This window comes from Nelusetta ayraudi, unplaced genomic scaffold (genome assembly GCF_046127955.1).
Source record: "Nelusetta ayraudi isolate G7.1 ecotype Tasmania unplaced genomic scaffold, CSIRO-AGI_Nayr_v1 ptg000011l, whole genome shotgun sequence".
NCBI lineage: Eukaryota > Metazoa > Chordata > Actinopteri > Tetraodontiformes > Monacanthidae > Nelusetta > Nelusetta ayraudi.
Window position 1 is genome coordinate 10,595,414 of NW_027466061.1, and position 67,586 is coordinate 10,662,999.

At 45.0% G+C, this 67,586-nt stretch overlaps 8 protein-coding genes and 1 long non-coding RNA gene across 16 annotated transcripts in view; 5 read left to right on the plus strand and 4 right to left on the minus strand.

The window, feature by feature from the left end:
- The window catches only part of LOC142884844 (low-density lipoprotein receptor-related protein 8-like), a 76,135-nt gene extending 69,792 nt beyond the window's left edge, over positions 1-6,343 (minus strand). For both annotated transcript variants that reach the window (XM_076020786.1, XM_076020785.1), the window contains exons 1-2: positions 6,169-6,343; positions 5,331-5,447 (exon numbers count right to left, since the gene is read on the minus strand). In XM_076020786.1, the coding sequence (XP_075876901.1) occupies positions 5,331-5,447; positions 6,169-6,235 (184 nt within the window). In that variant the 5' untranslated portion in view covers positions 6,236-6,343. The remainder of the gene's footprint in view (positions 1-5,330; positions 5,448-6,168) is intronic.
- Positions 6,344-11,417: 5,074 nt separating this feature from the next.
- septin2 (septin 2) lies at positions 11,418-21,590 on the plus strand. Of its 5 annotated transcripts, none has more exons than XM_076020794.1 (13): positions 11,418-11,595; positions 12,529-12,571; positions 13,410-13,521; positions 15,213-15,299; positions 17,316-17,439; positions 17,576-17,710; positions 17,825-17,942; positions 18,246-18,347; positions 18,471-18,616; positions 18,788-18,910; positions 19,863-19,923; positions 20,022-20,118; positions 20,595-21,590. In XM_076020794.1, exons 2-12 carry the CDS (start codon positions 12,548-12,550, stop codon positions 20,106-20,108), a joined length of 1,119 nt encoding a protein of 372 aa, XP_075876909.1. In that variant the 5' UTR covers positions 11,418-11,595; positions 12,529-12,547; the 3' UTR covers positions 20,109-20,118; positions 20,595-21,590. The 5 variants fall into 5 exon arrangements, with proteins under 5 accessions (XP_075876909.1, XP_075876908.1, XP_075876907.1 ...); XM_076020793.1 differs by having other exon boundaries at positions 11,419-11,600; positions 20,539-21,590; XM_076020792.1 differs by having other exon boundaries at positions 11,419-11,600.
- Positions 21,591-22,677: 1,087 nt separating this feature from the next.
- Positions 22,678-27,654, minus strand: stk25b (serine/threonine kinase 25b). The gene is made up of 11 exons (XM_076020787.1): positions 27,189-27,654; positions 26,269-26,499; positions 26,108-26,164; positions 25,913-26,021; positions 25,057-25,214; positions 24,661-24,846; positions 24,122-24,267; positions 23,670-23,775; positions 23,474-23,545; positions 23,122-23,258; positions 22,678-23,033 (listed from the first exon to the last, which is right to left on the minus strand). The coding sequence occupies exons 1-11, from the start codon at positions 27,216-27,218 to the stop codon at positions 22,994-22,996; spliced, it is 1,272 nt and encodes a 423-aa protein (XP_075876902.1). The 5' UTR covers positions 27,219-27,654; the 3' UTR covers positions 22,678-22,993.
- A 689-nt stretch (positions 27,655-28,343) lies between these two features.
- Positions 28,344-33,211, plus strand: LOC142884850 (mitochondrial fission factor homolog A-like). Its single transcript, XM_076020798.1, has 7 exons — positions 28,344-28,582; positions 29,245-29,463; positions 29,586-29,764; positions 30,183-30,274; positions 30,425-30,595; positions 30,746-30,821; positions 31,783-33,211. The coding sequence occupies exons 2-7, from the start codon at positions 29,250-29,252 to the stop codon at positions 31,912-31,914; spliced, it is 864 nt and encodes a 287-aa protein (XP_075876913.1). The 5' UTR covers positions 28,344-28,582; positions 29,245-29,249; the 3' UTR covers positions 31,915-33,211.
- On the minus strand, positions 30,428-31,703 carry LOC142884852 (uncharacterized). The gene is made up of 2 exons (XR_012926213.1): positions 31,596-31,703; positions 30,428-30,975 (listed from the first exon to the last, which is right to left on the minus strand). It is a non-coding gene; the product is annotated as an uncharacterized LOC142884852 (long non-coding RNA).
- A 66-nt stretch (positions 33,212-33,277) lies between the features above and the next one.
- On the plus strand, positions 33,278-37,041 carry LOC142884849 (putative flap endonuclease 1 homolog). The gene is made up of 11 exons (XM_076020797.1): positions 33,278-33,526; positions 33,862-33,928; positions 34,152-34,254; positions 34,421-34,475; positions 34,583-34,644; positions 34,746-34,882; positions 35,098-35,158; positions 35,275-35,406; positions 35,507-35,652; positions 35,749-35,896; positions 36,280-37,041. The coding sequence occupies exons 1-11, from the start codon at positions 33,445-33,447 to the stop codon at positions 36,337-36,339; spliced, it is 1,053 nt and encodes a 350-aa protein (XP_075876912.1). The 5' UTR covers positions 33,278-33,444; the 3' UTR covers positions 36,340-37,041.
- Positions 37,042-37,142: 101 nt separating this feature from the next.
- agfg1b (ArfGAP with FG repeats 1b) lies at positions 37,143-46,043 on the plus strand. Of its 3 annotated transcripts, XM_076020788.1 has the most exons (12): positions 37,145-37,470; positions 39,877-39,970; positions 40,222-40,337; positions 41,356-41,494; positions 41,615-41,771; positions 41,944-42,051; positions 42,335-42,482; positions 42,660-42,739; positions 42,833-42,925; positions 43,220-43,378; positions 43,830-43,924; positions 44,453-46,043. In XM_076020788.1, the coding sequence occupies exons 1-12, from the start codon at positions 37,304-37,306 to the stop codon at positions 44,510-44,512; spliced, it is 1,416 nt and encodes a 471-aa protein (XP_075876903.1). In that variant the 5' UTR covers positions 37,145-37,303; the 3' UTR covers positions 44,513-46,043. The 3 variants fall into 3 exon arrangements, with proteins under 3 accessions (XP_075876905.1, XP_075876906.1, XP_075876903.1); XM_076020790.1 differs by lacking the exon at positions 41,944-42,051 and having other exon boundaries at positions 37,143-37,470; XM_076020791.1 differs by lacking the exon at positions 39,877-39,970 and having other exon boundaries at positions 37,144-37,470.
- A 2,675-nt stretch (positions 46,044-48,718) lies between these two features.
- On the plus strand, positions 48,719-54,793 carry grk7a (G protein-coupled receptor kinase 7a). Its single transcript, XM_076020799.1, has 4 exons — positions 48,719-49,398; positions 50,464-50,919; positions 52,709-52,989; positions 53,674-54,793. Exons 1-4 carry the CDS (start codon positions 48,802-48,804, stop codon positions 54,014-54,016), a joined length of 1,677 nt encoding a protein of 558 aa, XP_075876914.1. The 5' UTR covers positions 48,719-48,801; the 3' UTR covers positions 54,017-54,793.
- Positions 54,794-59,171: 4,378 nt separating this feature from the next.
- Positions 59,172-64,535, minus strand: LOC142884854 (sodium/potassium-transporting ATPase subunit beta-3-like). Its single transcript, XM_076020800.1, has 7 exons — positions 63,828-64,535; positions 61,817-61,945; positions 61,392-61,490; positions 61,092-61,285; positions 60,859-60,909; positions 59,867-59,953; positions 59,172-59,747 (listed from the first exon to the last, which is right to left on the minus strand). Exons 1-7 carry the CDS (start codon positions 63,937-63,939, stop codon positions 59,580-59,582), a joined length of 840 nt encoding a protein of 279 aa, XP_075876915.1. The 5' UTR covers positions 63,940-64,535; the 3' UTR covers positions 59,172-59,579.
- Between the last annotated feature and the right edge of the window lie 3,051 nt (positions 64,536-67,586).

Sequence of the window (67,586 nt, forward strand, 5' to 3'; positions counted from 1 at the left end):
ACGCAGTAATCTGAGATAATAGCTCAATTGCAGACTTCTTAATGATCACTTTGGGCGAGCTGGCTTTGAGGCACAGACGCAGGCCAGCGGGCCAGTGGAGTCGACCTCGGCGAGGCAGAGGGGCACAAACACAGTTTAGCACGCACACACAAACATGTGGATGAGGGTGGTTGGGGGGGTGCGTGGAGGGGGTACTGGCTGTGTCACGGCTAATGGCCTCTGAGACTTTCAGATGCCTGATGCCAGCTGATGAACCATGTGCACAACAACTGAGTGCATTCAGGGGGAAAAGCCTCTTGGCATTGCCGTCTTTAAACCTTATTTGTCTTCAAACAAAAAAGCTATTCCACACGGCTGGGAATCTTTAGATCTTTTGTTTTGAAGCTCGTTCTGTCTGGCAAAATTTGCAAAAAGCAGAATCATAAATGTGTCCAAATTTTGGCAAGTGCACTGATGGTCATCTTATCCTATCAGAGACATGTTGTCAACAACTCAGTAGGTCTCAAGGCTGCTTGGAAGATTACGAGCTCTATCTTCAGTAGAAATGTGTTTTTCTAATAAAAGTCCTCAGTTCCACAGACATTCAGAGATAAGCAACGAGGGATAAAGTGCACAAATAAGATAGTGACAAACAAACAAACTCTGATAATTCACAAGTTTTTCCACCAAAAGATTCACATCATCCAGTCGATTTCCAATTGGTACAGTAATTAGGACTCTTATCAAGATTGGGTGATGTGCGAGCGACTGAGTCAACCAGTGTAAATTGACCACGGAGCCAGTGGAAAACACGCCCGACTGCACGGAGAGATAAAGGCGTAATCCTTTCCACGCTGTGTTCGCTTGTCAACAGCCGTGGAGATTACGCAGTGAGTTTGATAGAAACACAAACAACCTCACCAAACTGGCGCCGCAGGTCAGGGACATTTCTTCCTCCACTTTCTGTCACTTCAGCTGCACACGTTTTTTTCCCTCTTCTTTTCATCCCACATCATCAACAACCCTTCACTCCCCCGCTGTCAAGCACACATCCCTTCACATTACACCGGCAAGCGCAGGGCTGTCGGGGAGAAAGATGGAAGGCTTCGAATGTAATGAGTCAAAAAAAAAACATCTATTTTAAAAATAAAACATCTCTGACACACAAAAAAACCCATCCAAACTCTTATTGTCCTATAGTGTATCGCATTCACCACAGACGTCTGCACAGATTGTAACTCAGGCACAGCATCACTTCTACAATTTATACTTGTCCACTAAGCCCCTTTAATAAAAGAAAAATCTGAAAAAATTAAAAGAAAGAACAAACAATGAGAAAACAAATAATGTGAACATGGCAGTAAAGGAAAAAGTGAAGAAAAGGAACGAGAGAAGAAAAGGAACAGAGGAATGGTGACTAAAGGAGTTGTGAAGAGGAGAAAGTAGTAAACAACTCAAAGAAAAGGTCATTAAAAGGTATTTAGGTCGGTTGCAGGATTTGCATCTGGTTTTGTCGGCACAATTTTGATAGCGGCTCTGCAACAGGGGGAGGATGCCTCTAGTGGGCAGAAAAAATGAATTAACCGCCACTACACGAGGCACGGATGATGTTTCAAAAGTTGAGCCGGCCTCTGAAGAAGCTGCGTGGATTTATGAGGCAAAAGAACACAAAGCGAGGAGGGTGAGAGTTTGTTGCTGACTCGGCACGGCGGAGGCAAAACAAAAGAAGTCTTTGAGGACCTGCAGCGGCAACAGTAAGCGCCTCCGTGCAGGTTCACATGTTAAATTCATAGGCGTGGATGAAACAGATCGTATCGGACGCGGCGGCGGGGAGACGGCGAGGCGGACACGCTGAACTCCAAAGGCGGATGGATGGAAGCGGGAGCGATCCAGCGCTTTAATCAGGATAAGGATTAAACGGCAGCAGTTTCATGTCAAGAGTTGGAACAAATCTGACTCTCTAGATTCAAAGCAGAACTCCTTTGTTGCTCACATCGCCGTCGACTCCCGATGAGGCAGGAGGCCTCAGATCTCAGCTAAAAGTGAGATGCACGCAGGTAACAGACAGAAAGCGCTCCAGTCTGCTCGATGCAGAGTCCACTTTTGCATTAATTCTTCATGCAGCAATAAGCAGAATTTTACGTGCGCATTTAATGCGTGGCCGTGTTCGGACCACACTTGTGTCCACGCATACTCATGGGCGCATTTATGCATGTATGACTATATGGGAGTGGGGGGGTTGCAGCGGGTGCGCGGTCCACAGGGAGCGCAGTCAGGGAGGTGGGGGATGGTTGGAGAGAGCGCAGTCTGGGTGAGGGCGGATGGGGGAGGGGCTCGTGGGGAGTGTGGAAGGGGATGGAGGATGCACAGAGGGCAATAACAGCGCTGTTACAAAGGCGCTTACACCTGTTTTTCGAGGTGCGGTGACCAGCACCAGAGGGGTTTAGAAGCAACGCAGTGTGACGCCAGCATCACAAACAAGCAGCTGAGCTGCTGGTTACACAGCGTGTGGCTCGCCACGTTTCATAACCACGCTCTGCTGGACGCTTTGAGTTCAGCTTCTGCATTGTGTTGCTGAGAGAGGTGCGAAGGGCCAACCTGCACCTGCGCTTCCTCACAATAACAACTCACTTCCGATTTGGCTTGCAAGTTAAACCATGCAGTCCTTTCCCTCTGTGACATCACAAAGGGCACTGATGCCACTATCGGCCGTGGGGAAGCTGCTGGTCGCCTTGTTTTGTACCTTTTACAAACAGATGGAAGATCCATCAAAGCAGGACGTTACAAGCAGTTGCCTTATCTACTGTATTGCAAAGTTCCCCAGAGTGGGATTAATAAAGGCACTCTATTCTATTCAATTCTATTCTATTCTATTCTATTATTTTCTATTCTATCATATTATATCTAGTGGAAAAGGCTGCTCACTGGAGTCCATGATGAAACATAAACATCTAAATATAGGGCTGCTTTACATTTAATTTGAAAAGCCAGCTGCCTCATCGTTGAGAGAAAACTAGTAAACGTTTTTGTTTTTGTTTTTTTTTGCCATCAAGCTAAATTCTAACAGCCTTGTGCAGCGAAACACTGCACACACGGCGTCACACTCCCGTGCACAACACTCGCCTCCCCTCCGTGTCTTTTAGGTGCCCTGTCAGATGGAGACATTGACGTAGGGTGTACCAGGCCGACCCCTGGGAACGATTTTAATAGTAACACATTAATTAAATATTGTCAGCGTTGCCCAATGAGCCAGAGAAACTTTCCTCCGCACCCGAGCAGCAACAGCGACACAACCGGCGACGGCAGAGCCGAGGCAGCGACTGCCCACGCAGATGCAGCCAGACACACAAAGACAGAGCGAGCGGAGTGAAGGCCACGAGCAAATTGCAACGACGGCTACGGCTCGGCTGTTATTACAAATAAATGGTCAGCAGAATGGCGGTTAGTTTGCTTTCAGGATGAGTGTTTTTCCAGTCAGAGGCTAAATGGAGGTTGTGCCTGATGGAACATATGAAAATGGGGTGATAAAATCTCTCGAGCAATTTCTCCCTTTCATTCGTAAAGAGAGGTGGTGCAGGAATGAAGGATGATGCTCCTTATGATGTTCCCAAAACATTGTGGGATTTTGTGCGAGGCAGCGAAACTGGCTTTTTGGATGTCTGATGACGTCAATTCAAATTCATTTCATTCATCATTCAACGATTGTCCACAAGCATAAGCTTTTTTAAATGCGTATGAAAATGCCATAACTTCATCCTGTTTTTTACACATCTAACAATTTTTTCAGGGAAGCAATGGCCCTTTAATAGAAATGGCTCAAGGACAACAATGACACAACACAAAAAGCTGGAATGTGAGTCACTTCTGCTGGAATTTAAGTTGAGACGTTGTAAGAGAATGCCATCACAAGCATCTTGCCATAACTGAAGAGGCCGATGCACCTTTATCAAGACATGTGTAAAAAGTCCTGGCAGAGAGGTTAAAACAAACATTGTGTTGGTTTGGTCGGCCATTCATCTGCTCCAATATGAGATAAAGCTACACAATCGAACGCTGGCACAGAAGATGCCCAAAAACAAGCAAAAACCACCAACTACTTTTCTTTGAGCACAGTTTTAGTCACCTGTAAATCAGACTGGATGTGAAGAAATAGTTGAACATTTCTAAAAAAAAAAAAAAAAAAGGGGGGGGGGGGGGAGGACCCTGGTGTACAAGGCCAAAGATGCAGAGTCAGAATCACCAGCGGACTGCATAGAGCTGTGGTTGATAGTTGCGTACAACAGGTCTGCGTGTGTGGGAGTTTGGCGGTGAAAGTGGCAGACTCAGAGGCAAACAAAGAGAGAGGGAAAAAAAGCCCGTCGGGGGGGTGGGGGGGGGGTGAAATATATAGACCATGCATGTATGCATGTGTGGGGAGGTGCAGGAATTCCTCTCGAGCTACAATTAACCCAGACACAAAAGAAACACAGCAGCATGGCAAACACACAGAGCTGGGATTCATGCGCTGGCACAACTTCACTGGGCTTTTTTTTCTGCGTGCGCATTCCTCCAAAATATAGGCCACTGGCTCGCAGTCAGGAAGGAATCTGGGATTCTATTATTTCCGCACAGAGCAACACATCCAGCGGTACCTGCTGCCAGCCCTTGGTGCACCAGACTGGCGCACCGTGCCACTTGTCTCTCCGCTGGACAGTTTTTCATTTTGGAGATGATGGGAGGAATACATTTCCACCCAATCAAATCTCATTTTCAAGATAAAACAACCTGGTTTGCTGAGCATCCAGTGCCAAGCAAAGCACCTGCTCACATGCACACACACACACACACACACACACACACACACACACAAACCCAATCCCACCCTGGAACATGGGTTTATTTATAATCTCTAGAGGGTTTTAGTGTCTCCCTAGAAACATGGCACTTCAAAAAAAAAATCAATTAAATGGCAACACAAGAGCAAATCCAGCATGCAAAGAAATGATAAGACATTATAAGAGGACAGAGACCTGCGGGGAGATGCGGGTGATTTTCTGGTTCATAACTGTTACAGCTCATTAGCAGCTCTAATTCACATTCCAGTCAGGAACAGGCCGTTAAGTCAAGTTGTAATGGGTAGCTGCAGGCTGCAGGTATTGTATCTCACTAATAATCCCAATATTAATAAATACATTCTTTTTTTCCTTCTTTTTTTTTTTAATATCGTGACCTAAACAAGGCAGCCACTCGCACTGCTACACTGCACACTAGCCTGAATATTTTCTCCTCACTCTTCAGTGCAAAAACATGACCATGGTGGCACCAAGTGCTCTCACACCAACGCCACCTCGGGGGGTTTAAAGGGCACTTACGACAGTTTTCCTCGTCACTGTTGTCCGAGCAGTCGTCATCATCGTCGCACCTCCAGATGGTCGGTATGCACCTTTTGTTGTTGCACTGGAACTGTCCATCCTCGCACTCATCCGTGGCTGGTGGGAGCGAGGGATGAGGTGGTGGAGGGGGGGGGGGGGGGGTAAAAACATAAGGGGGGAGAGAGAGGTTGAGAGAGGGGTGATGAGCAAACAAACAGCCGAGCAGTTAGCGCATGTAGTTCAACTGTCATTTGCAAATGAATGCCTCATTGATATGCGGCATTCATTCGGGTCAACTGGCTTCGGGGCGCGTTCGCAGGCAGGAGCCTTCGTTGTTCCTCCTGCTTCTGCTCCACGCACGGTCTACTTCTAACCGAGAGGATTAAGGACGCAAAGTGTGCAGCGGGGTTGAGAAATTGGAGAGGGTTTGAGATCAGGCGGGCATCATCATCATCACCATCATCACCATCATCACCATCTCTAAGCTCCTACAACGTGGAGACAAAGCTTGAGTCCAGACTACTACACTAGCTCCGATGCAGTATGGATGCTCGCACGCTGGAGGCACATGACAGGAGCGCGGAGGGTTTCTGAAACACTTGGCCGCAAAAGCTTAATAAAACACCCAGATTGGTTGTTGTGATATTAGGATGAAACGCGTGATGCGTATTTATTAAATGTTCCTCCCCAGTCAGTCTCGCTGGTAGGCAGACTCACCTATACAACCCATTACGCACTCACTCGCATCGTACACACGTAAGCAAAGCGGTTCTTATTTTATCCCACTTAAAACACTGAGACAAAAAAAAAAAAAAAACATTTCCAGAACCGAACTGACCTTCCAAGAAATGAAACCTCTGGACTATCGATAGGAGGAGTAGCAGCGTCCGTATATCCGTCCACATTTCCGAGGGAGGTGATGGAGCTCATTCACATCCACAAAACAAAGCCCGGGAGCCGGCGCTGTCGTAGCGATGCTGCTGCTGCTGCCGCTGCCGCTTGATGCTGCTGCGCTGCCTCCGCCTCCTGCCGCTCCGCAGCGACCACGCCCACACACCCCGCCGCCGCCAGCCCGCCATTGGTTGGCCGCCGTGTGACGCCATCACATGGGCGGGTACGTGAGTAGAGCAAAATATTATAGAGTGGGCGAGAAAAATTGTAACGGAGTAGAATAATTATAGTGGGTTTTCATGTGGGATTGAGACTGTCAACGGGATTAATTCTGTATCTCTATCAAAGAATTAAGGCAAACTCGGTCTTTTTTTTTTTTTTTTTTTTACAGGCGAACTCAATGATTTTGAATTAGCTTTATGGCTAAATGAATACATCCAAGTGAATATATTAGGGGGAAAGAATGATAGCATAGCATATAGAAGGCTGCCAGATGAGTTGCCAGGGTATAAGATATTGGTTACGTTCAGTTTGTCTTTAAGGGCCAAACCTCCTCTTCATCCTCCTCCTCTCCTCCTTCTCCTCCTCCTCCTCATCATCATCATCTTCATCATCATGTCCCTAAGATGTCAATGGGGTGAAGGACTGATAATTAATAAGCCTAGGGGAAGCATTCAATAAATACTTATTATATTTACTATTGAATGAGAGGTAACTAGGATTGCCGTAAAAACCCTGAGCAATCATGTTCAGTCAAACGACTTCCACTCTGCCTACTAGTTTATACTCAAATTTCCCCAGTGTAGGATTAACAAAGGCTTCTTCTTCTTCTTCTTCTTCTTCTTCTTCTTCTTCTTCTTCTTCTTCTTCTTCTTCTTCATACTGGGCGAAGCCAGGTCTGATCCATCTGTGCTCCTCTGGTGACAGTGTGGTTTCAGCTATGACATAACGCCACAGACACTGGTGTACACCTGGAGAGAATTACAAACACAGCACATGCACACACTGACACAGTCGCAGAAGAAAACACTATGACATCATTGTCTGCCATATGTAATTATCTGTTTCTTTGAATCTTGCATCAAATATGATCCAATTGCATTGCATTCCTAAAGAAATAGATACCTCCACTCTTGCCATATATTCCAGTTGAGAACTCACAGACTCTGACAGACTTGCATGGTTCAGCGGCTCCTGTCTCTGATTCATTCTTTATGTTTCTTTAGTCTAACAGATTACGTACAATAAAGGTTTTATTTCATTACATTTTGTGGTGAAATACCCACATCATATGCAGTCTGACAATGCCTCCAGGCACCAGATGTGTTAATGCCCTGCCAAAACCATTTCTTCTCCACTGTCATCTCTGTTGGTAGTTTACGAATAGGGACAGTTTATGAACGCAGAGATGAAAAGATAAAATAAAATAAAAAAGACCTAGCAATGCTCATATGATTCCCACTGAGCCAGTGAAAACTATTTTCGAGTATGACAGCCCTGTAGGAGCTCTACGGTGGTGAGGACAAGTTGGAACAGAAATTTAAGGTGAGGAGGTCAAGCAATTTCTGTGCCCCCGTTGCATTTTATTGCATCGGGTCTGGAGAGCTCTGCTTTTTTCAAGTCTTTCGTGAAAGCCCACAGATTCTCACAAACAAGACATTGCTGAAGACGTCCACGGGTGGAAGTAAATACTGTGTGGGTGATGGAGGGAGGAGGCATTCTAACGAGACTTCACTGAAGCAGAAACCTGGGGCTACATTTACGCAAGTTTCTTGTCGTGTACCTGTGCACAACAGCCCCTTTTATTAACATACCTTTAATACAATGAGGTGCTATGCTTCTCATCTATATGGAAATTATAATTGAGAACAGCGGGCAACATTGTCTCTGGGTTGCAACAGCAACAGCAAAGAGACCCTGAACTTGTTTGATTAAGCAAACTGCAGCTTTCCAAATACAATGAAGTCTGCAGATAAAAGTGCATCAGTAGTATTTACAGGGTCTAGTGGCTTTCAGCCAGACCGCGTGAGGCTGTCTTTCAAATCTAGGCCACAACCATTGCTGGCAGCATAATCAGTCATTTTGATGGAGATAAGCTGAAGGATAACCTAATCCCCCTCCCCCTCCCCGCCACACCATATAGTCAGTGCACAAACACACACGCCGGCAGACGTATGCACACCCCCCATTGTGCTGATGGCGGAAAAATACAAAAAAAAACAAAAATGAGGGACTGAGCGTAAAAGGATGATCGTTGAGATCCGTTGTCATGGTTTCACGGCAACCAGTCAGCATGAATGACACAGCAGGAGGAGCATAACACAAAGCCGGTGCTAAACAGGTGCTTGGATTGGTTACAATCCCGAAAAATTAATCAGTAACATCATCCAAGTCATACTGAGCTTTTTTTAATTAAAAATGGCATTGGCCAGTCTGTATGTACTAAAGCAGCAAATAGTCTGGAAAACAGCTTCAGATTCACACCTTTCACTTCCTGGATTCTTGTAGAATTCACAAGCTTATCATAAAGCTTGTACACCGCCAGCTGTTGTGGCTCTATGTTGTGCACTCTGAGACTAATTAATGCAAGACTATGTGCATTATCATTTGTGCCCATCTGGCTGGCCTGCATTTGCAATTAAAGCAATGTATATTGATGTTGCAAAAAGAAGAAAAAAAACACTCTGGCTGTAAATGCAAATCTGATTTCTCCACCATAAGAGATGGCGGGAATACGTTTTAATTTTCTGTCAATCTGCTGCAAGGGGCAAGTCATGACTGACTGAATATGCCTTTTCGTATGGCAGATTAAGTGGGAGGAAGCAGCAGGTGTCAATCTAGTGAAATATGCTAAATACTTACAACATGCTCTGCGTAGCCAACGCATGATTTTGAAATGTTGAGTCACCTTTGGTTGTGATTTAGCGCTTTACAAATAAAATTGATTGAAATCTGTTTGAATTAAAAAAAAGAAGTAAAAAGGAACGATGGACTGCCCATATTTTAGTAATGCAGTGCCAGTGATCTCAACACCAGCCACATGCCTCAGTGAGCACTGCAACCTGTTCATGCGTTCAAGAATTAAAAGAGTCAATGATCGCCTTATTACAGCCCTTGATTTAACATGTATAACGACTGTTTATAACCCTTATTTAACATGGTGGAGCTAATAGCGGTGTGATTCATTTTGCAGCTCATAAATCAAATGAGAGTGTGCATTCTGGGCCTGGTGCGCTGGAAAACTATTCATGAACATTACGCCTATTTCTCTGGCGGGCATGATCACAAATCACAGTTTAATTAGCAACATTTGATTCTTGCTTATGTGGAAGTTGCTGCAAAGGTTCTTCAGCTGCTGAGCAGGAGTTCTCGACATGCACCGCGCCATCTGTCTACTTCCCCACAGTGATACACTCCAGGCGGACAGTGCACTGTGAGATTTCTTGCATTTGAACCACGCCACATCACACCACTCGTCACTCATGCTTTTTGACAGACTGTCTGCAGATCAGGGCAGAGCCGCAGTCGATTCATGACATCTCTGTCTCCTGCCTGAGGGACACGCAGTTCAACCGTATATTTGGAGGGTTTCATTATTCAAGGAGTGCTAGAAAGTAGGAATGAGGTTGGCTGGGGGGAGGGAGGGCTTGGCAGTGCAGCATGCATTCACATCAGCTAAGGTAAACTGCAGCTGGCCCCCTTCTTATGAGCAGCATCCCAGTAAATGCAGTAACATGGGCCACGTGTCTTATTTAATTAACCTTTAGGGAACTTTTGCTGAGTATGCGTGATCTGTTTTTCCAGCCACAGAGGTTGGCATCTGTGGGTTCCATGGTTCAGTTGCCTCTGTGCACATAAAGGTTTTACTACTTTTCCCAGGAAGCACTCAGCAGCTGCTGTTCAGGAACGAGAGCTCGCTACATTTCATCAGTTGCCTCACACCATTCACCAGCTGGCTGAGAGAGGAACTGGAACATCAATGCTGTGGTTTCCAGCCCCTCTTTGTCCGAGCCAGCGTTCTGCAGCCCGGAGATTGAGTTCATCCTCCTGGCTTGGAGCCGCACCTGTCAGCGAAAGTCAGTTTGGCCAGAGTGACAGACTGTTTGCACAGATCTCGGCAAAGGACATTCTTGGACAGCACTTTTTTCAGGCAGAATGTTGCAGCAGGAACACTCTTCTAACCCCCTCACCTCTGGAATGTATCATTTATTTGCGTTTCCTAAGCAAATCAATACAGATTAGACAAGTAACAATTTGAGAACATCCCACTGAATATTCCATTCTGCGAGACTGAAGCTCTTTAGAACTATTGTAGCATTACGGATTTCACTGACAAAGGGTTCAGTCTTTTCTTTTTATATATATATATATATATATATATATATACATATATATATATATATACATATATACGGTTGTTGTTAAAGGCATAAACTACATGTGGTACATGAGTTTTTTTGTGTTGCCCAGGTCAGTGTTCTACTGCCCTCTATGGGTTTCATCTGGCACCACTCGTGTCTGAGAAAGCAAGAAATTCCATTCATCTCTGTTCTTCTACATCTTTTATGACAAACAAGATTGTGAAAGGATTTGGAATACAGTGATTTCATTATTTTTCTTTCTTTCTTTCTTTCTTTCTTTCTTTCTTTCTTTCTTTCTTTGGATGGGGCGACGAGTTAAGATGCACAGTGTGACACTGCAGTCTCTGATACCCACAGGTGCCAAAACTTCAGAGGAAGTGGGATCCGCATGCATTATGTTTAGATCAAACCAGGTCTGCTGGGATTGGCTTTTTGCCTCTTTGTAACTTTGTTTGTCTGTCTGTTTGTTTGTTTGTCTGTCTGTTTGTTTGTTTGAGGGAATTTTCTCTGTATGCGTCATCGATCATACAACTATTTACAATAATCTGGCGCCACCTAAAGTCACCCTTTGGAACTAATCAAGCTCTGAGGAAATGGAAGTGGATCAATAGGAACCACGTCATGATCAGGCAAATGACAACTCTTCACAATTTCACTCTCACTTAATTGTGAAATATATAAATGTTCCTCCCCCATTTGAGATGCGTGAAAGGTCTGCAGGAGCATGCATTTGACTCACTATTCTATTTCTGTTGGCGTTGTGTTCAATCCAAACTAACTAAAGGGGAGAAAAAAAACTGAACTTCTCTCCTCTCTTCCTGTTTGGTTGTCACGGATCATGCACAGACAGCCTGCATGTGTGGCTGCTCGAGCCGCTGTCGCCCGTTGCATTGTGGTCTGTGAGCTAAGAGGAAGCTGCTGCACCGGAATCTGAAGAATTCGGAGGTGTCCGCCAAGTCTGCTGCTCATCGTCGGCAACGTTCTGCGCTCCAACCTCTGCGGACACAAAGGCTGTAAGGTAACGTTCGGGCCGCTCCATCACTTTTATTTCACCGCACTGCAAGTCTCCGAGTTCGTGTTTAAGCCGCCGCCGCCGCCGCTAGCTGCAGGAGTGAGCATCGCGGGAAGGAGAAGCTAACTACTTGAGCTAGTTAGGGGCTTGTCGGGGAGCTTATCAGACTCCCGACGAGCTAGCGGGAGCGGTTAGCCGAGTAGATAGCCGTGATTTGCATTCCTTCCCCCTCTATTGTTCAAGAATAATTACCACCTCGACTAAACAATAAAATATTAGTACCGACTCATGTCAACACTTCGTTGGTCACGAGCAGTCGTTTGAAAAGCTGCTTTTTGGCTGGAGCGGCTTGATTTAGCCCAGTTAGCCTTACATATTTTTAAATATTCAATGCCGTTGACAGTTGGTTTTTATTTTTTATTTATTTATTTTTCGTTCTGGCGGATGATTTGTCAGACATGTCGTGCCATTCGAATGGCCTCGGTGCTTTGGGTGTGTTTTCCATTCCGTTCGTTAGGTCTTCCTCTAACAAAACCACCAACTTTTAAACGCAGCGGCAACCGATAGGGAAATATGAATTGAGCTGCAGAAATGGTCCTAAGCTATTTTAATATCCACTGTAATAATTTAATAGCTATCATATGGGGCTTAACGAGCCTCCATCTGGAGCTTAATGTAGTTACATAGCAGGAAAGTGTGTGTGTGTGTGTGTGTGTGTGTGTGTGTGTGTGTGTGTGTGTGTGTGTGTGTGTGTGTGTGTGGTGAGGCACACTATTCTCACAAACCAGACTTCCTGTCTCTCACAGCCAGGCCTGTGTGTTTGCCTTCTCTTTTATATAAACTCCAGTGAGGTGGTGACATCGAGCCAGAAGCCTTGGCTAGTTTCACTCAAAGCGGTTTGCTCAGTTTCTGATACATCTGTCATTTCCTGCAGGTTTCACAACCGATAAAGAATGTCTCAGGCTGACAAAATGAAGGTGAGTGAGAATATCCATCCCTCTGTCTTAGTCGTTCGCTCATCACCCCAAGTGACTGTAGTCTTAGTTTATCTGAGACCCTAAGTCAGAAAGTCCTGTGTTCTCTTGCAAATGTAAACGCTCATACAGTGAGTTCCTTCTAAACTGTGGACCGCTGTTGTGTTTTTTTTACTCCGGTGGATTTTGGCCCTATTATTATCTCCATTGTGCTGTTCAGTAGCCACATTTGCCGAATCCTGTGCACTCTTTGTCAAGCACTATTTTCATGGTCCGGTCCTGGTTGGAAGGCCCCCAAGGCAGAGCATGAACACACTAATAACAAGACACGTCAGTCATGCATGTCAAGAAAGAGAGGATTCCTAAAGTTCCTGTTGAAGCAAGAAGCTCAAAGAAGGGGATACGGCAGTTTTGCATGTGTTTTAAAAAACATTCATATAGCATTGTCTAAATGTGGGTCTTTTTCATTTGCTCGTCTTTGAGAAAACAAGCCCTGTGTTGAAAGGGCCATAAACTTTGGCAAGATGGGCGGAAAGTATTTGCAAATAGACTGCACAGAAGCCGCTGCTTTCCTTTGAAGTACGCTGCCTGTTCATGGACAGACGTCTCCTCTCTGGATTCAAATCCACCACTAAGAATTGTCTGTCAGTTTATTGCTGTGAAAGCCTGAACAATGTTGAGGAAGCCTTTGGAAAGGAGGGGAAAAGGAAAAATTCATTTTAGTGCAAGAGCTTATCAAACCTCCTTGGGTTTTGTGGTGAAATGTCTCTCTAATGTCACTCCACATACTTTTCTTCTTCAGTCGAGATCTTCCTGACTTTTGTGTCTCTGAACATGGCAGGGGCAGGTGTCCAACCCCGAGACCCCAGGTTATGTTGGATTCGCCAATCTGCCAAATCAAGTTCATCGCAAGTCGGTGAAGAAAGGATTTGAGTTTACGTTGATGGTTGTAGGTGAGTGAGTCATCGCTGCTCTGCTCGCAGCTCCGGCCCCTTTTTCCCCCTGTCATTCCGTTTAGAGAATTGTAGTGTAACTCAAACTAGACGCTTCAGGTTTACTGTACGTGCAGGCTTTTTATGGCAGTGCTTGAGTGTTTAGTCTGGTGAGTTTTTTTCTCAATTTCTGCCATATTTTCAGGTGTGATCTTCTCCCTGAGCTGGCAAAATATACAGGATTACATTTGTTTTTTAGAGGCCTTTCCAATGTTACAGTTTTTAAACTGCCACAGTGCCTCAGTTCCTTTTTACTTTCATGCTTACTTACTACGAGTGTGATTTATATGAATTGACCTTTATTTTGATAGACTGTAAGGCATATTACTGTAAAAGGCCACACAACAAACGCAGATTGCAAGATATTCCACTGAAATACAGATTTAAATCAGCCAATGATTCCAGGGCGCGGCACCACTGCTGCCCAGCACTCCCTCAGGGGATGATGGCTCAAATGCAGAGGACAAATTTTGCATCCTTCAGCATGTGACAATCCCTGAGACTTTTTCAGATTGAATAAAACACCAAAAATGCTATTCGACAGCTCTCATCTTCAGTGTATTAGAAGAGATGCACATTTATCCTGACACAGGGTTACACAAAGGTTCTGTCAGAAAGGTTAAAAGTAGCCTCCATGGCCTGAGTGTGCATTAAGGTTTATTGGTGTGTAGAAAATGGCAGATGTCACTCGGGTGTGCTAGCTCAGCTGGCAGCAGTGGAGCAGCGTGAACTCATGACGTGAGCTGTGTGACTATGTGAACGTCCATGCTTGCTGTTCAGGGGGGAGGGTACGCTGCTCATCCTCTGGCTTTAAAATAAACCAGAGTGGAATGTGGCCGCTTGGCCCGAAGGGATTCATTCACACGGAGGAGAAGGCCCTCTGCTCTCTGTATTTCTTAGTCATACTAATATGAATCATGGTGCTTCCTGCATATTTATGTAGCCTTATCTCCATGGAGGGCTTACTTGATATGAAAAGCCACAGTATCCTTTCTTTAAACGTTTTATATTTCTTGCTGTTTGGCGACACAAGCTGCTCTCTCCACTCACACCTGAAACTTTAGTTTGGATGCAGTCCTAAAGTGAGGAGACACCCTGGATAGTTGCCAGCCTGACCTCAGTAAGGCCTCCACCATGACTCTAGTGGGAACCACAATAGTGGCATTCCTTTGTAAAGCAAACAGGCTTCAAGTTGTTTAGGTTTGCTATCTACAACTCTGTAACTGAAGTGCGGAAGCAGTTTATTTAGCAATACCCAAAGTGTCCTCAGCTGTTTTGATCTATTTAATATCAACATTGATTAAAAAAAAAAATAAAGCTTTATATCATAGAGATGCTACAAATTGTAATGCTGAGCTGGATTCTGTAGTTTCTCTGTTTTTGAGCTACACTCTCATCATCTTTTTGTGGAGTTGTCTGATCAATGCTCACAGATATGTGGGAGAGAGTATTACTCAAGTTTAAGAGCTTTCATTTCGGGGCCTCTAGGTCACTGTAGAAGCATTTTGTTTCCTGGTTTACACATTGAGGACTTTGAATATGAACTGAAACTGAAATCTGTATTGGATCTCCACCTTCTTGTTTGTTTTACAATCGTTTCTTCCTGCGCCGCCTCTTTTATTGATTCCCGGATTTTCTTATCTTGTCCAAAGGTGAATCTGGACTTGGAAAATCCACTCTGATCAACAGCCTTTTCCTCACTGACCTTTACCCCGAGAGAATCATCCCTGGAGCTGCAGGTAAGACTCAGATATGCAACTGGTCAAGTCACCAAAGGATTTCCTGTCCAAGGAAGCAAAGAGAGTAGAACTCTTGAAACTCTTGCTGCATTATATTAGGTAAATACAGAAATGCGAGAGCCTGTTGTGATGACTCATAGTAAAAGCAAAAATACTGAATAATAACAGAGTGCCTGAGAAAATTGATCATTATCTCCAAGTAGGGCTGCACGATTATGGCCAAAATGATAATCACGATTATTTTAGTCAATATTAAAATCACTATTATTCATCATGTTAGGTCAAACATATCTGTTTATTGCACGTTCTTTTTAAAACAAGCAGTATGTAAACAAGGCTTCAAATTTATACTTAAAAATGTCAATAAACTAAAATAAATAAATAATAAAATAAAATTGACCCAAGACATGGCAAAAACTTGGCACACAGGGCTACACAGCTAACTTATACTTGCAGAGTGTTTTCTTTAAAATTTTCGACTGCTGCGATTTCTCTCTCTATTTCCCCTCCGAGGTTTTTCATAAAGTGCAGGTAATGCCACTTTGGAGAAGTAATAGCGCGCGGGGATCACGTACCTCTTTGTCGAGGACTTCCACCATGTTGCTCACAGTATTTACTGGACACGTCTTTGGCCAAATAAAACGTTACTGCATCCGTTATTGCAGCGTGCCTTTTAGAGGTGCATGGATACGGTGTCGCCCGATGCAGTGTTCCTGTTATGGTTGTCTGGGCTGGCGCTGGACACGGACAGGGATTTAGTGGACCAGCGTTAGTTTTAGCCTTCATGCATTCATCATATTTGGGTTTGTGGTGTTTTTCTCAGGTGGTTGAATAAGTTAGTTGTGTTGCTCTGTGGCGCAGGCACAACTCTGTGGCACTCTTTGCATAAAACTTCCTTTTGGTCAACATCACTTGCCCTGAATCCAAAAAACCTCCACACAGTAGATGTTGATCCCCTACGAGGCACTAGGTCCTCACCTCCAGATGCTGCTGTACTGTCTGCTCCCGACATCGCGTCTCACTCTCTCTCTTGCTGTCTCAATTCAGGTTCTGCATCCTTGAAGTACGCATTTTGAAAGGAAGTTGCGTCATAGCACTGCGCGAAGGCTTGTCCCAATTCCCAAGGGTCCTTAGGACGCTCAAAATGCGTACTCAGAATGCGCCCTCGTTTTAGCCGATTCCAAGGATGCACCGCTACTATCCTTCGCGTACTTGTGTATCCCATGATGCTTTGCGTGCTGCTGCAAAGCATCGTGATATCTTGGAAAGTCAGCTGAAATTAGCGGCATCTACTGGTAAAGACACAACATATAAACTTAAGTATTGAAATTTCACATAAAATATGCAGTTTTAACATCGGGTTTTTATTTTTTGGAATATCGAACGACATCGTTAGATGGCGAACCAATGGTTAGCTTGATGCTATAAAAACGTCACTTCCGGGGTTGGCCAGCAGGAGGGAACGGCGGTGACGGGGAGGCGGGGTTTGGTCCGTCCTTCTAGGCTGGGTCCTCGAAGAACGCTTCCTTCAGACGGAGGACACTCGGCCTGAAGGGTGCAGACCCTGAATTGAGACGCAGCATCTCTCTCTTGAATCATTTGAGGCTGCCGCTTATGCTGCAGGATTTGCTCGCTTGCTATTTCGGCAGCTTAATGAAGTCTTAACCTTGTGTTCGCCCCCTGGTGGTTGGATGACTAAAAGTGCTTGATTTGACATGTACGGTAGCCGGCTTTTTAAATGTTAATATCGCCGACGATCAGCTTAATTTAATCGTGGCAGCCAATATCGTGATCGTGATTAAAATTCCATTAATTGTGCAGCCCTACACCAAGTTATTTTTTTGGTTTCAGAGAACATGTTAAAAAGAGAAAACGTCTTACCTTCATCCTACCAGTGGACATTTCTCTCTGTCATCCCACCTGTGTTTGCCTAAAGATGAAACTGTGCTACATAGTTTATGTATATAGTGTAGTTACACTGCATCATTTTATACTGTTTTCTGTTTCTTGACGCAGAAAAAATAGAAAGGACGGTTCAGATCGAGGCGTCGACGGTGGAGATTGAAGAGCGGGGGGTGAAGCTCCGTCTCACGGTGGTCGACACACCCGGCTACGGAGACGCCATCAACAGCCAAGACTGGTGAGGAGTGAAGAGTTTCTCAGCACGCAAACACTCAGCAATTCGTGTGTACGCTGGCTTTTAATTTGCCGACGGGCAGTTCTCTTGCTGCCACACGTTGTGAATGTCTGAACAGAAATGAACTTTCCTCTCCCAGTTTCAACACCATCATCAGCTACATCGACGACCAGTTTGAGCGCTACCTCCACGACGAGAGCGGCCTCAATCGCAGACATATCGTTGACAACCGAGTTCACTGCTGCTTCTACTTCATCTCCCCGCTCGGCCACGGGTGAGTCCCACCACACAGAACCTTTCTCTCTGTCCCACCGCTCTTTATCTAATGCCCTCTTTCCAGAAATGCTGAAATCTGAAGTGTGTCTTTGACTGTCTCCTGTGCAACCAGCCTGAAGCCCCTGGATGTTCAGTTCATGAAGGCCATCCACAACAAGGTCAACGTGGTTCCCGTCATCGCCAAGGCGGACACACTCACCCTCAAAGAGAGGGAGAGGCTCAAGCGCAGGGTGAGGGCAACACTCAGCCATTGTTTAGGAATCTTTTGCAGTTCCTGAAATGAGCGGCTGTTGTCGCGCACTCACCGCCTGGACTGCAGAATCCGTCTCGGCCCAACGAGACGTTCTCTATCAGATCAGAATAAATAAGTGGAAGCAGATGAGAAGCATTAACCGCTTTTATCTGGAACGATCCAATTAAATGTCACCAAAGCAAATTTGAATGACTGAATTCTGGCCTTTGTTTGCATAATGAAATGTCTGAGGTAATAATATCTATTATAATGTGAGCGTCTGCGTTTTCTCTTCGCTAAGATTCTGGATGAGATCGATGAGCATGGGATCAAGATTTACCACCTCCCTGACGCCGAGTCTGATGAGGACGAAGACTTCAAAGAGCAGACTCGAATCCTGAAGGTGAGCCCTAGTTTTCCTCTGCTTTATTTTGCTGTGTCTTTGTTTTTTTAATGAATCACATTCCGTCGGGTGAGTCGAGTCTTATATTTGTCATTGAGCGACTGAGCCAACTTGCTTTTTCAGGCCAGCATCCCGTTTGCAGTGGTGGGATCCAACCAACAGATTGAGGCCAAGGGGAAGAAGGTGAGGGGCCGCCTGTACCCCTGGGGAGTGGTGGAGGTGGAGAATCCAGAGCACAACGACTTCCTCAAGCTGCGGATCATGCTGATGTGAGTGGCAGAGAGGAAGTCACAGCCTGCAGCTGTCGTCATTCTTCACAGTTTTGCTGAGCTGCGGAGCTCGCGTTGACCCAGGCTGTGTTGCTGTGACAGTAAATTCTCATGTTTGCACGCGTCTTCTTAAGCTCATGTGTCCGTCTCTTTCTGCTCTCGACCCATCAGAACCCACATGCAAGATCTACAGGAAGTGACCCAGGACCTTCACTACGAGAACTTCCGCTCAGACCGCCTGAAGCGGGGTGGCAGGTTGTCCTCCCACGGTTACATTCTGCCTCTGTCTCCTGCGTACGTACTTGTCTGTCAGCTTGCTTCTCTGCACCTCCCCCACTTCAGACAGCAAACTGTGACCACAGTGTCATTGCAGACCTAAGACAACTGCAGGAATACAATAGCCAGGCCTCACAGGTAGCAGCAATGAAACCCAGATCATTGGGAACTCCTCGAGGAGAGATCACATCCCTCCACTAGTTTGTTGCTGTTGTCACTCTGTAGTGCAGCAGTTCCCACTCAACATCCTGCATGTTTTACTGCCTTTAACAGATGCAGCATTGATGTAATGCTGCTGTCTGTGGGTTTAGGTGGTTTCTTAGCAGGTAACTGTCATTTGTAGTTTTGACTTTGTTGTAAAGAGGAGAACTTGACTTAACAGAGTGTGGATATATCATTTAACCTTCATTCTGGAGCAGACAATCTTTTAGCCTTCCTTCTAAAGCCAACCCAGGAAAAGGGGAATGGTTTTAACTGGCCAGAGATCTGTCACATGATTGACTTGTCCCTCCCATGAGTGGCCAGTTGGAGGTACCGTGCTCATCTATTTATTTATTCTTCAGTATATGGGGGAGGTAATGCTGTTCCCCTAACTATCCCTCCAGCTGATTCTTTCTAAAACCTCACTGCTTCAATCTCTGTGTAGCTCATAGATGCACACTGTCCTCTTGTACGCCTTTCCCCCCCTGCAAAAAAAAACAACTTTGCTAACCCACTGAGATCCTTCTTGCCGTCCTCAAATGTGCTTACTTAACACTTACCTGCTTACTGCACTCAGACACTATTTCTGTCCCAGCCATTCTAATGCTTCACAAATCAGCACAGCAATTCAAAGTCTGTAATGTCTCTTCGCTTATTAACCGGATTTTTGTCTTTTTGTCAAAGAATACTAATTCTGCAGAGATATTCAGTTCATCTTTTTGGCTCATAGCATGATGGTAACTTGTTTTGTTTTTTTTCAACGGTCCAGGAAGGGACCAGAGCCGGAGGAAATGGACAAGGACATGATCCTGCTGGAGAAGGAGGCTGAGGTAGGACACAGACACTGAAGACCTTGATGGTATAAGTGGCTTCTTTGTGTGTGTGAGCGCTGGATTTGCCATACATGAGGGTTCCTTGTGTTCCACAGCTGAGACGAATGCAAGAGATGATCGCCAAGATGCAGGCCCAAATGCAGAAGCAGGGAGACGGAGAGGGTGAAGGCGCCCATGTGTGAGAAGCTCATGGTAAGCCTACAAATCATAGATTTCTCTAGTCACACAATTAGCCTGATAGTTACTGAAGGTCATAAAATGTGATCATTACTTGTCTGTGTTTTGTTTTTGGGAAAACTATTAAAATAATTCTGGGCCAAAAAAAATTCCACGGTGCGTCAATAATTCCCGCCACTTCCCAAACAAAGCCGAGCTGTTTCTGAATTGTTTCTTTGAATCAGGTGATGTCATCCTGTTGAGAAAAAAAAATCTACATGTCAGCATGTTAATGTAATGTTGTATTTAAATGTTACTTGTAAATATCTCCATGTGGAAAACATTGGGTGTTTTGGGGTGGATGGGGAACTAATTAACTTTAAAACATAAAAAAATAATAAACAAAGTATTTCGTCTGGCCTGTTTTACACCTCACTCTCTCTCTTCATGCTGTAGTTTGCTGCACACTCAGACAAATGGAAGACCTTCACCTGCATTCTGTTCTCTTGCAGACTTGGACCTGAAAGATGGACGGTAGCTGAAATGGTGTGAAGGCCATTTGGTCTTTGTCTTGTTGCCACTATTATTAACTCTGATTCCTCAGTGGGTCTGGAATTGTGCTTTTTTTTTTTATACATTCAGTAAAGTATATTCTAACAGTGTTATATCTACACACAGCTCTATCCTTCAAATTCTACTATCTTACTCCAATGAAGTCACGTGAACTATCCTCTCAAACAGTGGTATACTGTATGTCTGTAATACACAAACTGTTGGGATGTTCTTTTTTTTTTTTTTTCTTCCTCTCTTGTTTGTTCCCATGCTGTTCTGTTCTTGGTCACGTAGGAAACCAAAGTGTCGCTGCTGTGAAACATCTCTCTAGGCTCATGCTAACCTTTGCTCTGTCTAAGAGCTTTATCAGGAGAGACGACTGTCGTCGCAGCTAGTAGCAGAAATACACTTTAATGCCTTTCTCCAAACTCAAAATGTCAAGATAAAACGTGCATCCTCATTTGGCTTCATGTGACCTCCCTCGCCTGCATGTAAACTCTGGGTTAAGTACGATGGCACGCAAGTGCCAAGTCCTGTTAAGTGTGACGTAAATTAAACTGTGACCCTTGATCTCTTTTTAGTCTTCCTTAAGACCTGACAGATGAAGGATGGGCAAACGTTGCGATGCTCACGGTGCTTTCAATCAGCTTTATGCAACTCCTCCAACCTTCTTTCTAAGAAGAGAAAAAAGAAAAGTCATGTGCCAGGGAGCGTCACCTGATCCCTTCTAGTCGATGCCGTTTGACTGAAGAGACACAAATTTGTACTCGGCCCAGTTCTGCCATGTTCTCTGGCGCTGACACCAGAGGTGAAGAGGTCAAATCCTCCAGGCCGCCGTCGCCCTCACCAGCCAAGGTGTGAGGCTGTAGACATTCCTCCCTGTGCTGTTTTTAATCCAATTTTAGTACCAAATATTGTTTTTGATGCATCTATTGTAATAAAAGATTATTGAACCTTATCATCTCTGTCTCCTGTGTTTCTTTTACACCGAGGCCATCACACCTCTGATCACCTCCAGACTCTTCTCAGTATTTTTTCATAAAGTTTGAGATTAATTGCTTCTGACAGACTAATCCACAGGGGATGTAACCTGACAAACAGGGCCTCTCTAATTAGTACATGGAGAGGAAAAAAACATCAAACCCCTACGCAACACACTACTTGCAGGGCTGTACGTTTACTTCTTTTTCAGCGGTTGCAGCAGTGCTAGCAAGTTAAAAATTTTAGTCGCACAAAGTAAAATTTAGTAGCACACCTGGGTGGACAGTTGGTTAACATGTTTTTTGTGAAATTAATTGTAACCAGGAAATGTAGTTCTTTAATAGTTGAACTGAGATGGATAGTATACACACAGAACTACAACTCCCATGGAGCAGTTTTACCAACAACGGTTACTTGTATAGGTCAAAGTAATACTAGCTTTTCCACTTCATGATCATGATGCCTTGCCTGCGTAACTCATTTGCACATGTGCGAGTGGATACACATTTCTCTTCGCACAGGATGATTTTTATTCGCAAATGCGACAAAAACTGTCGCACTGTACAGCCCTGACTTGGCATTGAACAATCATGGTTGCAACACAATGTGTGCAGTGTGAAACAGAGTGGAAATTAAAGGTTCCACATTGTGAAGAACACTTGACTAGCGATGTGTTTCTAGCCTGCCATTCAACTCCCTAGAGATGAAAAGTCTGTTGTTTTTCCCAAGTGTGCAAAAACACTGAAGTGGAAATGAACCCTTTGTGATGCCACTAACCCCCCAGGATAATGGCATTACCAGGCAGGTGTTTGTTCCTGCTTGTGTTTTGTCCCTTTCAAACATGCAGAGGGTTGGACAAAGCATCAGTTTTTAGCAATAGGCTGTAAGCACAATGCTAAAAATGTTGTTTTGTGCGGATAGGCATGTCCACGAGACCGTTTCCCTGGAGAAAATCTGACGGTGCTTAGAATACACAACCTCTAAAATGGATCACGAAGGTCAATGATACCAACCATGATTATGTTTCTATCTGTTTGATTTAAAAACACTACAGACAATGCATCATTTTCATAGACTTTATTATAGTTTTTTTCTTTCTTTTCAGTCTAACAGGTATGCACAACGCTCTAAATGTCATGGCTTTTTTGTCTTAAATACTCTCCGTTCTTAAAGAAAAACTGTAAAAATATTTAATTATAACTCATTTAAAGATCTCTGAGGAGGGAGGGACTAGGGAGGGCGCAAAGATACGAGGACAGAGGTGTACGTGGGAGGTTGGAGGGGGGGGGGGGGGGCTTCTGTGGTCCTTTATCAATGAGAGAATGGTTGGGTCTGGAGGGGAGGAGGGACAGAGTGAAGTTACGTCCAGCTGGGCGTTTCACCGCGAGGACGGGGTGGTGTTACCGTTTAGAGAAAACCTGCAGAGAGAAATTAAGAGCAGTTAAAGCAAAATGAGGATTTTGTTTTGGCTACAGTCTTCTATAAAAACATGTGATGGTTAAAGACCTGCACACTCTCTCCATCATGTGTGTGACGAGGCGGTCAGAGATGCCTGGACACGACTCCTCTGCCAAATTGAAAGCGTTTTCCAGCTCCTCGATGGCCCCAACGCCACCGCCGCTCGCCCGCCGCTTCTCTTTCAGCTGGACCAAGCAAACACAACATAAGACTGTGTGAGCCGTGCGGTGCTTGTTACCACACAGCAAGACTGTAAGGCTTTCCTCAAAAAATAACAACAAAAATTTACGTTAAAACCACTTAATCACACATCTTTTATTAAAATGTGAGGTAAAATGATGAAGCTGAAGCAAATCCATTACAAAATAAAGACTTTTAAATGGACATCTGTTGAACCTACCTCTCTGAAAATGGGTGTTACCAAAGCAGACAGGCATTGTGACTTAGGTTGCCTTTTCACTGAATCTCCTGACTGGAAAGAGAGGACATAGAAATACAAGTAACAGGTTAAAGTCTTACCAAAGACAGAGCAGACTTGTGTGTGTGTGTGTGTGTGTGTGTGTGTGTGTGTGTGTGTGTGTGTGTGTGTGTGTTACCTCTGAATCTGTGTGTGTGTAGCTCTTCTGTAGCTTGTTCATAGATGTAGGTCTGACCGTAGGGAAGGTCCACATGGGACACGTGTCCACGTCACCATCAGCGTCCCTAACAGATGGGAATAAGAGGGTCAACGGTTAAGTGCTATGCAGCCCACCAGCAAGTCTTACAATACCTGAACACATGATGGACAAATGTGAATCCATGTTGGGTGAACGCACAGACACTCTTCTTGCCTTGCACAGTGGTAGCAAAGGTTGTTTTTTTGTTGGACTGCACAACTGACAGATATTGTTTACAAACGTAGACATTTTATTATCGTGTGTGTACTAAAGCCCCTATTCAAACAAAAATGAAATGCAATTTATCATCACATTGTTATCATATGTATTTTTTGACCACCTGGATGTCCTTTTGTTAACAAATAAAGTGTGTGTATTTTTTTTGATCTCACATGTCTGAGTCGTCTGAGCTGGACTCTTCGCCGTGCCCCTCGGACTTCCAGCGGCGGTAGCGGTCGATCAGCTCCGTCAGATAGGCCGTCTTCTTGGTGTACCGCGTGATGAACTTGTGCTTGACGAGCTCCTTGGCTGTTGGCCTCTGTGCAGCCACAGCAGACAAGTGGACAGTTTGGTGAGGACGTCGTCGGATCACTTGCCAAGAAGGCTTCAGAGTCACCGAGTTCAAAGTCGGAGGACTTATTCTGGATTCACACTGACAGGTTTTTGTGATCAAATTTACATCTTTGCCTTTCAACTGACACAAGATGAATGCAATGAAAATGAATGCATGTAAGCAGAGACAAGGGGCAGGAAATCAGCGACTGCCAGATCACACTCAGGCTTCCCCTGTGTGGAAATAAATCTGATATAAATTACATATCTGTTAATATTTCTGTAGATTGAATCGTAAGATATGAGAAAATGACCTGCAGTGTGAATCCAGCCTGTGATATAACAGAAACACAACTTGGATTCTTGAGGCTGTACTCACAAAACGAGGGTCTTTATTTAAACAAGCCTCAATAAACTCTTTGAAGGGCTTGCTGTAAGGTCCCTCGAGTGTTGGCGGAGTGTTTTTGGGGATGAGGAAAAGGACCCTCATTGGGTGCAGGTCCGAGTTGGGGGGTTCCCCTTTAGCCAGTTCAATGGCAGTAATTCCCAGGGACCAAATGTCAGCCTGACAGGAGAGCAGTGTGACAAGATGTGTTTGATTAGCAGAGACAGAAAACTGAAGTTATTCCTTTTTACAATCCTTTCAGCAACGAAACCAAAGGAAAAACACAACACTGTCACTCCACAGACTGAGAACTTTTTTTATTGCAACAAAACATGACCAAAACACACTGCAGCTAAAAGCTGACGCTGCTTCTTGCATCCACAGACTCACCTTGAAATCATACGCTGACTGTTTGATGACCTCTGGAGCCATCCAGAAAGGCGTGCCCACAAATGTGTTCCTCTTGATCTGGGTGTCCGTCAGCTGTCCCGCCACCCCGAAATCTGCCAACTTCACGTCACCCTGCTCTGACAAGAGCACGTTGGCCGCTGGAGGACGCAGGGAAAATAAAAACGGTCATGAAACTAGAACCAGCAGTGAGTGGTATTTAAAACCATCAACAGAATTGTCCTACAGCAATAATATCATTCCTGTCAAAAAATTTTTATCAATTAAAGCTAATATCATGCACGTGCAGCAGTGATATGAAATAAACAGCCTCCAGTATGAGCAAACAACAACAATGGTATTTTAAAATAGTCTGGGCTGTCAGTCAATCAAGAGGTGCCATTACCTCTAATCCCAACCCTGAAGAAAATCCATATGGCATTTTACTAGAAATAGCTCAGCATCAACAACAACTTAACATTACTGTTAGAGTTATGACACTGACATTGAGCTATTTCTGAATATTACATTGGAATATACATTCAAAACGGAAAGAAAATGCCACAAGTGCACCCGCAACATTTTTTGTTCTGCATACATGCAAAATGTAAAGCTGAGTTTTTATGGAAACCATCACAATGGACAAAACATTATGTCAGGTGTTTTTGGTTGCATGAGGATGAAAAGCCACCCTTTCCAAAATAAAAAAATGTCTAAGTGTCCTGCTTCTCTGTGCAGTGTTCACTTGCTGAGAAGTAGCCAATCAAAGCATTGAAAGGTTAATAGACTGTCTCTTTGCTCAATAAAGTAAAGTGTGTTTTTTTTTCTCAAAATCAATTTTTTAATGGCTTCTTACTACCTTTGATATCTCTGTGAATCTTCCTCTCAGAGTGCAGATACTCCAGGCCCTTCAGAATTTCCCTCAGTATTGTAGCTATGTAGGTCTCTTCAAGAGGGCCTGGGCGGAGCTAAAGAGGGAAAAGGACAAATCAATTGGGCACAGTAAGATTGTCTAGAAAACGCTGTAAGCTGCAGGAAAACCAGGTCTCCTTACCAGATCTAGAGCAGACCCTCCACCCAAATACTCCATGATAATCCATAGTTTGGTCCCCTAGGGGGGAAAAAAATTGGCATATATAAAAGGCAATAAAAGTGTGAATCTTAAAAATGCAGATTTGCATTTGTTCCCTCGCTGCTACTCAGTCATCATCCCACCTTCAGGTACGATCCATAATACTTGGTGACAAATGGGCTGTCGCACTGGCTCAGCACCGTGATCTCCTGTTGAATGTCTTCGATTTCATCCTCTGCCTCCTCCAGGTCTATGATTTTGATCGCCACCACCTCCTTAGTGCGGTTGTTGATGCCTTTGTAAACTTCTCCAAAGGAACCTTTCCCAATCCGCTCCTGCTTGGTGAAGTACTCCTCCGGGTCCAACCGGGTGTTCTGCAGAACCAAGACCACTGCTCACTATTTCTGCCTGAGTTGGGACTGTGCTCAAATCAGCAGCATTATCAGCAAGTCGCCCAAACAGAACTAATTTCTCATTTCATGCTCTTTCATAATACATTATGACAGCAGGATTGGAGGAACTCTGTCTGGCCACATGACACTGTTCTCCTGTGCTGCTGTCTCAATATGAAGCAGACCAAAATCTTCTCATCTAAGCGTGATCACACTTTGCTGCAGGATGTAATTGAAAACTCATGACATTTGAGATTTATTTTTCTTTCCATTAAGTGAGGCAATGAGTGATGAATGAATAGGTTGATGATTAACGGGAATGCCGTAAATCAAACAATAATTTATGGAGTTGTAAGTGTAGAGTGTGACATCACACAGCAGTTCTACAACATAGTGGTTTTTTGGAACGCTTCCATTTAACTACAGAGTACGTTTTCTATAAAGGACGGATTCACTAAGCTTTGTTGAAATGTCAACATTTGCTTTTAATTCTGACTCCTTTAAACAACAACAAACAAAAAAACCAGGGAAATTTATTTGTGGATCTTTTGTGCTGATGTCTGGGACCCCCACCCACCTATTCATGGAAAGCCTGACAGTCATGGGGGCTCGCCTTGTCTTCTTGGACAAGAAGAAGGGAGGTGACAGTTGGCGAAAAGAGGATTTCTTACCTGGTTCTGCATGTCTCGAAGATGTGCCATCCCCTGTGCCGCTCGGACGGATCAGGGACGGCCACGGCCCCTCTTTGCGGCGTTATCAAGCGGTCTCGGCGGGTTTTTCCTCCCCACCGAGCTGTCTAGGAAGCTAGCTGGGTCGCTAGCCAGCTAGATAAACACCCAATCTGCTGCCTTTAACGGGGCTGTCACTCCGCGCACTGTTTTCGGCCTCCAAGTCCAACGGAGGGCTGAAGGGCCGGCCGAGACAGCGAGCTACTGACCGAGAGACGCCATCTATATCGGCGGCTGCGAGCCGCGAGGCAATTCAATGCTTCTTCCGCGAGTTAATATTTAATTCATTTCAAGAAACGTTTAGCCTGTTGTTCATTTGAAGCTTGAGGAAGACAAAATAATGGCCCGAGCCCGTGCGCATGCGCATGCGCAAGACTTTGAACGCGCGGAGGGTTCTGGGGATTGTATTTCCACGCTCCGGTGGACAAAGGCGTGGTGAAATGTTGTGAAATATAACAATCTGCTTCATAATAGTATGGTAACTATGACACACACACATTTGAGAATAATAAAGTTTTAGTCTGGGTTAAGACAAAATGTCCCTGTATTTGCAGGAAATGCATTCAACCAGAGGGGGGAAATGAGTAATAAACCACAGGACCCCTCTCGCAAAGCCTCGAGTCGACACAGTTATTGTTGTACCATTTTTGACACTTTACACACATCTGGTCATCACAAATCACAGAAGTTTACAAACACATAATGTAGCCCTGTGTGTGTGTGTGTGTGTGTGTGTGTGTGTGTGTGTGTGTGTGTGTGTGTGTGTGTGTGTGTGTGTCCTAAGAGTGACCCCAGTGAAACAAGAAAAGTCCACCCATTTGTTTCGCTTGTTCCACTGTTCAGGAAGCATTGTGATACAACACGTGTTTCTGGCAATCAGCCCCTGGTGATGTCACTTGGGGACTACACCCTTCAACCAGACGGTATTCGCTCTACCCCCCTTTTCCTGCTGATGTATGTTGAATTTTTGGTTTATTAATTGAGTAACACTGCTCTGCTGAAGTCCGGTACGGAAAGTTAGCGTCTGAAAATGGGTTTCGCATGGTGTCCTTAAAGTCGTGCGTTCGTTTTCTGACCGTTGCGGTCCCTTGGCGGTGGCGCCCCGCCTGGGCTGACATTGTAGCACGTACGCCCCGCCCCCAACGGACACGCGCTGTGTGTTTACCCGGAGCCTTGCTGTAGCCGCCGCCGCCGGACACACAACTCCAACCAACGTGCCGTGAAGAACGCAGTGTCCCACTATTTTACCTCGGTTCCGGTGTCGGTAAAAACGAGCGACCCAGCTTGGACAACACGTTGCTCATGAGAACTTGAACCCAGGTGTACAAACCGTAGCGGTGAGTAGAAAGCTGAGCTAATATACGAGCATCTTTGGTCAGCACGCCCGCGTTACGGCAGGTGTTGGTGGCGGTTTGACGTCCCTCTGCCGAGCGAACAGGCTCGATATATGGAGAATATTAGCCGTTGCCTGTCTTGCGACCGAGCCTGGCCGCATTAGCTCGACAGCAGCTAACGTGAAAGCCAGACATGGCGCCCTGTGTTGATTTTCATTCAGTGACATTGAAACCATGTTTCATTAACAGCTAAGGGCTTCATGTCGTCTCGCACAGCAAAGACTTCGCGTTGACGTTACGTAATTCCAAACACGACATAAAATGCATATTGCTGTGTATCACTCGCTAGCTTTAGCCCGCACTGTCCCTCAGCCGCTCCCGTTAACACAGACGGATTAAACGGTTCCCCGGTGGGACGGTGCACCTTTGCCACGGACTACTAAGAGAGCGTGTTGCAGGCAATATTCCAAGCCACTTAGCTAATTAGCATAGACTCAATTCACCACACTTGTTTTATGGGAAGAAAAGACACGGTTGGACAAAGCACTGTGGTTCTGTAGGCAGAGCACAGTGAGCAAATGCCCTGGTGTGTACTTAAAGAGTGAATTGTTACTTCCTGTTAATTACTTGAAGGGTTTTCATTACTATGTTTGTTATGTCCACAGGCTGGATGAGTGGGTCGAACTTCACATCCCCCTCTGCAGAGGTGGCCGAGATAAACCGAATCCACTATGAGCTGGACTACACAGAGGGGATCAGCCAGCGCATGCGGATCCCCGAGACCCTCAAAGTGGCCGCAGACAAGCCGCCAGGATCTTTAGCATTTGAGCAGCCTCTGCATGTGCACTCAACTATGCAGGTGCCAGAAAGGATTGTAGTAGCAGGTGAGGATGGCTGACGTGACTGATGCTGTGGTTTCACTGGAGAATTTATCTTTCCCTCAAACACAAACTGCGGCTGAAAATCCCCTCATGAACCTCTGCCTGTGACCTCACTTCCTCTGCAGGTGATGATAGTGACCCTCTGTTCTCCCATCCACGAGATCTGGATTTGATTCAGTCCGTCCCCCCCGTGGACCTTCTCAGTATGAAAGCACCGCCCCGCATCCTCACACTCACAGAGCAGCCATTGGACTCCCTTGAAACAGATCAGATGCCACCATCTCAGAGCCATCCAAGCCAGGCTGTAGGTTTTAACCGGGGCTTTGATTTTACCTTCTACTTTATGTCTTATTCTCAATAATTACTTGACTATTATTTTATCAACCATAGATCTGTTCTATTACGCTGTTAAGGATTTTGAAAAATAGTCGCACACAGCCAGACAAACAAAATCGAACTGTTATAGCTGCATCTTTAAGTCTGTTTTTTTTCTCATTTAGATGATGAAAAAGCCGTGAAACCAAAAGTATTAAGTCATATTAGCTAGTAGATGTCAGTTCCAGGTGTCATTAGAATAGTATGAGAACCACAGGTTAGGCCGCAAAATAAAGAGATTTGTATCGCTTGTATTTTAAAAAGTTTTCTCTACACAGTAAATTGCTCCAAAAACTGTTTTAAAAGCTATAATTTCAAATGAATGAAGTCATTGCACATGTTCACAGGCCCACTTCCACACTCGATCTCGAAGGGAGCGCAGCGCGAGTGAGCACATTTCTGGCCGTGCCAGCAGTCACATCAGCCGTGGTGACCTGAGGTAAACGCACTTCTGCAGCTGAGGCGCTTATTACAACACTGCTGCACTTCCATTGTGATTTGACGTTTCTCAACGTCAATTGAATTACTTGACTTTGTGCTTCTGATATAATAAATATTTCCCATGTCTCTTGATTTACCTCTCTGTCAGTGTAACCCCTTCCCCCTCGGCCCCCCCAGTCCGTTTGTGCCCCCCTCTGTGTTCCCCAGAGGATGCCAACATCAACCTGTTCACAGCTGCAGGGTTCCTGTCCTACATACAGTCGACGACACGGCGAGCATACCAGCAAGTCCTTGAAGCCCTGGATGACAGCCACCGCAGGTGATTTTTTTCTTCTGTTTTGTACTTGTCGGTCTACTGCCTCTTCTTCTGTTACATCTAAAAGGGATAGAATACAGTCCATCTCATTATATGCACTGTATAAATAGATATCTTGATTGCAATCTATAAAATTTGCCTTAACTCTCCCAGGACACACCTAGACCTGAGCTGGGATTTGAACCCTGAGGAGTCGGGCCTGTTGGACGCCTCTTCATTAAGACGACAGGTAGTACTAACTGATATAAATGTTCTGAGTTGTGACGTGCTGAACTTTAATGTAGCTCCATTTCTATTCAGCCTTTGCAGGTGTGTTACAAGTTTAATAATTTAGTTTATAGTATAATATTTGTTTTTACAATGATCAAGTAATAATTTTAGACCTAAAAATAATCCAAAATCCAAGAAAATTCTCAGCACTCCCAAAAAGAGAGGTGCGTCCGAGAAGGGTGCCACCCCTGAGTAAGACCAAAATCGAAAAAAAGCTCCCTCCCACACACTGCTCGACTCTCTTCCTTGGTTTTTATTGCAAAGTTTCGGTCAAAAGACCTTCATTAGGCATCACATATGGCATCCAAGCATACATAACCATATATATAGGTGTGTGCTATATGCAGGTAGCCAATCAGAGAGCTTGAAGGCTCAACATGGTTGATGGTTCTCACCTGTTAGGTGTATTACATACAACCATAGCAAATCAAACATCCAATATTTTTTAAGCTTTCATAAAATGAAAGGGTTTTAGGAAAGACGATGATTTGTAAAAAAAACAAAACAAAAAAAAAACTGCACCTAATCAGTAAGAGGGGTTTCCCCATTGCAACAAAGTACAGATAAAATGCTTAATACAAGAATGCTTAGATCTGATAATTTAAAAAAAAAAAGTATTTGAATGGCATAAACAATCAACAAAGCTGAAGGATGTGGTATATGCTACCTGCATATACCACACACCTAGGAAGGGAGTCGAGCAGTGTGCGGGAGCTTTTTTTTTATTTTAGACCTAAAAATAAAAAATGAGTAATTCTTCAATAATTTTATACAGTAATTAAAAATCTCTGTCGTACTTCTGGCCCACTTGTACAATTAAAACAGTGAGAGCCCTACATGTATACAGAAAAATAATCACTCCACAATATCTCATCCTTCCTCTTAACTGGCTAAATTAGCTTTTTGTTGCGTTCCCTCAGATTGTGAAGTTGAACCGGCGTCTGCAGCTGCTGGAAGAGGAAAACAAAGAACGCTCCAAGCGTGAGGTCATCCTCTATTCAGCCACTGTAGCGTTCTGGCTTATTAACACCTGGATCTGGTTGCGTCGCTGAGCCCCGCAAACCTTGGAAACCAAAGCAGCTTCCCCTCACAGGTGCCCCCATTGACCTGCACTGCGAGACAACATCTCAAAAATAGCCGCGAGGCACCGCAGAATCTGCCACAACCCTCTGCATTTCTATCAAAAATATATGCGTCATGCAAATTTTGATGTGACGCAGATCACCCCAGGCTATAAAACACTGCCCATGTCTGCATATTTATGATACACTCTTCTCTTACTTTTAATCAGTCCTACATTTGCTACTGTGCTGTAACAGACTACTGAGTAAGATAAAACCACACTGGAGTTGCAGGTAAATCCAAAGGTTTTCCTCTCAAATAAACTATATATTCTTTTTGTTGTGCAGGAAACCGCACAAATGTAAACCGGTTTTAGTTGGAATTTAAAGGTATCTTATCCTTTCAGAAACTTATACCAATGTTTAAGTTGAAAACTAAAATGTGTATAGATATTTAACAATACTGCAACTTGTACAAAACGCCCCCAAAAAAGTTGTTTATTAACAGGAACTGCGAACCATTATGGATTCTTTGGAAAACATTGTGCAAAAATTGTGCATACATACCTGAAAAATCCTTCTTACATGTTACAGTGTTTCCTATTTTTTGGAAAACAAACTTTACTTTGAAGTAAAACCTTAATAGCTTTGGGTTGAGTGAAAGACAACAGTTTGCTTGAGTGACAGTTGGTTGGATTCTATTACAGGGACGGCATCATTTTCAGTTTGAAAAATAAGCTTTCTCAGAGTCTCAAAGTCAGTAGCTGAATCTCGTGTTGCCATACGAATCACCCCAAATGTCTTTTAACTTCTCAATAACAGAAAATATTTGTGTACATACATTGAATAAAATGTTGTAGAGATGATGTTGTATGGCGTCAACAAGTATTTTTTTAGTTTGATCAGTACTGGTCCTGTTTGAGCTCGAAACAAGACGCAGCACGTGGAGTGTCATGTGCAGAACATATGACACTCTTCTGTCAGGTTGTTTTTTCCATTATTGTTTTCCAACACCAGCTGTTGTTTTCTTGTTTTATTTATCATATTGTAATTTAACTCTTGGAGCCACTGTGTGTATTGTTGTAATAGATGGCTGTATCAAAACAATGTCATGATTTTGGTCAATGATAAGCTGTGTGTTTGTGCATCATGGAGGTTTATATATTTAATACACTGAAAGGTATTTTAAACTGGAGGCTTGGCGTTAAAAGGGTTGCGGTCTATTTGACATATGCCAACACATTCATTGTTCATATTTTCTGCTGTGTAATTAAATGATGGATGTGAATTGACTCTGTAGCGTCGTCACTGCTGCCCTCTACTGTTTACCGACATACAACCGGAAGATGAACGCGATGACGTTGTGATGACAACATTGTCCATTTAAACCTTAACTCCGCTGGTACTGTCAGACACATCCAACATCGAAAAGACTCGGAATTGGATCAGATATATTCTTTGTTGTTGTCGATCGTGGCTGAATGAAAAGCAATCAGCGGCGCTGAGAGCTCGTTCACAGTCATGGGGATAACAAAACTAGCAGACTTGATCCGCGCGGATGCTCCCAGTGCCATTTCTCACAGGAATATCAGCGACTACACGGGTAACACGTCAAACAACATCCCATTTTTTCGATATCTTATTAGCATTATAATCGCTCTCTCTCTCTCTCTCTGTTATTGAACAACTACGAGCCGCCAACAATGGTGGCAACAACAAAAACAGTAACAAGAGTAGCATTCTAGCTAGCCTCGCAAAGTTGGTTATTAATGATTGGCCCATGTCAAAATACACTGAATTGTTGCTTGACTGATTTGATAAATTCCTTAACTTGCGGCTGAATAGGTCTGCAAAAAGTGATTGGTTAGTGTACAGACGCACATCACGTCATTTAATTTAGCCCTTTATCAAAGTGAATGGTTATGTTCCATTCAACAGGAAAGACGATCGCACTGGATACGTCGATTGTTGTGAACCAGTTCCGAGCAGCAACACCTTCACTGAGGTAAGACTTGATTCATTATAAGAGTTACAATGATAGCTGATTCATTCTTTTGTTAGGACTTGTTTAGGAGGTGAAAATTATTTAACTGATTTAAATTTAAACATGCATTTAACAATAATAACAAATATTATGTCTACGTTTATTATTATTATTATTATTATTATTATTATTATTATTATTATTATTATTATTATTATTATTATTATTTCTCCTCTGTCCGTAGCCCGCTGACAGGTCTCTTTTTCCGAACACTCACCTTCCTGGAACATGACATTAAGCCAGTCTTTGTGATTGATGGGAAGCCTCCTGGGGAAAAGACGGCTGCTGTAAGTGTCAATCATTTTTCTCTTTGCAACTGCAGTGGGCCCTGGGCCAAGGTTGGCATTGGTCACGGGAAATGGCTGCTTTATAATGAGGAAACAAATAAACTTCTGTACTGTATGTCTGCGTAATATGATTGTGCGCTGAGCTGTCTCACGCGGTTATCTGCAGCTTGTGAAGCGAGCACAGACAGTTGGTTGGAGTTCCCCCAATTGGACAGGCACAGGTACATCTTAAAGACTAGATAAGATACACATTCAGACTGTAGAATTTCTTTTGGAAATAACTCTGTGTTGTCTTAAGTTGTTTTTAAATAATGTATACCTTGTGTAGCATCAGCTGGTACCAAAGACTGTGTCCAGCTCTTGAAGCTGCTGGGTGTACCAGTCATCCAGGTACTACATGTCAACACTCAGGCTTTTTAATGGCATTTTTATTTTTTTTATTTTTTTTTAATGTCCATCTATGTATTGATCTCTTTTTTTCTGTCTTTCAGGCTCCGGGGGATGCTGAGGCACTCTGTGCCTGGCTGGTGAGAGAGGGCGTTGTGGATGCCGTGGCCTCAGAGGATATGGACACGCTACCGTTTGGAGCAAATGTTCTTGTTCGCCAGTTCAACGCCAAGAAGGACAAGTAAGAACTATGCAATTTGCAGAGTGCTCAAAATTAACTGGTTTAATTATGTACTCTTCTTGTTTTTTGTACTTGTGTGTAATTCCAATTGTTCTGTCACAGTGTGAAAAGTTCTTGTTTCTCTTCAGTCACTAACCTATAGGGATGTTCCTATCTGAGACTAGGTGGCATCCCACCTCATCTTCACCATTGTGGTGTCTTCTTCTCTTTCACAGTGACATCATTGAGTATTCTTTACCCAAAGTGTTGGAGCAGCTCAAGATTAGTCATGAAGAGGTGAAGAAAACCTCAGTCCTTCATCACTCACTCCAATAAAATATCAACATAAAAATAACTGATGCTACTCAGGGTTTAAACCTTCCATCTTATTAAAAAAAAAATTTCACACTCAGTTTGTTGATCTGTGCATCCTGTTGGGATGTGACTACTGTGACAAGATTGCCGGGTTAGGCCCGAAGAGAGCCCTCACACTCATCCAGAAGCACCGGACCATTGAGAATGTAGTTTTGCACGTAAACAGAAAGGTACCACATAAACACACATTTTTCCCTCAAATCCTCTTCCTTGCACTACAAAAAAAAAAAAGCACTTTCAGTGATGACACGAGTATCTGCTTCCTGTTAGACCCATCCAGTACCACATTTCTGGAAGTACAAAGAAGCACGGAGACTGTTTCTTGATAAAGTGGACAGAGAACCTGTAGAACTGATCTGGAGTGAGCCAGATGAGGAAGCACTGGTTGGCTTCCTCTGCCACGCCAAACATGTCAAGTATGTGTTGTTGGGCTTTGCACCCCCCCCCTCCCCCCCCCGCCACCGCCTCTTCTTCTAAACAGCAATGACTGTGTTCTTACTGATGTGTTTCAGAGAGATGAGGGTCCGCCATCGAATGGAGAAGTTTCGCAAGACGCGGGAAAGTAAGCGAGAGGAGAGGAAAGAGGAGGAGTCGGTGGCAGGGCAGAACAGACAGACTCGCATGGAGGACTTCTTTAGAGTCACCAGAACGCGAAGTTTGGTGAGAACAACAGTATTAATTCTATTCTTGACTGAGAATGTTTCTTTTGTCATGAAAACATTCTCAACTAGATGCGAAATGTCGGTAATTGTCTACAGTCATCTGCCATTTCAAGATCCTGTGTGTAAGATTAAGTAGAATCTTGTAGCAATAAAGCAACAGTGTTAATGTTAAACCTTGTATTTGGTTTGACCTCATGGTCTCATGAGGTCTTTCCTTGTATCTGCTGTAGTGGAAGGGAAAACTGTTAAAAAGAATAAAAACACAACTATCAATCAATCAACTAACAATCTGAAAAAGGAGTTTGATTCAAGTTTGATTCTTACTAATTATCCAAAAAATGGTATGCTCTAACTAAATTCTGTTATTTTTTTCTCCCTCAGCCTGTGGAATCAGCAAACTCTATGTGCAGTAGCAGAAAGAGGCTCAAGCTCACTATGTGAATTATGCCAGACAGTTTTGTTAAACAATCATGTGTCACTCATCTGAAAGCATTCTCAGATCCATGTCAGTCACTCTTTATTATTTGATTTATTTTGCTAGCATTTTCTTAATCAGTGGATTTAAAATGTAAACGGTCTAAAATGCTTTTTATGTTCCATGTGCCTTCTTGTCTGTAAGCTTCTTGAGAAAACCTCTGCATGCTGAAAAAACAATTATTTGACCGCACATTTTAAGGAAACTTCTGAACTGACGCAGTACACTGGGGATGTTTTCACTGGATCCAGCAGTCCTGCAAGGAAAGAGCAGAGATAGGAGCAGACTAAGCTGTGGGCTGCAGTGAAAGAGAACAGTGCCATCACTGTCAGGAAGGCCTTGCACCATGCCAAATGTGGAGACAGCGGAAGTCTCACCACTGGACATTCAATGAGCACCTGTTGTGTTAAGGTTGCCAGAGAGGGACCAAAGACTGCCATTATAAAACATTTATGTTTATGTTTTGTGTGCCAGATCTTTTTTTTCTTCTTTTTTTTTAAAAAAAAAATATTATTTTACTTTTGTTAAAATATACCGTGCATATGTGTGTTTGCACTTCTCATTTCTGTTTTGTTTTTATGATGAACCACAGACGATTTGCATTTTGTTGTACACAATACAAACTGTTGTATCACATTGTTCCTGTTCTGTTTAAAAACAAAACAAAATGCCAGTAAACGTTTGTGAGAAACTGTGTCATTCCATGCCTATAGAGGGCGCGCTCTGCTCCTGAGACCGGCGTGCTTATCACTTTCTCACTATAGAAGAAGTAGTTTGTCAGTCGCCCAGTCTCCGTGGTAGACCTCCCAGCAAGGTGTCTGCGCGGCCACCCCACGACCACACGTCAAGTCCCCACCGAAGACACCCTTCCCCACCCCGGCTCCCCTTTCCACATTTGTCCCCGCTGTTCGCAGCCCGCTGTTTTCGACCATGGCGACGAGTGCGAAGCGAAAGCAGGAGGAGACTCATCTGAAGATGCTGCGGGAAATGACTAGCTTGCCCGCGAATAGGAAATGCTTCGATTGCGACCAGCGCGGCCCGACCTATGTGAACATGACAGTGGGCTCTTTCGTCTGTACCACCTGCTCCGGAATCCTGTAAGTTGATTTTCACCCGTCATAGCCGCGTTTGCCGCTAACACAGTGACCGCCGTAAGTGTCCGAGACGCCGTCGCTGCTCACGGGTTCCTGTGCTGCCACCACTGACTTGGCGGCGGTACCGTTAGCCTCCTAGCTCGTCGCGGACAGGTAACGCCACCTTTGGTTCCACTCGGGGCCGCTGGTTTGGGCCATGGTTTGGTCGGCGGTTCGGAACACCACAGCAGTGTGGCCAGTTTTGATAGAATGTGACACCCAGGCAGGATGAGAGGGCGGTCCCAGGCGCTCTCGTGCTTTTGTGGTCAAGGTTAGCATGCCTAAAATCTACACTTCCATCCCTACTTGTCAAATATTTGTGCACCTCCTTTTGTGGGAAAAACTGCGTGTCGTTGGTGGGGGCCTCGTCTAGTTAAAGTTTATGTGGACATAACAGGGTATGTCGCAAACCCTACATACAGACAGACACACACACACACACACACACACACACACACACACACACACACACACACACACACACACACGGGCACACAATTGGCCCCACTGATGAGCAGGAGCAGGGTGGGTCTCCCAACTTGGCTGGTATGAAGTAGGGCAGTAGGTCGACCCCAGCTGCTTCCTCCCGAAATCACCTCCTGTTCCTCAAAAAAACAGCTATCATTTCCAAACACGTGATTTCGAACGTGATGAATGCTGCTGGTGTTCGACCTGTGGAATGATCTTCATGTTACAGGCACATTCTGTCCTTCTGGCCCCGCTTGCTCTGTAATAATTGGTGTTCTTAATTTATTTCAAAGGTCCCATATGATTCGGTTCTCTCGCGCATTGTTATTTTTTTTTTCCTATAGCAGATACCAGCGAGGCAGTCTTGCATGTTTAATTATCACAATTAGAATTGAATAGCATGTTTAGCCCTCTGTGCTTTGCGACACGTAGAGGGCCTCGGTTTTGGATTCCTCTAAAATGTGATGCATTGTTACACCAAATACAACTGTGGAAGGGGGCAAAGACAAGGTGGACGCTGGACAAGATGGTGGAATCAGCGAGTGTCCTGAGGTGTTGTCATTCATCTGGAAGAGGTGTCCTTGGCCTTTGTCACACTCTGAAAAGGCGTCAAGCATGAACTTCTCTCATATCTGGGGAGTTAATTGATTGGCTGGAGTGGAAGTCACTGTCAGGGACCACTGGTGAAGTGACTTTGGCATTAAATGGGACTTTTAAGATGTTGTACGTGACATTTTGATTTTGAATTTGCACTAAATCAGTGTATTTAGTATGTTGGCTCTAAAGATTACATACATAGGTTGTGAAGGTAAATGTTCCCATATCCATGATTAAAGTGCACGTGAAAGGAAATGATTCATTGATGAGTCAGGTTTGAGCAACATGGGAAGTGCTGGTCGTGTTGGGCGTCCTAATCACACCGCCCTTACTCCACATGCAGAGAAATGAGCCTCTCCCCTCCCTCTTACTCCATTGAATTTATGTAATTGTGTATTTTTGCGACGCTTGTGCAGAAATGTACATTAAAGTTTGACCCACTGGGGTCTGAACTTTCTGTCCTGGTTGAAAACATAGTGAGCAGAAAGAAGGCTCATAGGGGAGGCCAGGGAGGGCTGGGTGTCAGTGATGTGGTGTTGTTATGATTTGTGTTATTTAAATTGTTTAAATGCCAGAGACACCTCAGTTCTTCCAGGCGGTCTTTCGGTGTTGGCAGAAGCAGCGTTGGAACCGTGGCTGCCGTCCAGCGTCCAGCCTATCAGAATTCCGGTTGAATTGGAGGCTCTAGACTCCCGTCAGAGCCCACACTGGATTTATATCGTGAACATGTATCACCACAAGATCATCACCAATCCACTGAGTGAATCTTTGTGCTTTTCTTTCACCCTGTTTTCTATCAGTCTTCTCCGTCCCTCGGTTCCCCACATTTATTTCATATTTCCCCCTGCAGCCTGAGGACAGTCACTCATGTTTAATGCCTCCATCCCGCTTTGGTTTGGCCAATGCTGACGTGGTTTGTGTTTAGCCCCCCCACCCCCCTTTGTCTGCATTACATTCAACTTGATGGCAGCGTCTCAATGAATTGAACGTTAGCAATCCGGCAACACCTTATCGTAACAAGCTGGCCGGTTTGTCGCGGGTTGATATAACACAGTTTTTGCTCCCACTGCTGCTTGTATCAATATTTAATAGAATGACATGCACCCGACATCTGTCACTGTGAGCAACATCTTCTATTGTTACTTTGAAAGTGTGGCATGAGAAGCGCACGCATTGCTCCCGGTTGCCACATCTCAAAGCACATAATAAATCTGGCACAGTCTCAACCGCACTCAACACACTGGTATGCGGCGCCCTCTTGTTCCTGAGCTAACGTTGGGCTGCTCTCCCCCCCCCCCCCCACAGGCGAGGGCTGAACCCCCCCCACAGAGTGAAGTCCATCTCTATGACCACATTCACACACCAGGAAATTGAGTTCCTACAGAAACACAGCAACGAGGTACGGCGCCGCACGCTTCACTGCAGAGCGTTAACGTCATTGTGAGAAGTGATTTTTTTCGGGGTCTTGCCTGCCTGCCTGTCTGCTTTTGATTTCAATGTGGCTTTTGGTGCCGCTGTCTGAACCCTGACTGTTCAACTTTACGGGCATTCCTCTCTCCCAACATTTTCTTAACCCCCCCTGTTTCTGTGTGTCCCCTCCCCCCTTCCCTTTACTTTCTCTCACCTCTTTCCTGGTTCGCCCCCCCACAGGTCTGTAAACACATCTGGTTGGGCCTCTATGACGACAGGACATCAGTTGTTCCAGATTTCCGAGAACCGCAGAAAGTTAAAGAATTTCTTCAGGAAAAATACGAAAAGAAAAGATGGTAAATTGTTTTTGTTTTTTTTTCAAATGTCAAATCGACTTTTGAAACTCTGAAGGTTTGTGACCATTTTTTTCTCTCAGTTCAGTGCTCTCAGTTCTTCCAGTGTTTTGTACTGAACCACACAGGCAAGTTTTATTGAACAAGGGCCATATGGAATCCAGTTAAAATAAAAAAGTTTGATTTATTTCTTTCCTAATGCTGTTTTCCCCCATTTTGATGTATTGAAATTTTTCTTGAACAGCATTTCACTACACGGGCGTCTGATAGAAACTGCTCGCCTCTATTGTTGCAACTGCTTCCTCTCTTGAAGTCGGTTCCATTTTGAAAGTTGCGCTGCAGAGGCTGAGATGTGTTCAATAGGTCCAGAACATAATCCAATCATTTTTTGTGGTTCAACATGATTCTTTAATTCAGTCCGGAAAAATAAAGAATGGGAGGCCAACATGCGAAGAGACGCTCAACAGAGACATTTCCAGCCTGACCCCCCCCCCCCTCCACTGTCTGAACGACGCTGCCACACCTGACACAATCAACTGCTAAGGAATCAACCTAACACAACACAGCAGAGGCTAATGAAGCAATTAATGAAATGCAGCTGTTGTAAACCAACGCAAAGGCAAAGGGTTGTTTGGCTCCTACGTTACTTTTTGCAAACCTTGCTGGTGTCCTGGGAGGCTGCGTCAACATGCTTGCATTGTGTGTTGAGGTTTGTGTTTGTGAAGTGACACAATGTTGGTCCTGCACACACATTTTCCTCCAATAATGTTCAGTGTTGAACAACAGGTTTCCACTTTGATGATTTTGTATGCAAATGATTTGAGCCTATGAACCCTTTTTTCATAGGCAAACAACAGCCTTTTTAATGCCCATGGGTGCATGTCGTCATCGACTTCTAGAACCGCATTGCTCCACTCACTCCCAGCACATCTGATGTAACTGCATAACACGACGAGCACATGAGGGACAGAAAAAGACCTTCTGCTTTTCCATTTATACATTTGTGCTGCCGGCTCTCCAGGTACGTCCCTCCGGACCAGGCCCGAGCCGTGAGCAGCGTCCAGGCCTCGGTGTCGGGCTCCTCCGCCAGCAGCACCGGCAGCACCCCTGAAGTCCAGCCACTCAAAACCCTGCAGCTCAACAAAACCCCTCTCCGCCAGGTACCGCCTCCAAACCCAGCCTGGGCTTTGGCTCCCCAGCCATAAATCCCAGATATCTTCCCAATGTTGTTGAACAAAATGTCTCAAGTGTGCCTACTCCGCTGCTCGGCCACCTCCCAGTCTCCAGGGTTACCTCGTTCCCAGGCTCACAACGCCGCTCAGGAGAAGAAGTTTGACCTGCTGTCCGACCTGGGCGGAGACATCTTCGCCGCTCCGCCCACCCAGGCTTCCACTTCCGCCAACTTTGCCAACTTTGCACATTTTCCAAGCCAGTCGGGTAAGAGACCGCTTTCCCAACATCCTGTCAGACCAAATGAAAAAACCACATCTTCAGGGTTGTCTTCATTGTGTCATCACCACATGACATTGTTTTTTTTTTGTTGTTTTTTTTTACTTATGATTTCCACATTTCATTGTCCCTGTTGTTTCCTCCTGCCGTGTGGCTGCAGCACCTCAGGGTAATTCAGATACCAACTTTGCCAACTTTGAGGCATTTGGAAACACAGCAATTCCATCCCATCTGAGCACGTCACCCCCCTCAAAGTCCTTTTCATCAGGTACCTCCCCCAACCATTTGCTTTTTTTTCCATCCTGTGCACCCAATCACCTTCTCCTTTGCCCTTCCTTTGTATCTCCAACCTCCATCACTGAGTGCCGCTGTGGCTGCTGTGTTGTTTCAGACCTAATAGAACTTTTCTTCCTTTAAGTAAGATGTATTGATTCTTTAAACCCCAGACCCAACGTTGTCTGTTTGCAATATTTGGAATGTTTTGACTCCGGTGAGGGGAGACACCCAGTGGATGCTTTTGTTTGTTTCTCCTTACCAAAAATGCTGAAAAGCTGGAAGCGTGCCAATCCCGTCGATGTCTAGTGCCGTCCCTGCAAAGCCGCACATGGGACACCAGACCTCTGAGGACCGCTATGCTGCCCTGGCAGAGCTAGACAACAAGATGAGCACTGCCGTTTCCACAGGCAGCAGCGGACAAGGGTGAGTCTCTGTCTCTTTCTCTCTCTCTCTCCCTCTCTCTCTCTCTCTCTCTCTCTCGCTCACACACACACACACTCTCTCTTTGGAGATTAATTGCTTGGTTTCTAAAAATGATACGGCAAAATATTTTCATTTACCCCCTATTGGCTTTTTTCTCCCTGTAATCGTGTTCTTCAGAAACATATTTGGACCCGCCCTCGGCTCATCACCAGCTCAGAATGCTCCTGTATTACCCAGTATGCAGCCTGGCTTCGGAGGTGATACTAATATTGTTGTTTTCTGTTCTTGTCATGCGTCCAGGCTCCTGTAAGTTGTTGCATTTCAAAACTCTCGCCCTCCTTCCGTTCCAGCCGTTTCATCCACGAATCCGTTTGTGGCCTCGGCCGTCCCACCAGAAATGGCCACCAACCCTTTCCAGGCCAACGGCAGAGCTGCAGGTGTGTGTGTGTGTGTGTGTGTGTGTGTGTGTGTGTGTGTGTGTGTGTGTGTGTGTGTGTGTGTGTGTGTGTGTGTGTGTGTGTGTGTGTGTGTGTGTGTGTGTGTGTGTCTGTGCACATTTAAAGTTGAGCTCATACCATGAGACATTTAATTTTTTTTACAAGAATTCCGTGTTTACGTTGATGTAACCCAGTTACATTGCCAAGTAGTTTTGTGATTTGTCCAGGTATTTATAATTTACTCCTCCCTGTGTGTGTGTGTGTGTGTGTGTTCACACACACGCTGCGTGTGTCTTGTAGCCTCGTTTGGCACTGGCTCAATGAGCATGCCTGCTGGCTTTGGGAATGCGTCTTCCTACTGCCTCCCGACCAGTTTCAGCGGGAACTTCCAGCAGCAATTCCCAGGCCAGGCCCCCATCCCTTACTCCCAGCCTGGGGCGTACCACCCTCAGTCTAATGGTTAGTGGTCTCCCTCGTCCCCACCCTCCACCCTCCACCCTCCCCCACCTGTGCAGCACCTGTCTGTGATTATTGTCACACATGGCATTTTCTTTCTGCATGGATTACTTGTAATACCTTAATGTTTGTTTTGAAGTATGACATAATAATGGCAGCTTCTGCACGGCGCTGACACTATAGGTCGCACTGAGGGCACGCTTACTCAGTTGGCTGTGAAATGGAGATCAGTGCGCTTGCTTTGTTGTTTTAGGTGTGGCCTCTTAAAATTCCTCAGCTTTTACTCATGTCATTGAGTTGATTTTCTGACGATTGCTTTGTCTCCAACCCTTACTGCCTGCCCTATATTGCATGTGAATGTTACCGTTCCAGGTCTGTTTCGTGATGACGCTTCCCTTCATGCAGAGTGCAGTCATTCTTTTTGAAATTGCCCTCTGCTCGTGTGACCCCTCAGGCCCGGCATTCTCAGTCTACGGTCAGAACAAACCTTCCATGACGCCCTATGGGCAGCCGATGGCTGGCCCCGGCATTACCAATAATCCCTTCATGGTAAGCACTGTCCATCCACTGGTTGTTGTCATTTTCATTCTGAGCTATTGCTCCAGGAAGAGGTGTATTTAGCATTCTGTTCAGTCGTGTGCACGAAAGCAACCTTGGATTGAATCTTCCTGCTGTTGCTTCCTGGAGACAAAGAGAAGGCAGCCAGGAGGCAGTCTGAGGAGGTGGGAGGAGCATGGCCCTGGTGACATCACACATGGCTGATTTCTAGAACTTTGTGTATTGGCAAACATTTTCTCAAGAGGGGAGCCAAAGCAAGTACGAGAGGGATGTTTTCTATATGCGTATTTTGCGTAATAGGAAACGTAAAGAAACAATTTATTTCCAGAGCAATTGTCTGCTTAATGTCTACTCACTAAGCCATGGTAATGATCTTAATAGTGAGCAAAAGGACATTTTATTAGCCTAGCTTTCAGCATGATATGATATTAAAATGAATAATGTGATTTCCTTTCGAAACGAGTAACTTCCTGCTGTAATTATCCCCTTCCTCCGTCCTGTTGGACTTTCATTTCCCAGGCTGGAGCCCCGGCTGGTTCTTTTCCCGCAGGGAGCTCGTCCACCAATCCTTTTCTGTAGCACACTTCCAAGTCTTCTCCACCAGAGGGCAGCATGCAGCACATATTCAACGCACCCGTTCCGTCACGCAACTAGAGACAGTACGTTATGTTTTTGCCTGTTTTTTTTCTTTTTCTTAAAGACCTTTCTCTCATAAAAGAAGTTTACAACACTATAAAGGAGTGCAAAGACTATATTGAAGACTAAGGGACTGTTATAGTGCGGAAACGTCCTATTTGGACGATATACAAAACATTGTATGCTTTTTATGTTTTATGACTGTAAGCTGTGCATATCATCATTTGTAATCACAGTTATTCAGTATACATTATGTATAACAAGAACTGATTGAACAAGGGTTAGTAAACACACTTCCTGTGGGCGGGAAATAAGACCCACAACAGCCTCTCAATGTGTAAAGGGTAAGCATTGTATGACTATTAACAGGGTTCCATCGAAATCCGCTTTGATGCAGACATTTATATTTAAGAAGGGATGTCTTTTATCTTTTTTTTTTGTTGCAAGTTTTAGCATAATTGTGACTCTGTTGGCACCAAGTTTAAATGTCAAGTTTGAGCTCACCCAAGATTCAAGGTAACCAAAATCCTCTGAAGGATAGCATCATCCCCGGGTAGACGGGACACAGCGTTGCCTCTACACTACGGTAGTCATCTGTTTTATATGCCAGTATCTGTGCAATTGTGAACAAAAAAGTTTGGGGCTGCATTTCAGTCATAAATAAAGAGTCCACCTCTTCAAACACAAGGCCAGCAGAAATCAGCAGATGTTTAGGGCCATTGGTCCTGTAGAGGAGCCGTCTGCGGATCAGAGCACAAATAGAGCCAGAAGTGCAGGCCGTTGGGGATGTTCTCATACTTTTACCCCATCCACAGTACTCTATTTAACCTGTAAAGAATTGTAAAGACATGAATTTAAATATACTCTCAATATCACTTTGGTTAAAGACTTCAGAGTAGAATATTTCAGATATTTACTGTATTTTATGCCGAAGATGAAGACAGAAGGAGGGACTGGTAGTGGCGCTGGAGAGTTCTGTGAGTGAGACCAAAAATGTGTCACAACAGTCTGGAAAAACCTCTTATGTTTACTGTGACTTGTTCTCCTGTCAAGGGGGGGTCAAGCTCACCAAGACTTTACACGGACAGAGGAAAAATAATTTGGACACAAAATATTAATCGAGTATTCGTTGTATTTTCCGCACTTCCTTGACATTGAAATTCCTTTTATGCCTTTGGATAGAAATAAAACAGCTTTTGGACTAAAGTGCAACACAAAGTGAAATAATGTATCAGCCTTTGCTTTGCTTTAAAAAGGTAGTGGTTTAAATTGGAGGAAAAAGACAGTTTTGTTTAACGTTTCTTAAATTTCTGGATGAGTGTTTGGGGAGTTACTGCTTTTTATTGTGCCACCTATAACTAACAATATGTTTGACAATGTGCTTCTTGTCTTTGCAAGAATAGGTAAGTTAATGTGTACATATATAAATAAATGTATAAATAAATTAAAAAAAGATTTTTAGCTACAAATTTGAGCCGGTCTATGTGTTTTATTATTGAATCCTATGAAAGGTTTAATATGGTCCACATCACTGACACTTCTGTTCAGTATAATCTGACAAAGACGTGGGGAATGATTCAGTTGCTAAAGAAGGGACGGAGGGACAGCGAGCTAAGACCCTGGGCCTGACTGAAGCATGTTTTCTCGTTCACTTTCATTTTACAGTCCGACCCGCGTAGCAGTAGCTATGCGCATCGTTATTGTAAAAAGTGTCCATGCCCCTATGGTTAGAGCCTTCTGCTAAAACCCATCCCTTGATGGACCTTTCAAATGTTAGGATGAGGCACGGTGGTCTCAGTGGGTGGAGACAGTGCCTTGCCGGGGGTGTGGTCGCCCACCTAGGAGAGGGATCAGAGAGGTATTGGTGTCGTTTGTGACGTCACAAAGTGACGCTTTCCACCACTGTCTATCGAAGCACACAATTGCTGAAATGTGGAGAAGGTTAAGGATGTTGTTTTTTTCTTCTTTTTAGAATTTCTGTAAATAAAAGAATAATTATTAACACTATAATAAGTAATACGTACAATGTAATGGTTAATTTACAATAATTCTGTGAAACGTTTCATGACACCCATGTTTTGATATGTAATTATTATTATTATTATTAGTAGTAGTATTAGCATATGCCACAATGATTTTCTTTTTTATGTTTCATCCTGATGAAGGTCAAAAGCAGAAAGAAATTGGCCAAATATTAAAGTTCCTGCGAGAGTACTAAGCCATCTTTTTTATGCTGTCAGCACTTTTTTACCCCCTGAACTTTAAGTCTGTGCCAGAGATATGCACCGTTTATCTGCAGCAAATGATGCTTTCACTTTGCACTGCAAGTATTATTCATTCAAAGTATTGGGACCCACGTGGCCACCACATTCCCTCCATCGCCGCTGAGGATGATCTTATGAGAGGACGTAAGACGATGACGTCAGTCCACGTAGTGACCTGACAGAAGACCAGGTGGGTGTGTGCACCTTAACCTCTCGCTCAGCCCTCACTCTGATTCTGCCCGGGTGAAAGGTGGCAGCAGGTCAGATCGCAGTTCTACATCAGCACCATCAAATGTCTAAATAATGACAGAAGACCAACAGGGAAAAGGGATGGTTAAAGTGCATGTCTTCATCTTATTTTATGAAACCCAAATAATCCCTGTTAATTACTGTGTCATGTATACATACTTTAAATCTAGTTTGATTAATTTGACAGACAAGTGCTGTACATTGTTTTTCTCTCTCTAAGAACAGTAACGTTTTTTTTTTTCATTGCTCCTCTTGTCCACTGTGGGCTGAGTGGCACTGGGTAACACATGAGCTCATATAGCTTAACCTCTCTCTGCCTTCCCTGACCCGGTTAAAGATGAAACCTATTTCATCCACTCAGGAGGCTTAAGTGCTTTTTCTGGCAAGACCAGTCTTACTCTATGCAATCTATACATTTAAGTCACAGTCAGGGAGTGTAAAAATGCAGCTTTTTACTCCTCATCCGATTTCCATTTGTATTTTTTGGGGGTTGGAAAGTAGCCCCTCTTCCCCGGTGGTCACCTCCTTCCTGGTTATAAAAACCTCCCCCCGGCCTTTTGTCTTGTGAAGCTCCCTCTCGGCAAGCAAAGCCCTTGATCTTGTGCAGGGTACTGACAGCTTGAGACCATTTGAGTAAGGATTAGCTAGTATTATCTGAGGTTTATCGCTGTGATTTAGACTGCATCGCTACACCTGAACTTTGAAGGTACTGATGCAAGCAACAGCAGGAGGAAAAGTCAGTTGATGACTTCTCATGTTTAAATCACATGTGTCTGTTGAATGATGCACAGTGCACATGCTTATTGTTTACACTGTTTTTTTTTGTTATTTTTTGGGGGGCACATGGGGGTCATAATCCTCAAATTGTGCTTTAATTGCCCAAAGAAGCTCTTGTGCCAAATTAATCTGATCTTTTGAGTCTCTTGACTTTAATCGCAGTGTGTTAGAGCTACATGAGGTGGAAGTGTGTGCGTGTGTGAGTGCTTGGATGTGTGAAATGCTCACGTGGACTTCTCGAGTTGTTTTACTAGCATTCATGGTTAGTTTTCGATTGTATTCTATTAGCATATGTTTTTTTGAAATAGCGTTATTTATTTTCACATTAAATAAATAGAACGCAAGATGTCAGAGAATGGCTGCAAGAATGTTGAGTTGAAAAGTTTGGCTTCTCAAATGTAGGGAGGTGGGGTGAGCGGAATGGTGAACGGAGAACAACACACCTTACCTGTGGCAAGTTGGAGGAGGAAAGACAAAAAATAAAATTAATCGAAATAAATATAAAAATGCCCACCAATATTTTGGTTCATATATTACCACATTGTATGCAAATACACACATATCACAGTGTTACCTTTGTTATCTTTTCTGTTTTTAATATGTGCTTTTTTTACTGTTTCTTCCTTTTTAAATGCAAAGGTATCAGAGGCCTATACCGCAAATATAGAGGGCTACAAAGCCTCTTAAGACAGAGCCCGCTTATGATTCCCTTTCTGTGCACAGCATCCTCGAATAGACCACACAAAGATCCTTAAGCCAAAATCCCTCCCAGGTCCTTAATTCTAAATGAGTAAGTACTGGGTGTGTAAGGAAGTCTTAGGTTTGCAGGTAGGCTGGCTGCAGGAGCTCATTTGCACACTGGCGTTGGAGTGAAGCGCACTCTTGCACCGACACTGAAGAGTCCAGTCACCTAGGGGGGAGAGACCACACACAGCCGCCAAAATGTGTGACATGGGGGGACTGGATAACCTGGTGGCCAATACGGCCTACCTAAAAGCACAGGGTGGTGATGACAAGGAGATGAAAAAGCGCCGTCGCAGCTTGTCTCTCCCCAAGACCGACCAATGCGCCGCAGTGCGAGCTGCAATCGAAAAGGATTTTAATTTGATTTGCGAGAGGCAGCCGGTTGGCAAGAAGTTTTTCCGAAACTTCCTGGCAAACAAGGCCGAGTTTAAGCTGGCTGCCGATTTCCTGGACGACCTGTACGACTGGGATCTCGCCGAGGGCGCCAACAAAGACAAGGCACGGAAAAACATCATGACCAACTACTGCAAGGCCGACTCCAAGAAATTCCTGTCTTTCCTCACAGGGGAAGCGTCTGATAAATGCAAGTCTGTGACAGATGGCAACTTTGAGGAGGTGATGAAAGGGAAAGTCCAGGAAGGCGTGAGAGAATATCTGAAAGGAAAACCCTTCAGCGATTACCAGGCTGGCCCAGAGTTTGATAAATTCCTCCAGTGGAAAGAGTACGAGAAGCAGCCCATCAGCGATAAATACTTCTATGAGTTCAGAACTCTGGGCAAAGGAGGCTTTGGGGAGGTAAGTGTTTATGTTGTCCAGGTTATTAAGCAATGCTATTGAAATGTTGAGGATAAATAAGTGATCTTTTGCTCTTTGATCTCTTCAACGATGGTGTTTCAAAACTGAATACATACATAGATTCTATACCTTTCATGTGCCAAGTGTTATTAAACATCACTTGAATTTGTTAAGATGTTGCTACATCAACTTGAGATCAGCTACACGACTGCAATATCCATACTTGACTTGCAATACATGCGTGAAATCCTCGTGGTTTATGTGCTTCTAGCCATAAGAAAGGATTTTCTCGGACAAGCGATCATACCTCACATAATCCTCAGGATTTAGCTTGCCTCAAGGTGACCATGAAGTCACTGGCGGATAGAGGATACCTTGCTGATTTGAAAAAAAACCCCAAAACATTTATCTTCATTTTGTTGACGAGACTAGAAGGCTATTAATAATGCACTGACCATTCTGTCACTGTTTTACAAAAACACCCTTTGTGTACTGCACATTTTATAAGATTAGAAATTGCAGGAAAAGATCCCCCAAGAAAAGTCCTCGAGCCTAGCACGAGCACATGACGTGGACCTAGAACTGAGCCCTGAGGAACCCCTTTTTGAATTAAAAGACTTTGCTTTAGGTGTTCGACTAAGAAGAATGAACAGAGAGAAAAACATTCTGTGAAGTATGAAGAACAAAAGATAGCATAAAAGCTGCAGGCTGCTGCAGTATCTCAGATGAGCCAGAATTGTCAGAAATGTACTTGATTATTACACATTTGGCAATTACTCTGGAGCATTACAGTTTTGCAGACAACAAATTCATTCATCTGTAAAGGGATAAATAGGATAATGCAGTTGTATAAACACATTGCTCAAAAATAACTTTTGGATGCAAGCAGTATCCAGAGAGTACCATCTCTTTCCACTAATATTCCAAAGGGCACCAACCAAGACAAGATAAAGTCAAGACAAAAGGAACACTAGTCAGCGGCGTGCACTTGTCCTCTGCCGGTCATCCTCCTAAGTTACTACTGTTACCCACCCTCTGGCAAACCATCTTCCCATCTTTCTCCAGGTGTGCGCCGTCCAGGTGAAAAACACAGGCCAGATGTACGCTTGCAAGAAGTTGTGTAAAAAGCGACTGAAGAAGAAGGGCGGAGAAAAGATGGCCCTGCTGGAGAAGAAGATCTTGGAGAAGGTCAACAGCCTGTTCCTGGTCAACTTGTCCTACGCGTATGACACCAAGACCCATCTGTGCCTCGTGATGACCCTGATGAACGGAGGAGACCTCAAGTACCACATCTACAACATTGGCTACGACGGCAAGGGTGTGGACAAGGGCATTGAGATGAAGCGCATCATCCACTACACGGCGCAGATCACTACTGGCATTCTGCATCTGCATGAAATGGATATTGTGTATCGCGACATGAAGCCCGAGAATGTGTTGCTGGACAGCCAAGGCCAGTGCCGACTTTCGGATTTGGGTTTGGCAATCGAGATCGTCCCTGGGAAGACTGTCACCCAGATGGTGAGTAGATGCAGATGATGCAGTTGCTGTCTTGTTGTTTTTTTGCAGTGCAATGATGCATCAGAACACAGTAATTATTTGCACCATCATAGCTACTTGAATGCAGCCAGCAGGAATCTGAAATGATCGAGCTAAAAGCAGGTCACCAAACCACCAAGTTTACAAAATCAAGGTAGTGCTGCTGATATATGAGGTATCTATGCATTCATATAAAGTTAGGGAAAATTTAGGCCCTTACAAAAAACCCCATTAGAGCAAGGAGAGGCCTGGCTAACTCCTCACCTCCGCCCACACAGGTGCACTTGACCATAGTGGTCTCAATTATATAACTCATTCGATCCTTTGACCCCATCAGATTATGGCTGGGACATATACAGGCTGCCTTATTATGCAGGGGCTTGTATGGAGACCAGCGAGGTCATGTGCATGTGAAAGGGTGGATGCAGTGAATGCTCCTGCAGTTGGTCACAGAAGTATAGCTTGAAGTTCGACAGTTACCTTGTATAAGGAAGTTTATTGATTGATTTCTGTGCAAGGACATGGCTGATAATCAGATCAACAGCAGAAGCCGATACTGAGGCCTTGCAGGGTTGGAGCAATAGCGCAATCAATAGAGCAACACCTGCAACGTCAGGAACAGAAATGCCCTCAAGAAAGACTTCATTTTTTAGGCTATTTTAGTTGCACCTTACCTGCCTTTCACTACATTAGCAGTGATGACAAACTTCATCAGGGCTTTCTTCCGGACTTACTCGCAGAAGCAAAGAGTAAGCTCTGGGTTCTATGAAAGTCCAGTAAGCTCATTATCCTGTCCACTGATGCTCCTCAGCCAGCCAAAACGACTGGCTAACCTCCTACAGACGGAGTTGGCGTTTGTCCCCTAATCCTCTTAGCGGGTATTACACAAGTCTGTCTCTGATTAGATTGATAGATCCAGGTTAAAATCTATAGTGTATGTGTACAGAAGTGTCAGTTTTGCGAACAGCACAACTTCAGGAAAGCTCTATGTGTTTATAGGGTTTCTTCCTCTTATAGGAAGATGTTGTTTTTGTGAAAGGTGCCACGGAAGTTGGTGCATTTCATCCCTCTTAATTGGCTAAAATGACCTGTTGAGGCACAGCAGGATTCTGACCTGCCTGCTACGACTAAGCAGTTGCAGGAATTACAAAGTATTTCAGCAGAGTGTTGCGTTGACTTTAACTGATTGGTTTAAGTTAGCTTAAGCTGATGCAAAATATGATATGCTTCTTTAAAAACAGTGTTTATTTCTTGGATGTATTAAAAGCCAATCTTGTAATCAAGATGCGACAGCATGTCGCCTGGCTTTCCAGTGATTTCACTGGATGCTGCTTCACATCTAGAGGACGACAGCCTTTATATAAGAGACCGTACAACTTGGGTTAGTGCCGAGACATACATGACTCTTGACAGGTAGTAGGCTTAGCATTAGGATTAAGCTCCTCCCTGCAGGTGGGTTAGGGTAGAGGTCACTGGCAGCAGATGAGGTCATGAGGGGAGGGGAGGAGAGGACAGAGAGTAAAGTAAAGTGGAGGAGGCAAAGGTTCAGTTCTGGAGGAACTGACACACAGGAAGTCACTCATCAACATGCACATTCACCAAGTTTTGCATGTCAATATTTCTGCTGCAGAACCCCAGTGCATGCATGTGTGTGTGTGTGTGTGTGTGTGCATGTGCGCGCGTGCGCGTGTGCGCACGCACCTGCACCCCACAGTAATCCAGTCCTCATCTGCAAACATGACAAATTCTATTCGATTTCTCTGTCCTTCAGGCTGGCACAGGAGCGTACATGGCCCCTGAGCTCCTGAGCAAAACCCCATACAGGACGTCAGTGGACTGGTGGGCCCTGGGCTGCAGTATCTATGAGATGGTAGCAGGCTACACACCTTTCAAGGGCCCTGACAGCAAGAAGGAGAAGGTGGAGAAGGAGGAGGTGCAGCGGCGCATTCTCAACGAGGAGCCCAAGTGGGAGCACAAGTTCTTTGACGCAAACACCAAAGACATCATCCAGCTGTTCCTCAAGAAGAAGATTGAGGAGCGCCTTGGCATGAAGTAAGGGGTTCTACTGCTCTCTCCAACCGCTGCATAGACAGTCTGAGGCACATCCTGGTGCAGGTCAAAAAATGTATTGAAAGGTTAGCTCAACCTCAGATTTCCCAGTTTTGGGCTCACCAGTGAGTTGGTGGAGGTTCTTCTCTTTTTGGTCCTTGTAACCAGTCTGGAGTTACACAAAAGCAAATAATACACCTCACTCCCCCAACTCCATCCCTACCCCAGTAGTGAAACCAACAGTGGCCTTGTGTACGTCTGTACAGGTGCGCTTGCTGTGTTTATGAGACAGTGCTACCAGAACTCGCTAAACTTAGCATAAACACAGCCCTTATGGTGGATATATTAACGCTAAAGTTTCAAGACTAAGTAGCCTTCAGGACACTTCATGGAGACATTGCCATTTTATAGTCAGTTATTAATGTGTTGTTGTTATTCGTGGTGGCTGTTTGGCTCTGTGTTCTTTTCCTCTGTGACATTCCAGAGGGGTAATGTGGTTTAGGAAATGTTTCCAAAGTTTACATTTAAAAAAAAAAAGGTTGCAGTTAGAAATTTGAAAGGAAAGGAAGTTAATGATACCGATCCCTTTAATTTAGCAATTTCTTGCTTGTTTTTGCTTGTTTTTGAAGCCCTATAGTGAAATTTGCGGTTCTAACGGTCTGGGTTTTGCGTTTGCCTCCTCGTTAGGAACAACATGGAGGATCCTAGGAAGCACCAATGGTTCAAGACCATCAACTTCCCCCGTCTGGAGGCCGGCTTGGTGCCACCCCCCTGGGTGCCAAAGCCCAACGTAGTCTATGCCAAGGACACGGGCGATATCGCAGAGTTCTCCGAGATCAAGGGCATCGAGTTTGATGCCAATGACGATAAATTCTTTAAGGAGTTCAGCACTGGCGCTGTGGCCATCCCATGGCAGCAGGAGATGCTCGACACCGGACTGTTTGACGAGCTCAATGACCCCAACAGGAAAGAAGGCGGCGGAGGGGACCCCGACGACGAGAAGAAGTCCGGCACATGTACACTGCTGTGAGGCGGCGCGAGCCACCATAACGCACAGCAGAAATAGCACTCTGTCCTTTGTTTTCTCAGTCAGATGCATGTTACCGTTGATGTGAAAAGATGTGATTCATCAGTGCGGAGGGTGGCGCGCCAGCTTCCTTCCGCGCCATGAATGCTTGGCGGCATAGAGATTTTACCGAATTCAAGGAAAAATTCAGCACAACAGGGAGGACGTGACAATGCCTTCAGGGGCGTCGTCTTACTGACTTACAGCTTTGCTTGCAAAACATGCATGCTAGTGTCTACTTAATTCACCTAAACAGGTTTTCATTTTCATGGCCATTCCTTTATAAAGGTGGCAGTAGTGGGTTACTAAATTCAAGGACCGGGAACCTGAACATTTTATGAGGGAAATGTAGCATCTGCTGAAGGAGAAGGACAGTTAAGAGTGTCTGCGCAGTCAGCAGCGTGACACCCGCAGCAGCCCCATTCGGCTTTATTCCCTTTTTATGATGACAACATTACCTTCCTGTTTTAACAGCAAAGAGTGCATTTTTGCTCTCCCTGAACAGATAATTCTAGTGTAAGATATTGTATTCTGTGATTCTTCACCTCATAATTTTGTCCGCCAGTTAAAATCACAGATCTTTAGCTTTACAAAAGGGGGCATTCTTTGCAGTTGTATTTATTGTATATAAAGAAATGTCTATGCACAGTAAAGGAAAGATGACGGACATATATGTGTAAAAAAATATATATATAGAATAAATTTGAAAGAAAAAACATGGAGAAAAGTGGTGCTATGATGCTCAACCTGATGAGAAGCGAGACTCTGCAGCCCCGGGACGCAGGGAGATAGACCAGGAGTGCAGTAATAAGCAGGAAATGGCATTTCACTGCTGCAAACAAAGGAGAAATGATTTTTAGAGGAGTTGGGCATTTCACTTCCTGTCTGTACGGTGTGCAGGTCCGCCTGTCTGCAGCCCTGAGAGTCTGTGATCAGGGCACTTTAGTTTGAGGTGAGTGTTGGTTACTCAAACTAGCCAGAAAATGTAAATAAAACAACCTGTGATTAGAAACTTTGATACTTAGAGAAAGAGAGAAAAAGCAACCTGTTTTTAATATTTAATTGTCTCAGGGTATTTATCCTCAGATGTTGGGCAGAGTTGAGTTTTTACTGTTAATGTAAAAAGAAAATGTGCTGAGTGTAAATGTAAATACTAACATGGAGGAAATAGAGATGCCCAATGCAAAGCAGAAATCACTTGATTTGCTTGAATAAATCAATATGTCTTTTAACCTGTTGTCTGTGCTGTGTCTTTAAAACTGTCGGGTGTTTGACCTGACTGGGCGGGGGGGGGATGAAAAGGCCTCGACTAAAGCCCCGGTCAGAGATCACCCTGTATTTTTGCCATGTTCCCTGAGCTGTTCTCTGAGCTAAATATAACCACAAAGAAAGTGCTTGCTGGGGATCTGGGAGTAAAACCTAAAAATATCACTCGCAATAATCCCTATGGGGATGCTGACTACAGCCAGGCTGCTCCAGGCTGCCGCAAATTGGCGAGTTCACCTCTTAGCTGATAAGGCGATTCCGGTTGCTCTGCTTGCGCCTGCTTTGCTTAAACCAGCTTTAAATCCCCTGTTAAGGTTTCTGAAGCATCTTTCGCCGGGTTATGAGCCGACAAAGCCACGGCTGTATCATAAACCAACATTACATATGGTGGTAAAACAAAAAACTGAAATCCATTAAACGCACATAGAAGAACAACAGTTTACCTTCACGTCTTCACGGCAGGGATATTCCAGTAGTTCCCGTTTGATTTTCTTTTCACATCCAATCTCCCTCCAAAACGTTCTTCCTTTTTTCATTACTGTTCTGTTTTCTTCCATTATTTATCCTCTTGCCTCTGCCGGCATCTAACGACTGAATAAGGCAAGGACAGTCAGAGTTTAACAGAGACACCAAGGTGAATTTGAGTGCAACATCTAAACCCCGAGAGATTATCTGACACGGGAGGACGTGCACTCAGGCTGCTGCCCATGGAGGATGGAGCTGCTATTCCCTTGGTGAACAGCAGGAGGCGCTATGACTTCAGACAGGGTTCCTGAAACGCTGACCTGAGGAATGATGTGAACTCAGTGTGGCCTTTGTGGGAAAGTTATAGGTAGGAAGACTGTAAAAAGAGACTGGATGGTCTATTATTATTATTATTATTATTATTATTATTATTATTATTATTATTATTATTATTATCATTATTATTATTATTATTGTTGTTGTCGTTGTTGCTGCACTACCTCTGCACTCATCAGAGGATGTTGACTCAAATATGTAAGCAGATTTTGGTAAGTGTGCTGTGGTTTGAACTTTTTGCTTACATTACAACATTCTGTCATGCATGACTGCATGAACCTGTTGTGCAAAAAATAACTGATACTGATGAGTAATAGTAATTGTATCAGCTGGTAAATGGTCAATTAATTTGCCAATGACACATGGTGTGACCCAGTGTGTCCACCACGCCTGACCAACTGACACATTGTGAGAACCTTGCCAATGACCCTGCATGAGTCAGTGGCCCACTCAAAAGTCCGCACACGCCACTATGTGGCTGCATGTGTGTACTGCAGCATTTGTTCTAAGTGGATGTGTTGCATAGCCAAGAGGGCGTCCGTCTGTCTGCTCGCCATCTGCTGCCAAGATGCAAAACACATTGCCAGTTATGTTGTATTGATATTCTATGATCCTTTTTCACTCGCACTGAAAGTACAGCTGACTATCTCCTACTGTTACTCGGATGATTAGGTGGATGTGTTTGCAAGGCCCACCTTGCACACCTGAATATGACAGATGTGTAACAGTTGAAAAACTTTTTTTTTTTTTTTTTTTTAAACCATTAGAATTGTTGTAGTTGCTAAAATCCTTGCAGACGTAACGTTTTTTTCCCTGGTTGAAAAAAGCAATAATAAAACCAGCATGTGGTGCTGTGGTTGGCACTGTTGCCTCACAGCAAGAAGGTTGTGGGTTTGATCCCGGGCCTGGTGCCTTTCTTTGTGGAGTTTGCATGTTCCCCCTTTGTCAATGTGGGTTTTTTCCAGGTCCAGTCCAAAAACATGCATATGAGGGCAATTGGGAACTCTAAATTGACCATAGGTGTGTGTGTGTGTGAATGGTTGTATGTTTTTGTTTGTCTTTCTATGTGGCCATGTGATAAACTGGGTGTAATAAACATGGCGTCACCCTGCCTTCGCTCCCAACAGCTGGGATAGGTTCCAGCCGACCCCCGTGACCCTGAGTGCAGGAGGAAGTGGGTGTAGAAAATGGATGGATGGAAGGGAAGCAGCTTGCCAATAACCGTCAGTTACTGGCAGTCAATCTTGAAAATATTGGAACGCGACTAGATATGCAAGTCTTTTTATTCTGTTCCATCTGATGAGTCAGCAGAAACCAAGCTGACGACTTGCTGTGCTTCCATTTGCAGCACAACCATGTGCTACTTAAATGTTAATGAAGCTATGTTAATCAATTATTTAGCTAACAGACTTACTTTATCAGAGTGGACAACAATAGTTTTTTTGATTTTGCTGCTTGATACATTTTGCTTAAAAATACTTATTGACCCAGGTAGGAATTTTGCGGCGACATACTTTCAGGTAACTATTTCTGGCTCTTTAACAAAACAACATGATTAAATAAATGAAAGGGGCTATGTTTTATTTTTGTTCAAAATCACTTTTATTCCACAATTTATTTCATCAGGTCTTAAGGCACCCTGAAGAGATGTTACAAGTTGGTCTTTCAAATGCGGGTTCCTCTTTTGTTTTTTTATTATTAAGACTGTGTAAACATAGCTTTGAATAAGATAATTTCCTGTAAATCTTTGCTTAAATTATTTCTTTACAGTGCACAGACATTGTGTATGTGTGTGTGTGTTTTCTGTGTGTGTGTGTGCGTGTGACAAAAATACAGTGTGAATTAAGTAAACATGGTCAATAGTGTTGTGTGTGTGTGTGTGTGTGCGTGTGTGGGTATATATATATATATGTATATATATATATATATATATATACATATATATATATATATATATATATGTATATATATATATATATATATATATATATATATATATATATATATATGTGTATATATATATAAATATGTACATTGAAGAGTAATAGATTGGCAGACAATCAGGTCAACAGGCTGAAGAAGAGAAGAGAGAAAAAACTAACAAACAATCTTTTTGAGACCCAGATAGATATACAGATCACACAGAGATATACAGTACATAGTAAGAGTGAATGTTTTATTTTTGATTTTCCAGCACCTCTATACCTCAATAGGCATTTTACACTGTACCTTCTCTATCTCTTTCTCTTTGTGTGTATATATTTTTATATGTATATATATATATATAGATATATATCTATATATATATTTATATATCTATATGAGTGTGTATGCGGGTGTGTGTCGCCTCAGTCACCATCGATGCACAGAACGCCCCTCGCCAGGCGAAGCGAGACACAATTTTGTCAAGTCCTGGAATGGCTCACCCCCCCGACGTTGGCTATTGCGGTGGAGAGGTGAGGAGACAGGAAGACAGAGGGACGGATGGACGGACGGACAGACAGATGGGTGGACGGACGGACAGACAGACAGACAGACAGACGTACATGCAGACAGACGGACAGACAGCACAAGACCAGGTTGCGGCGGAGGCGGCGGCAGGTCGCGCACCGCAACACAAAGAACTATCTATATCTCCCTAAGTAGGTTAAGGACCACAATGTATTTATACGTAGAAAGGGACTTTTGTAATTGTCATTTCATATAATACAGTGGCTAATACTTGATTATCAAGGTACATTTTCTATGAAGCGGGTTGTAGCCTTGGGAAAGAAAAAAAAGTGCGTTCTACTTTCTTGATTGCACTCTACATAGGGATGAGAAACCAAAAAAAAGAATCCCCTCAACGACAGTCAAGACATGACTGAGCTGTTGGTACTGTTTGCAGGGATTGAAACTCCCGACAGCAGGAAGATGGAAAATAACAGCAAACAGCAAAAAACAAAACAAAACAAAAAAAACAATGAAATGAAAAATGCTCCATTCAAGCAATAAAGCGACAGCTGGCTTGGTTGCAATGGCTATAAGTTGTCTACCCACATGGATATTATTCCCTTTTTTATTTTTTATTTTTATAAAAAGGGATAGAAATGGTGTCATGAACAGTGCAACAAGTGAATGAGAGAGCGTGAGCAGGGTGGTTGGGGAAGGAGGGGGCTCGAGGAGCAGCAAAGCCTGGGTCATGTCAAGGGGAGGGGTCAGCGAAGGAAGGAAGGGACGTCGTCAAAGCCTCTTTCTGTATCTGCACCCTGAGCAGCCCCGCAACTGACCGGCGACAACATCCACAGCAAGAAAGAAAAAAAAGTCCACCTTTCTGACCTATTTAACGCTTCCTTCCTTCCTCCCTTTAAAAAAAAATACAACAATTTTATTTTTTTAAATACATAAATCCTTGATAAAATGTTGGCAGGCTTTGCGTTGAGTTTCCTTCTCTTCCCTCCCGACTACCCACTGCTCTCTCCTACCCCTGCACCTTGACCCTGAAGGTGATGCGACCCAGGAACTTGTCCCTCTCGTCGTTGTTGCGCAGGTTGGAGCCCTCAACCCTGCACTCCACCGTCAGCTCCTTGTTCCAGTCCTCCTTGGTGAGCGCCAGCTTCACGGCCACCAGGGGCTGCAAGTAATTTTCCTGGGGTGCAGGGGGAGGGGAAGGAGAGGAGGAGGACGAGAGGACACGGCCCGCTGTCAATAACACATCCAGCTGGGCGGCGTTGAGCCGACGTGAGCCGAAATCGAACGGACACTTACGTGGATCCTCTTGCCGTAGTAGGGGAAGTACATCTTGTCGAAGCGCGCTTCATTGGGGAAGTAGTGTATCTCCACTGGGTTATCCTTCTGCAAAGACGGATTTGTGTTAGTCAGTTAGCGTGAGTCTCATGTCCAACACGCTGTTAGTAGCAAATGGCACAGGAGCACATGGGACAATACACGACAGAAAAGGGGATTGAGGCTTGAAAGCATATAAAATATATATGTACATATATGTATATGAAGCACCTTGACTTAAAGGTCCCATATTATGAAGCATTTTCTTGACGAGTGGTTTCTAACATTAGTCTGTGTCTCTGTCTCTGTCCTGCAAGTCAATTCACCGGAAAAGAGAAAAAGATGTGGGCCTCGCCCCAAACTTCTGGAAATCTGCCTTTTGTGATGTCACAAAGGGCACTTGTACCTCTCCCATGTCAGCTGTTGGGTTGACTCTTTCAGACCGTTTGGATTTTTTCAAAGGAGGCTATAAACACTGTGTTAAGAGTGCTGTAGTCCATTTATCTAAATCTTTTTTTTTTCTTTTTGATGATTCCAAGTGTGTGGCTGCTCTACTGAAGCCTGGGATAAAAAATAAAAGATCAGAAATTGATCATAATTTGGAACCTTTAAAAAAATTACTTAAACTAGATTAAAAAGAGTTGAAGAGCAGTGAGATGATATTAGAGGCACCTGCAGTCATGAACGGTTAAACACTCCAGAATGTGCAGACACTCCTACTGTCCTTATCGCGGCGACCTACATGTTATCTTACCCTAACGCCGTCAGTGACAGCATGCAGAAAGAAATCAGACACAAAAAGAAAACAAAGAAAAACAGAAGGAGGAAGAAATGAAAGAAAGATCAACGAAAACCAAATAATTACAGAGACTGTCATGGTCAATTTGTTTCATGAGACACACAGAAAAAAGAGACAAACACACACAAACAAACAGGTATATGGAGCAAAACGTGGGAGAAGAGACTCCATTTACTTTTATTGTGCAGTTGATGTAGGGCTCGCCAAGCGGCTTCAGGCCGATGATCTGCGAGGGGGAGGAAACCGAGAGTGCAGCAAAGTCATTTTAACCAGCTGTTAATTATGTCGCCAAGTGGCCACGTGCCAGAGAGAGAGAGAGAGAGGGAGAGAGAGAGAGAGAGACAGAGAGACAGAGAGAGCAAATGACAATGGCACAGTATTAGAAGAGGGGAGAGGTGTCGGCGTTACCCTGTTCATTTTCAGCAGAATGCAGGGCTTCCCCTCAGAATAGCCGTAGGTGATGTCGGAGAGGCCGGAGCAGAGTCTCAGCAGGCTCCTCCTGAAGCGACACGTCTCCTTCTTCATGTTCTCTGTGTCGTCCTGCAGGAAGTAGTCTCCCTCCATGCAATCCTTGTTGTTCTCCTGCATGGTGTCATTGTACTCTGGGAGACGGAGAGGCCCGACACCGGTTCACATTAACGGACAGAATCGACACCCGTTTGTCTTTCCAAATGATGGGGGGTTGGGAGAGAGAGGAGCGTTGCCTACTATGGAGGAATTCGTCCAGTTCTGCCACGTACGACTGGAAATCTTTCGGGTCGGATTTGTTGAAGACGATGTCCAACTTGCCAGGGCGAATCATTAAACCTGCATCGAAGCGTGGAGAATCAAACCAAAGCAACGGTACCAGCTCCCGCACGTCCACCTTTTGCTCTCCGGTTACAGTGAAACAATAAAGATGATGACAATAATAGTCTTGCCAGTCATAAAGTTCTGCAGCAGACAAGGAAGAGGCTTCAAAATAGATCAATACTCAAAAAAAAAAAAACAGAACAAGAACAGCCGTGATGTTGCAGAATCGTTGCAACGGCGTCTAAATGGTGCGCCATGAATAATGGATGCGTGCAGAGAGGAGCTGCAGCACAAAGGGCCTGTGTTGGCCCGGGCCGGCCCCACCTGCACTGAGCACTGACCTGGGGAGGGGACGCGGTCTCTGTACTGGGGCACGTTGTCGTCCAGGGTGAGCAGCATCACCCACATGGTCAGGGCGAACATGCCGGCCAGGAAACAGTAGAAGACCAGGTAGAAGAGCAGGATGAGTGCTGGTGTTGGGCAGCAAAGAGGGAGGTGGGGAGGCATAAACAGGCAAAAAAGCATGATGAAGGAAGTGGACACAGTCGCCTCATGTATAATGTAAACTTGTGAACCGCAAAATAAGTCTCGGTCAAATGCAGTCTGACTTCCTCAGTCGGCAGCCAGAGGTAGCAGGAAATGACGCTCGTGCTCGCTGACAACCTGGACGAGGAACCATTTTGGATGGAGAGGGGAAAAGTTCACGCTGACAAATTCTTTTTTAGGATTTATTATTTTCATCTCAAAGGCCCAGTTTCACTCAACACTCAAACTAAAGGAAGTGCCAGCAAAAGATTTACAGCTGTGTTTGTTCAGAAATTGCAGGGAACAAAATGTTTCTTTGCTTCCTTGAGCATTTGCATGAAACCTATTTTAAATAAAGAGCAGGTCCACTTGGAAGGAAGCGGCCATATTGTGCCACCACATTCCTCGGGCAGCCCGGGACGGGGGGGGGGGGTTGCGTTTCTGCCTTTTTATTTTTTACGCTGACGCCGCCGCCGCTCGTATGGGAAAAGCTGCGCGATGGGACGGACGCGGGCGGTGCCCTGCGGCCCGCTGCAGCCGCAGCTATGTCTTCCACGCCGGGCTTTTAAAGACAACGGACAACTGGCGGGGGGCGATGACCTGCAGTGCTGAGAGCATCATCTGCCCAGAGCTGGGAGGCAGGAAGGGAAAGAGGGAGAGAGGGAGGGAGGGAAGGAAGGGGAGGCTGATTTCAAAATGGTAGCATCCTGCCTCTAAGTTCACACACAGACACACACACAAAAAAAGGGATGACCCCCCCCCTCCTCCTCCTCCTCCTCCCGCTCCCCTTCCTCTCATTCCTCTCCAACAGTATCCCACAATGCACCTGCCTGCTGCGTGAAAGAGGAGAGAGGGAATCCCATTTGACCTTGACAGGCATGCTAATGTGGGCGGCCATGCAACTGCAATGGAGCATCGCACCGCACAGCAGCACGGGGGTGGGGGGGGGGCACGGAGAGCCGGCAGTGACCCCCCCACCCCACCCCACCCCCTCCTCACACACACACAAACACAACACACACACACACAGCAACCATGCTAGCCTACAACACCCCACCTCGGGAGGAGGTGGGAAGGGTGTTTGAGGGTGGCGTGCATGCTAGCGCCTTGGTAATTAACTTGGTTAACCTTGTTTTGCCTGTCAGGATGGGCGAGACGTGTACAAACGCACACCGGAGTGGGTGTGGGGGTAAACACACACGCGCACACACACACACATGCTGTAGCACATTCCTCAGATGTGATTAGGTAATGGGGGGAGAGGAGGGGAGGGTTTGAGGAGGAGTTATGAGATGAGATCTTCGCTGTGAGGATTTATAGCTGTTCACACACAGTTGTATGGGGGGCGGGGGGGAATGATCCCCTGCTTTTCGCTGGTCGCCGGACCATCGCTTCCCCACCCGCACCCCCTCCACCTCTAAAGGCTCCAGCCATCCTCTCGCGGTGTCTCCTCCAACACCTCCGGTGTAGGCCCCGCAACCGCTAAAACCCCGCATCTCACTCACTCCATCGCTCATTAGTCAAAGCGTGCGTGCGTGCGTGCGCGCAGGAATGTCGGACGAGTCGACTTTGCCATGATTATTTCCCCCCCCTCTTTTCTCTTTTCGTGGCTGTCGCCGCTGTCGCAGCGGCGGCTGGCAGGCAGGCAATGACACGCAGGCAGCGGGCGGGCGGGCGGGCCAGGGGACGAGGATGGACGAGGCGCGCGGATTAGCTTGCGAGCCCCGTGAATGTCACAGCACACCCTCCAATTGACCGCTGCGTGTTGGAGAAGGAATGTGTGTGCGTGCGTGAGCGCGTGCGCGTGCGGAGGTCGTTTCCCCTCACCCCAGCTGCTGGCCGTGCGTCCCAGCAGCTCGCCGGTCCTCGGGTTGTAGATGGAGTCCTTCCAGCTGGACGTGGTCTCCTTGCCGACCGCCTTGTCCTCGGTGCTTGCCATGATGCTGCGCTCGAAAAGGGTTTTGTTTTTTAAATTCCAACCTCTTGGTAGAAAAAAAAATTAAAAAAATGTAAAAAAAAAAAATAAGCTCGCCGGGTCCTGTCCTGTTCCCCTCTTTCACTGTTGTTGTTTTTTTGTTTGTTTGTTTGTTTGCTTTTTAAAGAAGGCGCGCGGCAGGGGGGTAAAGGGGCAGCGAGGCGATGTGGTGAGGTGAGGCGGAGAGGAGGAGAAGCCGGCGAGGCGGCGGTGGAGGAGTGGACTGGAGTGGAGTGGGCGGCGGAGAGACAGCGAGGCAGCGAGGCAGCGAGAGAGGCTGATGGTGGGGGGTGCGCTGCTGCTGCTGGAACAAAAAAGAAAAAGAAAAGAGGAGGGGACGGTGAGGAGTGAAAAAAAAAATATCAGTGACGTCCACACGCGGGTCCCGGTCCGTGGCAGCTGATGCAGTGCGCCCCGGAATGATGGAGGGATGGAGGTGGTGGTCGGACGGAGGGATGAAGGGAAGCCTATTGGCTAATGACGCGGACACGCAGCGTTTTACGCGCACACATTATAAATAGCGCGCACATTATTTCCTCCCGAGCTTAATCCTGCCGTGATTCCGACATGTGTTGGGTAAGACGCCGCATGAGAAGAGAAGACGGGGGGAGGGAGAGAGCAAGAGGGGGCTCGGGTTTAAAAAAAAAAGAAAAAAGAGAAAAAAGAGAAACAGTTGCTGCAGGAACTCAAGGTCCAGTGTGTTACATTTCGTATTACCTAGTGGTAAGACAGCATACTGCAATAGGAAAAAAAAAAAAAATCAAACTGTGAGCTCTCACGTTGCAGTCATTCAACGATGGGCTACATCTAGACTCGTAACTCCTCCAGCAGGAAAGAAAACGCTATTCCGAGTCTCTTGGCAATGTGTTCTGCAGTCAGTAGTACAGTCTTCCAGTGCAAGGCCAGTCCAGCGTTGAGCATCAGTTACCTGATGTGCCACTTTATCCAACATCTCTCCTCATTGCAGAGGAAAAAGCATGAAACCTGAGCTGTGGGTGATTTTTTGAATTGGTGACACTAAACGTTGCCTCCTTACAATAGCAGACAATTTTTTGTGTAACTACAAATGCTGACTCGTGGTAAAACAGAAACGTTTTTTTTTCTTCCAAATTAGACCTTTTTATGTGTGTGTTTGTGTTTGTGTGTGCAAATGTATTAAGATTTTACAACATACCCATAAAAAAGCCACTTATTTTTGCCCTCTGAGGTGAAGATGTTGCTCCACTATGGGATGTTATTTTTGTGTTCAGTTTCAGCAATGCAATGCATCATCCTGATCCCTTATAGGTTTGGCTGCATCTCCTCAGCACCAGGCGTTGAGTCACTTAAGCGATCCTATATAGGCTGGAGAGCGTTGTCAGCCAATCACACGCACGCACACGCACTATAGCTACACACAAGCACGCGCACACTGTGGTGCTCAAGTACACGAGCTTCTACGAAGCCCCTCACAGTGTTACTAACCGCGGCTGCCTGAGCGCTGATATTTGGAGCGTTTTGCCATTTTGCTCTTGTTGCTATGACAATGGAGCAGCGCTTAAACAAGCGTGTCCGTCTCTGTGAGTCACAGATAGGGGGGGGGGGGGGGACTGTAAACAAAAGTGTCAAAGTTATAGACAGGGGCAATGTGCTACTGTCTGCCTCTGGCAGGAAATTGCCAATGTGTGTGTGTGTATATATATATATATATATATATATATATATATATATATATATATATATATATATATATATATATATATATATATATAGACAGAGATAGATAGATAGATAGATAGATAGATAGATAGATAGATAGATAGGTAGAGAGAGAGAGAGAGAGAGAGAGAGAGAGAGAGAGAGAGGCAAAACAGAAAAAGAAGCGCTGAACTGTAACTTCCGCCCCCCCCCCACCACCTCGCACCATCCCTGCGTGATCCCGGAGATGTGGGGACGGACGGTGCGTGCGTGTGGAGGCGGTTACATAATGACCCTGGATGGGATGCAGGGTTCAGCCCCACCAGGGAGGCGAGTGAGCTCGCGCTCGCACCGCATCCCATCCCGTCACCGTCCTCACTGTCAGATTGAATTTGTTGCGGGGCAGGCTCTGCCGCAATTCATGCAATGCAGTAACGAGCCTCGCGCTCGCTCGCTCGGTCTCTCTCTCTCGCACACGCGCGCGCGCGCACAGAGGCATTTTCCTGATTAGCGTGAGAGCCTGCTGCACTGATTCATGGGCTGCTCCTCCTGCTTCTCCTCACTCGCTCATTCACTCAAGCACGTATTCTTTTCTTTTCTTTCTTTCCCGGAAGACATCCCTCTGCGAAATCGCGAGCCCCACACGGGAGAACAAATTCGGGGTTTGAAACCCTACAGGCTGACTGGCGGACTCAGGAAGACGCAGGAGAATGGATGGAGGGATGGAGAGGTGATGTGGAGAGACGACTGCTGCACTGTACGGTGGACCCGTGCGCCCCATTTTTGTTGTTACGCAGGTCTGCTCATTTCCTTTTGAAGGTGAAACGGGTGTGTGTTGGACCCAATTGCAGTACAGCAGACACAGGTTAAGTTGAAAGAGTCTTTAATCAGGAATCAGGCAGGACATCAGGAAGCAGGCAGGACAGGCTGGTCAAAGGCAGGCAAGGTTGACGACAGTCTTGAGTGCAGAAAGGTAAATAACAATCTGGCCTGGAATGACTGGCAAGCAAGGGTCTTTATACCTAAGCAGTCAGATCAAAGCGGGCAAGCAGAATGGAGTCGCTTTGATGATGAGCTGGATTGGAAAAGACTTAAAGTGGGGGAACAGAATGTCCAAATTGTGACAGGACCCCCCCTCAAGGGACGGCTCCTGACGTCCCCAAAATGGTTCCACGCTAGGCAGAAGGGAAGGCCCTGAGGAGACACTAGAACTCCTCCGAACCAGATCCGTCCATGACCTGAGTTGGGTGACCGGAGGGGGCCTGAAGGGGGGATCCGTCTTTTACTGAGGAAATGTCCCCCAAAGAGACTGAGTCATCCACATCTGGAGGAGAAGGCCCCAGACTTGTCTTGGCAGGTTGATCCGGGTACTGCTGGTGGAAGTCTGCAATGAGGCGGGGGTCGAGGATGAATCTCGCAGGTATCCATGATCGCCCTTTTGGACCGTACCCCTCCCAGTCGACCAGATACTGGAGACCATGCCCACAGCACCGGGAGCGGAGAAGACATTGAACTTGATGGGAGGTCGTGTGCTGATTATAGACCACGCAAGCATTGACAAACTCTCGGGTGTCCCGGTCCAGTGAGGCCCACCAGAACCTCTGCTGAATCACGTCTTTAGTGCGTTGGATCCCCGGGTGGCAGGTGAGGTGTGTGCTGTGGGCCCACTGAAGAACCTCAGAGCGCAGCAAAGATGGGACAAAGAGCCGATCGGGGGCGCAGGTGCTGGGTCCAGGTTGGTTCTTCAGGGCCGCCTTAACTCTCTCTCCTACTCCCCAAGTGATGGCGGTAAACAGGTTGGCAGAGGGAAGGATGGTATCCAATCCTCCGCCTGACTCCTCTCGAGGAGGAAGTGACGTGGCCTTGACCTTACTGAGAACCTCTCTGAAGTGATGGTATTCTGCAGGAACATTGGTGAGATCTGGAGTAGGGAT

Bases quoted from the DNA above. Each gene is read 5' to 3' on its own strand.
- septin2 (XM_076020794.1), top strand. From the start codon at position 12,548: ATGTCTCAGGCTGACAAAATGAAG. The intron at 13,522-15,212 runs GTGAGTGAGTCA...TCTTGTCCAAAG, and splicing joins GTTTACGTTGATGGTTGTAG to GTGAATCTGGACTTGGAAAA. The intron at 17,440-17,575 runs GTGAGGAGTGAA...TTCCTCTCCCAG, and splicing joins GCCATCAACAGCCAAGACTG to TTTCAACACCATCATCAGCT.
- stk25b (XM_076020787.1), bottom strand. From the start codon at position 27,218: ATGGCACATCTTCGAGACATGCAGAACCAG. The intron at 26,165-26,268 runs GTGGGATGATGA...TTTCCCCCCTAG, and splicing joins ATTATGGATCGTACCTGAAG to GGGACCAAACTATGGATTAT. The intron at 24,847-25,056 runs GTGAGTCTGTGG...CTCTCCTGTCAG, and splicing joins AGTCAGCGTATGATTTCAAG to GCTGACATTTGGTCCCTGGG.
- LOC142884850 (XM_076020798.1), top strand. From the start codon at position 29,250: ATGAGTGGGTCGAACTTCACATCCCCCTCTGCAGAGGTGGCCGAGATA. The intron at 29,765-30,182 runs GTAGGTTTTAAC...ACATGTTCACAG, and splicing joins AGAGCCATCCAAGCCAGGCT to GCCCACTTCCACACTCGATC. The intron at 30,275-30,424 runs GTAAACGCACTT...CCTCTCTGTCAG, and splicing joins ATCAGCCGTGGTGACCTGAG to TGTAACCCCTTCCCCCTCGG.
- LOC142884849 (XM_076020797.1), top strand. From the start codon at position 33,445: ATGGGGATAACAAAACTAGCAGACTTGATCCGCGCGGATGCTCCCAGT. The intron at 34,645-34,745 runs GTACTACATGTC...TCTGTCTTTCAG, and splicing joins TGGGTGTACCAGTCATCCAG to GCTCCGGGGGATGCTGAGGC. The intron at 34,883-35,097 runs GTAAGAACTATG...TCTCTTTCACAG, and splicing joins TTCAACGCCAAGAAGGACAA to TGACATCATTGAGTATTCTT.
- agfg1b (XM_076020788.1), top strand. From the start codon at position 37,304: ATGGCGACGAGTGCGAAGCGAAAGCAGGAGGAGACTCATCTGAAGATG. The intron at 40,338-41,355 runs GTAAATTGTTTT...CCGGCTCTCCAG, and splicing joins AAATACGAAAAGAAAAGATG to GTACGTCCCTCCGGACCAGG. The intron at 41,772-41,943 runs GTAAGAGACCGC...GTGTGGCTGCAG, and splicing joins ACATTTTCCAAGCCAGTCGG to CACCTCAGGGTAATTCAGAT.
- grk7a (XM_076020799.1), top strand. From the start codon at position 48,802: ATGTGTGACATGGGGGGACTGGATAACCTGGTGGCCAATACGGCCTAC. The intron at 49,399-50,463 runs GTAAGTGTTTAT...ATCTTTCTCCAG, and splicing joins GCAAAGGAGGCTTTGGGGAG to GTGTGCGCCGTCCAGGTGAA. The intron at 52,990-53,673 runs GTAAGGGGTTCT...CCTCCTCGTTAG, and splicing joins GAGGAGCGCCTTGGCATGAA to GAACAACATGGAGGATCCTA.
- LOC142884854 (XM_076020800.1), bottom strand. From the start codon at position 63,939: ATGGCAAGCACCGAGGACAAGGCGGTCGGCAAGGAGACCACGTCCAGC. The intron at 59,954-60,858 runs GTAAATGGAGTC...CCGTCTTTGCAG, and splicing joins ACATCAACTGCACAATAAAA to AAGGATAACCCAGTGGAGAT. The intron at 59,748-59,866 runs GTAAGTGTCCGT...CCTGCACCCCAG, and splicing joins ACTACGGCAAGAGGATCCAC to GAAAATTACTTGCAGCCCCT.